Source organism: Rhinoraja longicauda, chromosome 6, assembly GCF_053455715.1.
Source record: "Rhinoraja longicauda isolate Sanriku21f chromosome 6, sRhiLon1.1, whole genome shotgun sequence".
Lineage (NCBI taxonomy): Eukaryota > Metazoa > Chordata > Chondrichthyes > Rajiformes > Arhynchobatidae > Rhinoraja > Rhinoraja longicauda.
The window spans coordinates 45,541,247-45,613,335 of record NC_135958.1 but is presented as its reverse complement, the minus strand read 5'-3'; the positions used below and the strand labels follow the sequence as shown (position 1 = coordinate 45,613,335).

General features: G+C 44.1%; 2 protein-coding genes across 2 annotated transcripts; one reads left to right on the top strand and one right to left on the bottom strand.

Annotated features, from left to right (window-relative positions):
- Positions 1–33,779: 33,779 nt before the first annotated feature.
- Positions 33,780–48,834, bottom strand: pts (6-pyruvoyltetrahydropterin synthase). Its single transcript, XM_078400923.1, has 6 exons — positions 48,677–48,834; positions 46,203–46,282; positions 44,289–44,311; positions 41,226–41,282; positions 40,996–41,066; positions 33,780–39,231 (listed from the first exon to the last, which is right to left on the bottom strand). Exons 1-6 carry the CDS (start codon positions 48,772–48,774, stop codon positions 39,108–39,110), a joined length of 453 nt encoding a protein of 150 aa, XP_078257049.1. The 5' UTR covers positions 48,775–48,834; the 3' UTR covers positions 33,780–39,107.
- Positions 48,835–59,683: 10,849 nt separating this feature from the next.
- On the top strand, positions 59,684–68,188 carry LOC144594888 (recoverin-like). The gene is made up of 3 exons (XM_078401808.1): positions 59,684–60,127; positions 67,019–67,130; positions 67,996–68,188. Exons 1-3 carry the CDS (start codon positions 59,747–59,749, stop codon positions 68,103–68,105), a joined length of 603 nt encoding a protein of 200 aa, XP_078257934.1. The 5' UTR covers positions 59,684–59,746; the 3' UTR covers positions 68,106–68,188.
- The last annotated feature ends 3,901 nt before the right edge of the window (positions 68,189–72,089 follow it).

The following is a 72,089-nucleotide window of genomic DNA, read 5'->3' as shown; positions in this document are numbered from 1 at the left end:
GAAGGGTTGCACAGAAAATGCTGGGAACTAAGGCTTAACATCTGTAGTTGGTAAGTTACTGGAGAGTATTCTGAGGGATAGGATATACAGGCATTTGGATGGGCAAGGGCTGATTAGGGATAGTCAGCATGGTTTTGTACGTGGGAGGTCGTGTCTCACAAATCTGATTGATGTTTTTGAAGACGTGACCAAAAAGGTTGATGAGGGCAGAGCTGTAGATGTTGTGTACATGGACTTCAGTAAGGCGTTCGACAAGGTTCCGCATGGTAGGCTGCACATGACTTCTTCCTCCAGGGCTCTGTCATGTATGATCTCTTTCTCGGGGGTCCAACAGGTACATGACCTCTTCCACCAGCAAGATGGCACATCAGTTTCCCTCACACTCTGCTCCATCTTAGACTTCCAGCCCCAGATCCTCTCTGAGTGAAATGCAGAATTCTAACGTTTGCAGTACCAGTATCTGATGTGGCACATTGCAATATTTATAACACAGGAACAGGCCATTTGGCCTTTTGAATCCATAAAGGCTCCCATGGAATTAAATCTCATTCATCCCATTCTCTTCTTCCTTATTTGTCTGTCCACACACCATATTCTATCAAATTGGAGGAACAGCATCTCATATTTCGCTTGGGCAGCTTACAGCCCAGTGATATGAATATTGATTTCTCTTACTTCAAGTAACCCCAGCATTCCCTCTCTTCTATCCCTCCCCCACCCAAGTCGCACCAGCTTCTCAGTTTCACCCAACAAACAGCTCACAATGGCCTGTTTCCTTTATCATCGTTACTTTTTTGCATATCTTTCATTCAATGTTCTTTATCGCTCCACATCATCATCTATATCTCTCGTTTCCCTTTTCCCTAACCAGTCTGAAGAAGGGTCTCGACCCGAAACATCACCCATTCCTTCCTCCAGAGATGCTGCCTGTCCCGCTGAGTTACTCCAGCGTTTTGTGTCGATCTTCAGTTTCAACCAGCATCTGCAGTTCCTTCCTGCCTATCCATTCCCAATTGCTTCCTTTTGCCATTAACTAACACTAAGGTGAGTACACCTAAGGTAAGAGGACACCACCATTGTGGGCCGGATATCAAATAATGATGAGACAGAGTGCAGGATGGAGATTGAGAATCTCATCTCCTGGTGGTGAGGCAACAACCTTTCTCTCAGTACCAGCAAGATAAAGGAGATAGTGATCGACTTCAGGAAGTGAAGCGGTACACATACAACGGCACCAAAGTAGAGATGGTTAAAAACGTCAAATTCCTAGGACTAACCCAGGACACCAACAACTTCTCCTGGACCACCCACATTGAAGCAACAACCAAGAAAGCACACCAACACCCCTGCATCATTAGAAGGCTTGAGAAGTTCGGCATGTCCCCAACAACTCTCACCAACTTCTACAGATACGCCAGAGAAAGCATATTATCAGGATGCATCACAGCTTGGTTTAGGAACAACTCCTCCCAAGACTGTAGTAAATTGCAGAGAATTGTTGATGCAGCCCAGACCATTACATAAACTAACTTCCCTTCTATTGACTTCATTTATACCTCCGGAGTCTCTCCTGAGATTCACAATGACTAAAAGAGCCTGGTAATATTGAGAGCCCAGTGTTCTCAGAAGGAAGGTCAGCCAGACAGACATGGAGGGAACATTGTGAGGAAAGTGAGCATGTTGAAACTCCAATGGATACCTTCAGTCTCAGGACTCTCCTTCAGTTTGCTGAACCCTTGGGAGTTAAAATAACTCGTTCAGAATGTTAGTGCAGGCACTTTAGTTTAGAGATACAGATACAGCACGGAAACAGGCCATTCAGTGCACCGGATCCGCGCCGACCAGTGATCCCCACACATTAACAATATCCTACACCCACTGGAGACAATTTTTACATTTACCAAGCCAATTAACCTACAAACCTGTAGGTCTTTGGAGTGTGGGTGGAAATCGAAGATCTCGGAGAAAACCCATGCAGGTCACAGGGAGAACGTCCAAACTCCGTACAGACAGCACCCGTAGTTGGGATTGAACCCGGGTCTCCGGTGCTGCATTCACTGTAAGGCAGCAACTCTACCGCTGCGCCACCGTGCCGCACTTACAATGAGAGGCAAGGGGAATGAGGTATCTGAGTGCTGTAATTAAATACTTGTCCTAATGCAATGTTGTGACTGCATGCATTATGTGTGCTCTGAGTGGTATGAGCTACTACGCAGAGCTACGCACTGAACTGGGTACAGGAGGACTCAATATCACTGGTGTAGTTGGTGTGCGTAAGGAGCAGTGATTTCAGCAATCGTCTCTGCACTGGGGGCACTTCTTGCATCGTCCTTTCAATCACATCATTGTACATTTATCATGCTTGATCAAATGCAAAATTGTGTACCTTAAATATTTGGGTAAAATTCCGTTTCTGTACTGTACTGATCTCTGCCTTTCTTACACATTTGCTCTATTTTAAGAGGATTTTGTAATCTTGCTTAGGCAGCAAAGGATAGACACAAAATGCTGGAGTAACTCAACAGGACAGGCAGCATCTCTGGATAGAAGGAATGGGTGATGATTTGGGCCAAGACCTTTCTTCAGACTGAGGCATCCAACTGCAGCAAAGGAAATGGTTCTCATGAAAAATGAGAGGTCAACCTAAGCTATCCTGAGCCTGATTAATCACGCTGTCCCTTCACCAGGGATCTGCGTGTGCAGACAGAATCCATCACCTTGTGTCATTCTGCCCGAGAAGGCCAATCAGGCGGGAAGCTCATTCTCTGCTTTGTTGCTAATTCCTGCAGAATGATAAAGTACTGCCTTCCGTGAAGTTTGTGGCATCTGCATGATTTATATGCACCTTTCTTTCAATCCCGTATGCAAAACATTCTGGCCTTAATCTATCTTTTCCAGTCAAAAATATAATCAATCCTGTTAATTCTTCAGTCAACTTTTCTCTCAGCTGAACTCGTCTCAAGGAATTATAGTCTGATTATACAAGGAAAGATTATATACTGATTTGAAGTCTCAAACCATACTAACTTGGAACGTGTTGTTCGTTTATTGTCATTGGGACTAAATCCTGAAACTCCCTGGCCTTCTCTGGGATTACCTTCATCAAAACCACTCAGAAGTTGAAAATGGTGCTCACAACTTTCTTAACGGTATTTAGCATGGATAATAAATGCTGGCAGTGATGTTGAGACCCCAAACTGAGCAACATAGTACATATTCCAACATGCAATCTACTAAGCAGAAGTGAATATTTATTTTCAAATTGATAATATAATGCCTTGGATAAACCCTAACGTTTTTAATTCATGTTTTAGTTTCAGTTCAGTTTAGTTTATTGTCAGGTACAGTGAAAAGCTTTTATTGCGTGCTAACCAATCAGCTGAAAAACTATACATGATTACGATCAAGCCGTCCACAGCATACAGATACATGATGGCAATAAGGTTCAGTGCAAGAGATAGTCCAGTAAAGTCCGATTAAAGAAGGTTTGGTATCTGAGTGTCACGAACAAGGCCAGCCTTTGTCGTCTATCTCTATTTGGCCATGAGAAGGAGCTGGTGAGCTGGTGTTCCCATGCCACCTTGGTGATGGAGGTTGGGAGGAGTTGTGGAGTAGTTGTGGAGTAACGGACTGCATTATGTAGATGGGACACACTACTACTGACTGCCTGGTGATTGAGGGCATAAATGTTTTGGGAGGTGAATGCTGAGCTTCATGAGAGCTGTAATCAGGTTCAAAATAGCTTAGGCTGACCTCTCATTTTTCTTGAGAACTATTTCCTTTGCTGCAGTAGAATACCTCAGTCTGAAGAAGGGTCTTGAAGTTTTGGGTCAAGACCCTTCCTGAACCAGATTAATCATGCTGTACCTTTACTGGAGATCTGCCTGTGCAGACAGAGTTCATCATCTTGTGTCATTCTGCCCAAGATGCAATGTCCATATGGCTCTTTGGTTTAGTTTAGAGATACAGTGCAAAAACAGGCCATTCGGCCCACCGAGTCTGCGCTGACCAGCGATCCCTGCACATTAACCCTATCCTATACACACTACATTTTACATTTTTATACCAAAGCCAATTAACCTACAAACTTGTACATCTTTGGAGTGTAGATCTTGGAGAAAACCCACACAGGTCATGTGGAGAACGTATAAACTCCATGCAGACAAACATCCTTAGTCGGGATCGAACCTGGGTCTGATGCTGTAAGGCAGCAACTCTACCGCTCGCCTTGTGGGGAATTTGGGAGTAAACCAATGATCAGCCATGATCACAGTGAATGGCGTTGCTGGCTCGAAGGACCGAATGGCCTACTCCTAGCACCTATTGCCTATTGTCTATTGCCTATTGTCTATTGTCTATTGTCTGTTGTCTGTTGCCTGTTGCTTATTGTCTATTGTCTATTGTCTATTGTCTATTGTCTATTGTCTATTCCCTGTTGCCTGTTGCCTGTTGCCTGTTGCCTGTTGCCTGTTGTCTATTGTCTATTGTCTATTGTCTATTGTCTATCGTCTATTGTCTATTGTCTATTGTCTATTGTCTATTGTCTATTGTCTATTGTCTATTGTTTTAACCCTGACAGACAACCTGGACATCAATCCTCCCCAATAGGAGGATGTCTAATATTTGGCATCATTCCAACACCTCTTGCAGCAAACCAGGTGCCATACTTTAGTTGGTTCTATCTCATGTTAGGCCAAGGGGGGCGGGGGGAGGGGGGGGGGGGGCTAATGCTTGGGAAACCCAGGGTCTCTGTATCTTTAACCCAGGCCTATGCCCTGGAGAGGGACTCTAGTGTGGGAAACACAGGAACGAAGCAGCAGTTACGGGTGATATGCCCAATGCAATTGGCATAGGAAATGGGTGCTATGGGTTGCCTTTGTCATGGGAGGGTTATGGCATGCCACTGGTCAGCTGCCACCCGCCTCAAGCTGGGCAGCCCCCGGCCAACAACCTGCCGAGCCGCCAATGTCTGCCTGCTCCAATGGGGGCTTGAGGCTTCTTGCCGTTGGCATGACAAAACATGCCACAGGGTGGCGCAGCGGTAGAGTTGCTGCCTTACAGCGAATGCAGCGCCGAAGACTCAGGTTCGATCCTGACTACGGGCACCGTCTGTACGGAGTTTGTACGTTCTCCCCGTGACCTGCGCAGGTTTTCTCCGAGATCTTCGGTTTCCTCCCACACTCCAAAGACGTACAAGTATGTAGGTTAATTGGCTGGGCAAATGTTTTTTAAAAATTGTCCCTAGTGTGTGTAGGATAGTGTTAATGTGCGGGGATCGATGGGCGGCGCGGACCTGGTGGGCCGAAGGGCCTGTTTCTGCGCTGTATCTCTAAATCTAAAAAAATCTAAAAAATGACAAACAGACGGGGCAGCCCCCGGCCAACAACCTGCTGAGCCACCAATGTCTGCCTGCTCCAATGGGGGCTTGAAGCTTCATGCCTTTGGCATGACAAGCAGATGGGGAATGTTGCACCTGGCAAAGTCGAACCAAAGCTGACATTTCCAGCACTGCGTCCGGCAAACTGCAACGTGAAGACCTTGTGCCCAGCAATCACCAACCACCTTCAGCTGTTGGCTGATTCCAGCAAGACTGCAGTCGTTGACAGAGAGCTCTCGAGATTGGACATCAGCATTGCTGCCCTCCAGGAAACCAGACATACTAAACATCTGGTGGAGAGACAAAGTAAGCAATGTGGACCTGTGGGAAAGAACAAGCTAGGATCCCATTGACTTACAAATTCGAGGGAGAAATGGAGTTGGATTGGACACACCCTCAGAAAACCTGCCACAAACATCACCCGGCAAGCCCTGAAATGGAACCCCCAAGGAAAAAGGAAAAGAGGTGGTCCCAGGAACAGCTGGAGAAGAGGTGTCCAGGCAGAAATGTCTGGGAGTGGGCTCAACTGGGGAAATCTCGAAAGAACCGCCAACAACCAAGTGAGATGGAGGACATTTGTCAATGGCCTATGCTCCCTAGAGGAGCAAAGGGCTTAAGAAGAGAAGAGAAGAGAAGGAAGCCAGACACCGCCAGTGGATCGCTCAGGGAGGAGAACTGTCTGATCTTCTGGAAAGGCGAGGGACTGGGTGAGCCTGTATGGTGTAGGGTTCGCTCCTGGCAGCCCCCTACAGGTGGCAGAGAGCGTAAGCTATCACTGCGCCTAGCCGTGCCAGTACGGCCGGCTAACGTCATCAGCATTTATGGCCCCACTCTTAGTGCTGCCAAAGAAGCTAAGGACCAATTCTACGATGAGCTCGACAAACTGATTGCAGTGATTCCAACAACTGAGCCCCTGTTCCTCCTGGGAGATTTCAAGGCCAGGATAGGGGCAGACCACCTGTCAAGGCCCCATGCATCGGTCACCACGGCACTGGAATAATGAATGAAAATGGACACAGGCAGTTGGAGCCTCTGTATCACCAACACCTTCTTTCAAAGCAAACACCGCCACAGTGTCATGGAAACATCCCAGAACCCACCATTGGCACCAACTGGATCTCATCATCACAAGGCGATGGGTTTTGGGCAGTGTACTAGTGGAGAGGAGCTATCACAGTGCAGACTGTGACACCGACCAGGCCCTAGTGTGCAGCAAAGTGCAACTACAGCTGTGCCAGCTGCACTTAGCTGAAGCTAAGGGTCGCCCTCACACCAACACTGCCAGCACTGCTGACAGCAAGTGTAATGAGGAGTTTGTGAGCACCCTTGTGGAGTCCTTGTGTCATCTCCCAGAGCAGAGTGCCACTGCAAGGAACTATTCCACCCATCTTGTCATCTGCAGGTGCTGTCCTTCTGTCCCAACATGCACTCTGGTACTATTCCAAAAGAGACACCATCTACGAAGCTGCCCTCTCCACTTTTGGCAAGGCGATGAGACTAAACCAAGACTGGTTTAGGGCCAGTCTACAGAAGACGTTGCCAGTCATCAGGGCGGCCATGGTGGCGCAGGGGTAGAGTTGCTGCCTTACACTGGTTGCAGCGCTGGAGACTCGGGCTCGATCCCGACTACGGGTGCTGTCTGTACGGAATATGTACGATCTCCCCATGACTGCATGGGTTTTCTCCGAAATCTTCAGTTTCCTCCCACACTCCAAAGATGTCCAGGTTTGTAGGTTAATTGGCTTGGTAAATGTAAAAATTGTCCAGGGTGTGTGTAGGATAGTGTTAATGTGCGGGGATCACTGGTCGGCGCGGACCCGGTGGGCCGAAGGGCCTGTTTCCACACTGTATCTCTAAACTAAACTAAACTAAACCAAGTGCACTGCTCTACTTACCTACAAGAGCAATCCATGTGAGCAGACCCCATCTGCTCTCAGAGCGTCATTGAGTGCTGCACAGTGTACTGCCAGGAAGTGTGCTAATGACTACTGGTTGAGACTTTGTGCAAACATCCAGCACGCTGCTGCTGTGAGAACACACAGGGCACGTATGAGCGAGCAGTCGCCCCACAGTGCATGGTGGGACAGAAGGACAACACTCGCAGATGACAAGATGGGTGGAACGCTACTCTGATTTATAATTGCAAGAAACATCAGTCGCTGAGACTGCCCTCAATAGCATAAACACCTTGCCAGAGAAGGGAGAACTGGATGACATATGAACAGTGGAGGAGCTTGCAAAAGCCACCAACACGTGGTACAATCCCGTGGTAAGGCTGCAGGAAGTGACGGAATACCATCAGGAATCATGAGGGACTGCATCGATTGTAACAATTATGGAGGGATCTCGCTGCTGAGTACTGTAGGCAAGGTTTACGCAAGGGTAGTTCTCAACATGCTTCAGGTGCTGGCTCAGCATGTGTACCCAGGATCCCAATGTGACTTTAGTGTAGGCAGGTCCACCATCGACATGATGTTCTCAGGGCAACAGCACCAGGAGAAGTGCAGGAAGCAGCAGATACCTGGTGTTTATAAACCTCACCAAAGTCTTCGACCAGCTGAGGTTGGCCAGGAAGGCATAAAGGGCCTGTCCCACTTAGGCGATTTTTTAGGCGACTGCCGGCGACTGTCACGGCCGTAGCAGATCGCCGAAAACATTAACCCTACGACGATGTCCACGACAATGTCCACGACAATGACCACGACAATGCCCGCGACAAGCTGAGACAACCTACCACATAGGCGACGGCAAGCTGATGACAACCGGCGGCTCAGTCTTCGCTACCTAGGACGTCCACTACGACAGTGACCACGGAAAGCACGACAACCAACGACAACCTGCACTTATGTGGAGGTATCACACGCACAACTCACACGTGAACAAACCAACAGCAAGGTCCGTCCAGTGAAACTTCTAGTTTATATTTTGCATTTGTTTGAAGTTTGACGGGTTTGACGGGTTTAGACCACAGGTGTTAGGCTCGGAGGTGCCATTGACGTGTGAAATGGTCTGGCTAGGCCTTGCTGTCCTTATGGTCAGGTGTGCATGCCCCCTACAAACAGCACAGCAGTAAAACGCCATTTATCTTTGTGTTAGTAGTGTCTGTCTTTGTATGAGCTTTGGCCTTTAATAAACGCAGTGAAATGCCTGTGTATGTGTTTGCCTCATTGATCTAAATAAATGAATGAAAAGAGTTCTCATAGCGCAGCGCGTGTGTCAGCGTTTGATTTTAATGGTCAAAATGAATGCGATTAGAATCTTTGAATGAGATGTCATGATAAAGTACTTAGAAATTCAATAAATTCCGACACTTATTTTTTTTTAAATCACCAAAATCAACTTTATTCAAAAACAATATATTCCTATGAAAGATGAACTGCACGCCAAAATCTTTTTTTTTAAACGGACACTTCAAACGAATGCAAAATCTACCTAGATATTTCACTGGCCGGACCTTGCTGTCGGTTTGTTCAGGTGTACGCCCACCTTTGACAGCATCGCGGTCTCAGCCCACATTCCACACCTGGCTGTTGCACCTGCACTTCTGTCAGCTGTCAAAACGGGTTTTGACAGTTCCTGTCGGACCTTGTCTTCTCCTGATCCCGGTTGACGTTGGTAGTCTGCAATGAAATTCATCCGTCCTCAGTACAGGTGACAAACTAGCAAACCTGGGGACAGCATGCGACAGTGCCCGCAATAAGTAACGATACCTGGCGACAAGCCAGCTGTCGCCAAGAAATTTCACTCCGGTTGATTTCTCAGCGATGCGCCGAGATCCACTACAATTCTTTGAAGACTTCTCACAATCATGCCCGCGACACCCCGGTGAACTGTCAGCGACAGCCTAGTCACCGGCAGTCGCCTTAATATCACCTAAGTGGGACAGGCCCTTAAGGAGGGCAGATGTGGGCAGGAACTTGCCTGCTGCAGAGAGGAGCCAGCGCCAAGAAACAAGCTTCTGCAACCCTCATGGCCTCTTTTATCTGTTCCCATTGCAGCAAAGACTGTCACTGGAGAATTGGACTGGTCAGTCACAGCAGACGTTGCTAACATCTGCAAAGACCCCAGAGACCTTACCATGGTTATGTAAAAGATTGACATAAAATGCTGGAGTAACTCAGCGGGACAGGCAGTATCTCCGGATAGAAGGAATGAGTGACGTTGTGACCCTTTGCAGATGATGTTAGGAGAGGTGGAGGGCCAGGCAGTGTAGAGGAAGCAAGGACTCTGCACAAGGACTTGGACAGGTTAGGAGAGTGGGTAGAGAAGTGGCAGATGAAATTCAATGTAGCAAAGTGCAGAGCCATGCATTTTGGTAATAGGAATAAAGACGTCTATTTTTTTCTATATGGAGAGAGAATCCAGAAATCAGAGGTGCAAAGGGATTTGGGAGTGCTGGTGCAGGATTCTCAAAAAGTTAATTTGCAAGCCGAGTCAGTAGTCAGGAAGGTAAATTAAATGCTAGCATTTATATCAAGAGACTAGAATACAAAAACAGAGATGTAATGCTGAGGCTCTGTGAGGCACTGGTCAGGCCACATTTGGAGGACTGTGAGCAAATTTGGGCCCCACATCTGAGGAAGGATGTGCTGGCTCTGGAGAGGGTCCAGAGGAGGTTTACAAGGATGATTCCAGGAATGAGTGGGTTAGCATATGATGTGCGTTTGACAGCACTGGGCCTGTACTCGCTGGAGTTTAGAAGGTTGAGGGGGGACCTCATTGAAACGTACAGAATAATGAAAGGCCTGGATAGTGGATGTGGAGAGGATGTTTGCACTGGTGGGTGGGTCTAGGACCAGAGGACATAGCCTCAGAATTAAAGGGCGCTCTTTTAGAAAGGAGGTGATGAGGAACTTCTTTAGTCAGAGGGTAGTTACTCTGTGGAACTACTGGCACAGAGGGCTGAGGTTGTCAGTGGACATTTTTAAGGCAGAGATAGACAAATTCTTGATTAGAACGGGTGTCAAATTATGGGGAGAAGGCAGAAAAATGGGATTAGGAGGCAGTGATCATCTATGATTGAATGGCGGAGTTGACTCGACGGGTCGAATGCCCTAATTCTATAACTTGAGAACTTGTGAACTTGTGTCTATTTTCACTCAGAAGGTAATTCACTTATAAAATGAGCTGTCAGAGGGTGCTGTGGAAGTGCATATCATTATGACTTCTAAATAACACTTAGACAGATATATAGATAGGAAGGGGTTAGAGAACTGTGAGCCAAGTGCAGGCTTATCTCAATATGTTTATTTGGTCGGCATGCACACGATGTGTGAAAGAGCCTGCTTCAGTGCTTTACAGAACAGCTCTATGACTCAAACTCTATAACACTAGTTTTATTGAATTCACAGATTCAGTTAAGCAGTACATTTTTAATAGAGATGTAAAATATTAGGAAAGATTTTTTATCCCAACTTTTCTATCTGTTAGTTGGCAACGGATAATAAACTATGCATTGCAGATGTTAAATTCTGACATGTTTAGTGCACGATAACAATAAATCTGCCAGGTTTTGACAGTGCCTGGAGTTGTTTCAAATGCTTTCCCTCTCTCCTGAATTCTGTGTGAAACTAGTTGAAACAATGAGAAACATGCATCTTATATGTGAGGAATTAGACATCTGTAATACTTTTCTGTTTTAAATAACCAAGCAAGAGCTAATGCCAGTAAAATGAGATGGTTGTGGTGTGTAGAATGGATTTATTGCATTGAGATTATACATGATTCAGGCTTATAAAGCCAAGATGACAAGATCTAAGTTTCAAATGAATGCCCTAATGGTCTGTGGCATTTGTACTGATGACAAGATATACTTGTCTTACAATCTGCTCCATAATTTAGCATATTTGGAACAGGGATATTGCCAAAGGCAAACACCTTCGATGTTCCTTTGTTAGCCTGACGTCAAACCGCTCCAAATCAAAGAGCAGTGAAGCGCATCATCCTTTATCATGCTATCTTTGTTTTGACAGAACTGAAGCTGGGAGCTGATACGAGTCTCTCTGCTATTCACTGGCCAGGGTTTAAAGTACTAAAGTGCAGAATGATGCAAGAGATTCATAGGGCAAACACTGCCACAGGTGAATTCATTCAGGATAATAATTACTCATTCAAAAGCTCAATTAAATTATATAGTAATTTTTTAGGTGAAGTAGGAAGTTAAACTCAATAAATCTGTGTGTTGCTCGCAATTCTGGAGGGTGATTTGTTCATCATGATGCAGAAGGCATCCTAGTCCGAGAACTATGCTATTTATAATTGTGATTCAGCACAGCTATAGCAAGTTAATCCAATTATAAGACATCATTTTTTTTTTAAAAAATTATTATTATTATATATTTTTTTACAGAACTTTTTAGAAAACAAGCCCTCCCACCCTTCCCCCCACCCCCCCCCCCCCCCTTCCCTTGTACTAACCCCAAATAAGAAAAAAAGAAGAAAAGAAAAAAAGATTAAAGATTGCCTGGGTGTTGGGGGTCCTGCACACGCCCCATGGAATTCCAAACAGAATAAACTGTATATATATATATGTACATCTCTCCCAAAAGAACCATTGAGAATATGAACAATTCTTCTATATATATAGGCCCATCTTTTGTAGATAAGGACGCCAGATATTTTAAAAAGTATCATATTTGTTCCTTAATTTTTTCAAGTGGGATACAGTTAGAAATTTCATTATTCCAAAGGTCCATACTTAAATAGGAATCTGATTTCCAAGCAACTGCGATAGTTTTTTTGGCTACTGCTAATGCAATTTTTATAAATTCTTTCTGATATTTATTCATTTTAAGTTGTGGTCTTATTCCTTCAACATCACCCAATAACAAAAATCTTGGGTTGTATGGAAGTTGTATTCCGATAATCTGTTCTAGAAAACTTCTTAAGTTTGTCCAAAAAGGTTGTATTTTTGAACAGGACCAAGTAGAATGAAAAAAAGTACCAATTTCTTGATTGCACCGAAAACATTGGTCAGATAAACTTGAATTTATTCTCTTTAATTTTTGTGTTGTGATATATAATTGATGCAGAAAGTTAAGACATCATTTAAGAAATAATTTTCATTCATAAAGTTCATTCTTATTTCTTCTCTCAATTGAATTTATTGTAATCAGTGCTTCCCTGAGCTCTGAAGATACACACAAAACGCTGGAGTAACTCAGCAGGTCAGACAGCATTTCTGGAGGAAAGGAAGAGGTGACGTTTCGGGTCGAGACTCTTCTTCAATCTGGAGAAGGGCCTCAACCTGAAACGTCACTTATTCCTTTTCTCCAAAGATGCTGCCTGATCCGCTGAGTTACTCCAGCTTTTTGTGTCTATCTTCGGTTTAAACCAGTATCCTTAGTTCCTTCCTACACAGTTCCCTGAACTCTCATGTTTTGCTTTCACTAAGCTCGAAGTATGATCTAAAACCTTTTAGAAATGCACAGCAGTCACTCATCTAAGCCAGTCCATGGCACCTTTCTAACAGGCACATCGGTACACCACCATCTGCAGGGTCCCCACCAAACACACCCTCCCAAATTGAAGATATATCACTGGTTGTTTATAGTCATCGAGTGATACAGTGTGGAAACAGGTCCTACGGCTCACCTCGCCCACACCAGCCAACATATCCCAGCTGTACGTTTATCATTACCATATGTGTCTGTCATCAGAAGAATGATGGTAGTTTGAGAAAGTGTCTCACTACCCTTTTCTCAAGGACATCTAACAACAAAATACAACGTTATGAATTGTTAAGAGAGCAGGTACACCTTATTGAAAATTCAGCTGGCACTTTTAATCCAGTCAGAGTGGGATCCACTTGCAGCATTTATTTCAGTCACGTATAAAATCGCTTTGGTCACCCTCCCAGCCAGCTGCTTGTGACAATCAACACTTGGGTCAACTTCTCCAAAATACACCGATCCTGAAAATGTTACTGCCATGTAAAATACCATGCAGCTTTTGACTTTTGGACAAGTGGCAGAGGTGGAAGTGACACTTCATTCTGCATATAAGAAGCTTCAGGAAGAACAAAATAGTTGCTCCTTCATCAGATAGAAGAGTCCCAACCCGAAACAACACCTGTCCATTCACTTCCCAGATGCTGCCTGACCCACTGACATCCTTCATCACTTTGTGTTTTGCTCAAGATTTCAGCATTTGAAATCTCCTGTGTCTCAAGACTGTTGCCTCTTCTGTTTCAATGGCACTGGGAAATGAAAAATGGATCATATGAAGGTTCCAAATATATCTCCACTTTGTATCTTGGTTGTTCCTAGGCTGTGGACTGTGCTGCACCTAGACTCATGCCAACTAATCATATCATATCATATATATACAGCCGGAAACAGGCCTTTTCGGCCCACCAAGTCCGTGCCGCCCAGCGATCCCCGTACATTAACACTATCCTACACCCACTAGGGACAATTTTTTTTTATAACATTTTTACCCAGCCAATTAACCTACATACCTCTACGTCTTTGGAGTGTGGGAGGAAACCGAAGATCTCGGAGAAAACCCACGCAGGTCACGGGGAGAACGTACAAACTCCTTACAGTGCAGCACCCGTAGTCAGGATCGAACCTGAGTCTCCGGCGCTGCATTCGCTGTAAAGCAGCAACTCTACCGCTGCGCTACCGTGCCGCCCTTATGTAAACGTTAATTCCCATCAGCCTAATCCCCTGTCCTTCTGCCTTTCTTGCCAATGGACCAAATTCCTGCTCTGTGGAACCTCTGCGATAGCATGCAATGACCAAATCCTGGTAAAGAAAACCATGTACAGGCAACAATATTATGTTTGGGCCTTAGAACATCAGAATTCTCATGGCTAATCCCCCAGCCACAAATCTGAATGCCACCCTGCTATCCGAGCTCGGGTACTTTCACATCAGTTTCGTCGCCGATCCTTACCATAAACTCTGACCCTGACCCCCATCCCGATATGTAGACCCTGATTACACTCATCTATTGTGTTAGACTGTGCATCAGGAGTACACGAAGCCCAAGCTCCAGCAGTGGAGACAATGTCACCCACCCACTTGGCTGCCATTCACCATCTGCCCCATATGCAGAAGAGACTGCAGTCCCCTTTCACCAACTCAGAGTGCACAGACCTGCAGTGCAGGCAGGCCACCTGCCATCCCAGGACACCTGCCATCCCAGGACACCTGCCATCTCAGGCCACTGACCAAGAAAAACTGAGAACAAAAGCTGTTGACTGTTGCTTCAGTTCTTATTGTTCTTTAAGTTCCAGGCAGATGGATGTTTTAAACCTACTGTAAAGCACTAAACAGGCACCCTTGTCATTTATAACCAGAGGAAGAGACTTGAGAATCTCAAGGCACATGAAACAATTGCAATCCAAATAAGGTTGTGGATAACTTGTAAACAGTCCATGCACCTGAATGCTTTTTTAAAAACTCTTCTAAGTTAAGTTGATTCCTCAATCAAAGATGCTGGAGTCAATTATTAAACATGTAATAGCTGTGCATTTGGATAGCAGTAACAGGATCGGTCCAAGTCAGTATGAACTTGTGAAGAGGAAATCTTGCTTGACTCATCTTCTGGAAGTTTTTGAGGATGTGACAAGTAAAATAGATGAAGGAGAGCCAGTGGATGTAGTGTATCTGGACTTTTAGAAAGCCTTTGATAAGGCCCCACACAGGAGATTAGTTGGCAAAATTAGAGCACATGGTATTGGGGGTAGGGTATTGACATGGATAGAAAATTGGCTGGCAGACATGAAACAAAGAGTAGGAATTAACGGGTCCCTTTCAGAATGGCAGGTAGTGACTAGTGGAGTGCCGCAAGGCTCGGTGCAGGGATCAAGGAATTAAAAGTACCATTAGCAAATTTGCAGATGTCACAAAGCTGGGTGCCAGTGTGAACTGTGAAGAGGATGCTATGAGGATGCAGGGTGACTTGGACAGGTTGAGTGAGTGGGCAGTTGCATGGCAGATGCAGTTTAATGTGGATAAATGTGAGGTTATCCACTTTGGTGGTAAGAACAGGAAGGCAGATTATTATCTGAATAGATGAGTGTAATCAATGTCTCAGATTAGGAAAAGGGGAAGTGCAAGGAGACCTGGGTGTCCTTGTACATCAGTCACTGAAGGTAAGCATAAAGGTACAGCAGGCAGTGAAGAAAGCCAATGGCATGTTGGCCTTCATAATGAGAGGATTTCAGTATAGGAGTAAACAGGTCCTTCTGCAGTTGTATAGGGCCCTGGTAAGATCACACCTGGAGTATTGTGTGCAGTTTTGGTCTCCTAATTTGTGGAAGGACATTATTGCTATTGAGGGAGTGCAGCGTCAGTTCACACGGTTAATTCCCGGGATGGCTGGACTGTCATATGATGAAAGAATGGGCTTGTATGCACTGGAATTTAGGATGAGATGGGATCTTATAGAAATATAAAATTATAAACAATAGACAATAGGTGCAGGAGGAGGCCATTCGAGCCAGCACCACCATTCAATGTGATCATGGCTGATCATTCTCAATCAGTGCCTCATCCTGCCTTCTCCCCATACCCCCTGACTCCGCTATCCTTAAGAGCTTTATCTAGCTCTCTCTTGAAAGCATTCGGAGAATTGGCCTCCACTGCCTTCTGAGGCAGAGAATTCCACAGATTCACAACTCTCTGACTGAAAAGTTATTTCCTCATCTCTGTTCTAAATGGCCTACCCCTTATTCTTAAACTGTGGCCCCTGGTTCTGGACTCCCCCAACATTGGGAACATGTTTCCTGCCTCTAAGGTGTCCAACCCCTTAAAAATCTTATATGTTTCGATAAGATCCCCTCTCATCCTTCTAAATTCCAGTGTATACAAACCTAGTCGCTCCAGTCTTTCAACATATGACAGTCCCGCCATTCTGGGAATTAACCTAGTGAACCTACGCTCTAATTCTACTCCTATAACTTGTGAACTTGTATTTCTAAACACATCTCTTTTGTAGTGACAGTGTAGTCACGATGGTGCAGCGGCCTTACACCGAATGCAGCACTGGAGACCTGGGTTCGATTCCGACTACGGGTGCTGTCTGAACGGCTATTGAGGGCGTGCAGCGTAGGTTTATTAGGTTAATTCCCGGAATGGCGGGACTGTCGTATGTTGAAAGGCTGGAGCAATTAGGCTTGTATACACTGGAATTTAGAAGGATGAGGGGGGATCTTATTGAAACATATAAGATAATTAGGGGATTGGATACATTAGAGGCAGGAAACATGTTCCCAATGTTGGGGGAGTCCAGAACAAGGGGCCACAGTTTAAGAATAAGGGGTAGGCCATTTAGAACGGAGATGAGGAAGAACTTTTTCAGTCAGAGAGTGGTGAAGGTGTGGAATTCTCTGCCTCAGAAGGCAGTGGAGGCCAGTTCGTTGGATGATTTCAAGAGAGAGCTGGATAGAGCTCTTAAGGATAGCGGAGTGAAGGGGTATGGGGAGAAGGCAGGAACCGGGTACTGATTGAGAGTGATCAGCCATGATCGCATTGAATGGCGGTGCTGGCTCGAAGGGCTGAATGGCCTACTCCTGCACCTATTGTCTATTGTCTATTGTCTATTGTCCCCGTGATCTGCGTGGGTTTTCTCCAAAATCTTCCGTTTCCTCCCACACTCCAAAGATGTACAGGTCTGTAGGTTAATTGGCTTGGTAAATGTAAAAATTGTCTCTAGTGTGTGTAGGATAGTGTTAATGTGTGGGGATTGCTGGTCGGCATGGACCCGGTGGGCTGAAGGGCCTGTTTCCGCACTGTATCTCTAAATTAAACTAAATTAAATGCCTCACATTGCCACCTATCAGAAAGCTACTGTGAACTTAGACCCTTCTGTATGGATGAAAGCAACCTTTGCTTCACAATCGTGTTACAGACCAATTAGTGTGGAACCATTGGTACATCTGTGATACATCAGGGGCAGATGTCTTAAGATTTCCCTGACAACACAGCGTATGTGAGTTGACAGAGATAGGTCACCTCCAAAGCTGGAGAGTCAATCATGAAGGGACAGATGCTGACTCGATAAAACAAAAAACAATCCAAATGGAGCTGTGTTTGAAAGGCCAGGTTTCTAGTAAAACATGCAACACAGTGGACACAGTGTCATCAACATTAGTATAATCATTGATATTATCACCAAATTATTTCATGTTGAACCACCCCTTCATCCATTGATTGGTTTATAAAATGCCCCTTCCTTGAGGTACATTTTATACATGATGCCTGTGATCTAAAAGTCATGCTTCAAACCAAAGGGCATCTTAGATCAAACCTGAAAGTTGCAGTGGTAATGTTTCAAAATAAATCTGTGGGACTGCTGGTCTGAAGAAGGGTCTCGACCCGAAACGTCGCCCATTCTTTCTCTCCAGAGATGCTGCCTGTCCCGCTGAGTTACTCCAGCATTTTGTGTCTACCTTCGGTGCAAACCAACATCTGCACTTCTGTTGGATGGGTCCTGCTATTACATTTTAGAGTGGAAACCTATGGTGTTGTATCTGTTATGGTAGCTCTGGGTTAAGTTACTGGAGAATTTTAATTTGAGTAATTAATTAAAAGAACTATTAGAAAATGCTGGAGTAACTCAGTGGGTCAGGCAATATCTCAGGAGAGAAGGAATGGGTGACGTTTCGAGCTGAGATCCTTCTTCAGACTGATACCGTTGATTTGTACCAGCATCTGCTGTTATTTTCCTGCAAAAAAGAACTATTAGATGAGTTAGATGGAGCTCTAGGGGTTAGCAGAATCAAGGGATATGGGGAGAAGGCAGGCACAGATTACTGATTGTGGATGATCAGCCATGATCACAATGAATGGTTTGAAGGGCCAAATGGCCTCCTCCTGCACTTATTTTCTATGATTCTATGTTTCTATGTTTCTATGTTTCTATGTTTCTATGTTTCTGTGTTTTTGTGTTTCTATGATGTTTCCATGATGTTTCTATGATTCTATGATGTTTCTATGTTTCTATGATATTTCCATGATGTTTCCTTTCTATGATGTTTCCATGATGTGTCTATAATGTGTCTATAATGTGTCTATGATGTTTCTGTGATCATATCATATCATATATATACAGCCGGAAACAGGCCTTTTCGGCCCTCCAAGTCCGTGCCGCCCAGCGATCCCCGTACATTAACACTATCCTACACCCACTAGGGACAATTTTTACATTTACCCAGCCAATTAACCTACATACCTGTACGTCTTTGGAGTGTGGGAGGAAACCGAAGATCTCGGAGAAAACCCACGCAGGTCACGGGGAGAACGTACAAACTCCTTACAGTGCAGCACCCGTAGTCAGGATCGAACCTGAGTCTCCGGCGCTGCATTCGCTGTAAAGCAGCAACTCTACCGCTGCGCTACCGTGCCGCCCTGTGCCTATGATGTTTCTATAATGTGTCTATAGTGTGTCTATGATGTTTCCATGATGTGTCTATAATGTGTCTATAATGTGTCTATGATGTTTCTGTGATGTGTCTATGACGTTTCTATAATGTGTCTATGATGTGTCTATGATGTTTCTATAATGTGTTTATGATGTTTCTGTGATGTGTCTATGATGTTTCTATAATGTGTCTATAATGTTTCTATAATGTTTCTATGAGGTTTCTATGATGTTTCTATGGTGATTCTATGATGTTTCCATGTGTCTATGTTTCTGTGATTCTATGTAACTAGCTTCAATAATGGTAACCGTAATTGAATGGGTCTGTTACAAATTCCCATTGAATTCTCTAATATCTGACAGGAAAGGAATCCCATCACCCCAGTCTGGCCAATCTGTGACCCCAACAACAACAATGAGACATTGAATCACATCCTGAGTTCTGGGTGGGTGATAAATGTTGCACCATTTCTTGAGCGGCAGCAACATCCCTTCGGAAGTTGCTCCTACAGTGCCGGAGGGTGGGGAAGTGCAGGGCTTGGATCCCACAGTCATGAAGAATGGTGATATATGTTCATATTGAGATCAGGGGTAATCATATTGCAAGGTGACAGAGTGACTAAGTGAATGCATTTCAGTGTCGGAACAGGAGCGGAGATTTCAAAAGGGAGCCTTTGAAATGGCTGATGGAGCAGCCAATAAAAAGAGGAAACGATGGATTGGGGTGAGCTGCTGGGAGAGGCCACGTTAGAGGAGGGGCCATGTTAGGGGAGGGGCCATTTTGGGGGAGGGGCCATGTTAGAGGACGGACCATGTTGGAGGAGGGGCCATGTTGTGGGAGGAACCATGTTAGAGGAGGGTCCATATTAGTGGAGGGGTCATGTTAGAGGGGGCCATTAGAGGAGGGGCATGTTGGGGAGGGGGCATGTTAGAGGAGGGGCCATGTTGGGGGAGGGACAGGTATGCCTGTTTGAAGAAGGGTCTAGACCCGAAACATCATTCATTCCTTCTCTCCAGAGATGTTGCCTGTCTTGCTGAGTTACTCCAGCATTTTGTGTCTATCTTCAGTGTAAACCAGCATCTGCAGTTCCTTTCTACACATGTCTGTTTTGATACTGTTGTGGAGGGGTGACCCAGGAGGGATGACCCTGAGTAGCACCCAGGTCTGTGGCACTGAACCTGCCTCTGAGACACAGCGGGGAAGGCTAATGTCAGGCCGAGGCATCGTGGTAGGTGACTCATGAGCTAGGGTGACAGCCAGGAGATTCGTTGGCAGCAGTCGAGACTCCAGGCGAGTGTGTTGCCTCCTTGGTGCCAGAAGCCAGGATGTCTCCGAGCAGTTGCATGACATTCTCAAGGGGAACAACTTAACAACTTCTCCTTTGACTCCTCCCACTTCCTCCAAACCAGAGGCGTAGCTATGGGCACTCGCATGGGCCCTAGCTATGCCTGCCTCTTTGTCGGGTACGCCGAACAATCCCTGTTCCAGACGTACACCGGCCCCATCCCCAAACTCTACCTCCGCTACATTGACGACTGCATTGGTGCTACCTCTTGCACCCATGCAGAACTCATACATTTCACCACCAATTTCCATCCTGCTCTTAAATATACCTGGACTATCTCCGACATCTCCCTACTGTTTCTGGATCTCACCATCTCCATCACAGGAGACAGATTAGTGACTGACATCTACTACAAACCCACTGACTCCCACAGCTATCTGGACTACACTTCTTCCCACCCTGTCTCCTGCAAAAAGTCTATCCCCTACTCCCAATTCTTCCGTCTACACCGAATCTGCGCCCGGGATGAGGTGTTTCACACTAGGGCATCAGAGATGTCCTCATTCTTCAGGAAACGGGGCTTCCTCTCTTCCATTATAGATGAGGCTCTCACTAGGGCCTCCTCTATATCCCGCAGCTCCGCTCTTGCTCCCCCTCCCCCCATTCGCAACAAGGACAGAATCCCCCTCATTCTCACCTTCCACCCCACCAGCCAGCGGATCCAACAACTCATCCTCCAACATTTCCGTCACCTCCAACAGGAACCCACTACTGGCCACATCTTCCCATTTCCTTCCCTTTCTGCGTTCCGCAGAGACCGTTCCCTCCGTAACTCCCTGGTCCACTCGTCCCTTCCTACTCAAACCATCCCCTCCCCAGGCACTTTCCCCTGCAACCGCACGAGATGCAACACCTGTCCCTTTACCTTCCCCCTCGACTCCATCCAAGGACCCAAACAGTCTTTCCAGGTGAGGCAGAGGTTCACCTGCACCTCCTCCAACCACATCTACTGTATCCGCTGCTCTAGATGTCAACTTCTCTACATCGGCGAGACCAAACGCAGGCTCGGCGATCGTTTCGCTCAACACCTTCGCTCAGTCCGCATTAACCAACTGGATCTTCCGGTGGCTGAGCACTTCAACTCCCCCTCCCACTCCCAGTCTGACCTTTCTGTCATGGGCCTCCTCCAGTGCCATAGTGAGGCCCACCGCAAATTGGAGGAACAGCACCTCATATTTCGCCTGGGCAGCTTACAGCCCAGCGGTATGAACATTGACTTCTCCAACTTTGACTTCTCCCTCTCTTCCACTCTCCCTTCTCAGTTCTCCCACTGTATTCCTGTCTCCACCTATATCGTTTCTTTGTCCCGCCCCCCTGACATCAGTCTAAAACTGAGGTGAGAAGGAACTTTTTCACCCAGAGAGTTCTGAATTTGTGGAATTCTCTGCCAAAGAGGGCAGTGGAAGCCAAATCACTGGATGTATTTAAGAGAGAGTTAGATAGAGCTCTAGGGGCTAGTGGAATCAAGGGATATGGGGAGAAGGCAGGCACAGGTTATTGATTGTGGATGATCAGCCATGATCACAGTGAATGGTGGTGCTGGCTCGAAGGGCCGAATGGTCTCCTCCTGCACCTATTTTCTATGTTTCTATGTTTCTATGAAGAAGGGTCTCGACCCGAAACGTCAGTAAAGACCAGGAACAGTGAGATACAGACAGGGTTAATAATCAATAAGTGCCTCGGTTTCCTGATTTCACAACGCACCCATGCTTGAAATTTGTTTCAGACACACAAGTCTCCAATAGATGGTAAAACCATCCATCTGTTTGACCATCCAGCAGCTCTGCAGGCTTTCAACTGATGATGCTTGAGTCATTCACACCTTTAGTTCCATGAATTTTGAGACCTGAGGTGTAAGTTGAGCATCTGGATTCTGACCAGTTCCTGGGCTATGACTTGGGCTTGTTGTTTTATTTCTACTTTCATGAGCTGATTTTTGACTTTTGGCCAATAGTTTGGCACAGTCTGCATCATTTCACACCTCTTTGGTATTTGCTGACTACATTTCCATGAAGCAAAGTCCTTCTGCGGCATGATGAAAATGGCCCGTGGAAACAACCTACTGCTCTCGTCGAAGATCCAACAGGGCAAAATATAAACATCAAGATTCCAGCGCATCATCAGAGCTTCCTTTATCTTATTTAACTCAAGCTGGAGAACTGTGCAGATGGTGATAATGCCGGTTGGTTGCACAAAGTTGCACCAGATTCACAAGATTATTACTGGGTTTGGAGGGAAATCTAAAACTAGAGGGCACAGATTTAATGTGAGAGAGCAAAGATTGAAAAGGGACCTGAGGGACAACATTTAAGTTGGTGCGTAAATGGACTGCCACAGGAAGCTATAGATGTAGGTGCAATTACAATGTTTAAAAGATATTTACACACGTATGTGGATTGAAAAGGTTTAGGAGTATGTGAGCCAAACACAGGCAGGTCATAAAGTCATAGAATCAGGTTATTTGGCCCAACTTGCCCTTGCTGACCGTGATGCCCCACATACACTAGTTCCACCCACCTGCGTTTCCTATCCATGTATCTGTTCATATGTCTTTTAAATGTTGTTATAGTACCGGACTCCTCTGGAGCTTGTTCCAGCTACTCACCACCATCTGTGTGATGAAGTTGCCCCTCAGGATCCTGTTAAACTTTCCCCCTCTCACCTTAAATCTATGTCCTCTGGTTCTTGATTCCCATACTCTGGGGGAAAAGATACTGTGCATTCACCCTATCTATTCTCCTCATTTTCTTGAATATACAACTGAACACAGTACTCAAAATGTCTTGTACAATTGTAGCGTAGCATCCTGACTTCTTTACTCAATACCCTGACTGATGAACTCCAATATACTAAAAGCCTTCTCGACTACTCTATTTGACACTAATTTCAAGGAACTATGTGCATGCACTCCACAACAGTCTCTAGGGCCCTGGGAAGTAGTTCCTGCCCTGATTTGACTTCCCAAAACGCAACACCTCACATTTATCCTCAGCCCACTTGTCCAACTGATCAAAATCCTGTTGTAATTTTGATAACCATCTTCTCTATCTATGATACCACCCACTTAAGTGTCTTCTGTAAATTTACCAATCATGCCTTCTGCATTTGGATCCAACTGCCTAAACCAGTACCCTCTTTCTGACATGCAAGCAAAGTTCAGTGATCAATCATAGAGCAATATCTATTTCTAGTTCAGCTGACACGATGGCCTAGGATGTCCCTGCAGTAGTTAATTTCCCTGCAGTACTGGGCCTCTCTACAGTGCTGGACCTTCCTACATTAGTAAATCTTAACACAGAAGTGGACCACTTGACAATAGTTCATCTTACTAGGGTTTGGACAATCATAAGGCAGGTACTGGGCTTACCTGTGGCAGTGGGTATAAATATAGAATTGGTCATTCGTGCATTCCTGGCAAGATACTTCACAGCAATTTGAGATGTTCTCACGGTGCTGAACCTTGCTACATTACTGCATTCTATATTTATACATTACATATTTATACTTTTCTACATTGTATATTTACACTTCGTGCTGCAGTCCAGGCTTACATAGTGATGCAGCAGTAGAGTTGCTGCCTTACAGCGCCAGAGACCCGGGTTCGATCCTGACTGTGGGTGCTGTCTGTATGGAGTTTGTACATTCTCCCCATGATCACGTGGGTTTTCTCCGGGTGCTCCGGTTTCCTCCCACACTCCAAAGAAGTACAGGTTTGTAGATTAATTGGCTTCTGTAAATTGTAAATTGTCCCCAGTGTGTAGGATAGTGTAAGGGGTGATCGCTGATCGGTTGCTGAAGGGCCTATTTCCACACTATGTTTCTAAATTCGCTAGTTCCTGCAGTTCTTGGACTAATCACAGGTTTCACATCTCCGTGTAAGGCTAATAATCACCTCTAGAACCTAGAGGGCTTATCCTTTTTGAACATATTAACTTCCACTGCCCCCGTTTATTGATACCACAAGGTTAAATTAGCGACCTAAGAATGCTAAATATGTTCTCAGTTATTATCACATGAGCTGTAGATCCTCAGTGGTGCACCTCCTCCAAACAGATCAGCTGCACTTTACAAGCCTTCATCACCCTCACTCATCAAGCTTCACCACTATTTGCATCTCTCAGTCTCTCCGTCTGCATCAAGTACAAACATTCTGACCTCAACATATGCACGATGCCAGTACACTGTCCGAGATTTATGCCACAACTCTGGCCTTTCTCAACCAGTGTAAATTCCACCAATAACTGGGCCATCGGGGTCCAATTTCTCAGAATCAGTTTGTGGAGAAAATAAATCCAATGCCTTTTGAATGTACAACAGTTTAGATGCTCCAAATTAAAAACAGAAAATCCTGGATATACTCAGGAAATCAGGCAATATCTGCGGAAAGAGAAATAGATTTAATGTTTCAAGTTTAGTTTAGTTTAGTTTAGTTTAGAGATACGGCGTAGAAACAGGCCCTTCGGCCCTCCGAGTCCACATCGACTAGCGATCCCAGCACATTAACACTACCCTACACACACTAGGGACAATTTCACATTTATACCAAGCTAAGTAACCTACAAACCTGTACGTCTTTGGAGAGTGGGAGGAAACTGAAGATTTCGGAGAAAACCCACGCGGTCATAGGGAGAACGTACAAACTATGTACAGACAGCGCCCGTAGTCAGGATCGAACCTGGGTCTCTGGCGCTGTGAGGTAGTAACTCTACCGTCATGCACCGTGCTGCCCAAGTCCGGGGTCTTTCCGCAGGACAAGAGAAACAAATTAGTTTAAAGTTGTATAGCGAGTGTGACTAGGTTGGGTAGAACAAAGAGAATATCTCTGACAGAGATATAGAGAGATATAGAATATCTCTGATAGAGAGAAGCCCAATGTTGCAGTGGCTAGCAAAGCTCCAGATTAGGCTTGTCTTTTCACCTTTCCATCTGGTTGGTAGATTAATAAGTGAGAATGGAGAGAAAGCAAATAAGGAAACCCACAACAACTGTGAAATGAAGGAGAGAGCTTTAGCAAATGCCAAGCAGATAAGACATGTCAGAGGAGAAATAATGAATCAATATAGAAAATTTACCACAGAAATGGCTGGTTCCAACTCTACCGCTGTGCCACTGTGCCACCCAAGGGTTATTAAGACTATTGGGTCTTAATAAATACAGTATTGAGACTGGAAGATTACAAAATGCCTAAATCTGTAAATCTAACATTTTTCTCTTCCCATTTCAATCTCTTTTAAATTTTGCCAAATGGTACTATTACAGAAACAACCAGATTGGTTTCTCAATGGGGCATGTCAGTGTCAACTTTATTAAAACCTTATCCCACGCTCCTGAGTCACGATAACCTTCTTCAAGTAATTGAAGATCTGTTCTTCATTGCAGATTCATCATGCGTTTCCATAGTTACCTCACAGCTAAGCAATCACATATGTACACACTGCAGTTTCCCAATATCAATCCATGTGCGTCACCTGACAAAAACCATCCTCTGTTTCCAGGTGATCTTCCAAAGGATCAAGTTCAGAGATCTTGATTTATCTCATTTCTTCCGTCCCAATGTCTCTGCTCTGGCAGATTTATCAAATACAATTTTCTTAACACAGATATACATATGGGCAAGAACATAGCATTTCAAGAGAAAATTGTCAATGACTACATTTAACTACACTTTCCTGGTGTTTTTAATAATGTATTTAAGCATGCACCCAGCCAATCAACTGGCTAATGATCTCAAACCCTATCTTCCGGCTGCTATTTTGAAATATTCTCAATCACAATATGAACACTTGCTTTTAACATGAATCTAGGAGGAACCTTTCTTTTGACTGCTTGATGTTCATAGTCCTTGTGCTGTGAACTGATCTCTTCTTAAGATGCTTTGAAGTTAGCATGCAAAGGCATATTTCCAGCTTCAGCCTCTGTATACATTGCATAATGAGCATTTTAATTTGTATGAAACTTGCCATGATATCAAATTTTGGTGGAGTGTTTACACATTTTCCTATTTGCGGACTGTTCTCTACAGCATTATGCACCCAGGTGTCAGCTCAGAAGTAGCAGCCCTGATACTCTGGTCTCTGTGAGACCTGCCCTGAGCCCAGAGTATATAATCAGGTCTAGGACGGTCACGGTGGCACAGCGGTAGTTGCTGCCTTACAGTGAATGCAGCGCCGGAGAACCGGGTTCCATCCCAACTATGGGTGCTGTCTGTATGGAGTTTGTACGTTCTCCCCGTGACCTGCATGGGTTTTCTCCGAGATCTTCGGTTTCCTCCCACACTCCAAAGACGTACAGGTTTGTAGGTTAATTGGTTTGGTGATTTAAAAAAAAAAATTGGCCCTAGTGGGTATAGGATAGTTTGAATGTGTGGGGATTGCTGGTCGGCACGGACCCGGTGGGCCGTAGGGCCTGTTTCCGCACTGTAAACTAAACTAAACTGAATGTAGTGTGGTATGAAGGGGAGGAGCATGACCAGAGATACTGCCTACTCATGAAGGCAATAAACCATCTTCCCATCTGCTATCTTGCATGGAGGTTCATCTTCTCCAGGGTGTTCATTCTAAACCTGCAATGCCATTTATTCATTCCACAACGAGTTCTTCTGGGGGAAATCTCAGTGACGCTGCAGCACTGCCAGCAACTTTGAGATTCCCACCCATACACATGACAGGGTAGAGTGTAGTGCACTCTGTTGATTGATTCTTAAGCAGTGTTTTTCACTTGGCATTTACTTATAGAATAGTTGACATTAGCTGGGACATAGAATGCAAGAGCTCGGCAGTTGAAGCACAAATATTTAAGACTGTTCTAACAAATACTATGCTTTGACTATCATGCACTTAAAAATATCAGAACCCCATACTAAACTAGCATGACACTAACTATCCCGTTGTTATGTCTTTATACCAAAATGTTGATGACATTAAGATCTGGCGCAGTTATTTTCTTCCTCAGATTCAGCTGCAACCTCCTGATAATCTCAAACCATCTCTCTTTCACAAACACAAGCCTTCTGGTAACTGACAGTCGTGAAGTATTTTTCTGGTATATCAATGGATTCCATCTCATGAGGTGATGAAATATATACCCCGAGAAGAATTTGTGTGTTCATATTGTTCTTTGAAGAGAATGTAAAGCTTTTATAAGCATTATTCTGATGGTTAACACGGTGAGATAATCACAAAAAATATTACTTCAGGGTCCTGTCTTGCAGTGGTCAGTGTAAAGTGAATGAAAGATATCAGTCCCTTCCATATCTCTAGACCCCCTCTCCCCTGACTCTCAGTCAGAAGAAGGGTCTCAACCCGAAACATCACCCATTCCTTCTCTCCAGAGATGTTGCCTGTCCCACTGAGTTACTCCAGCATTTGGTGTCTATCTTCAGTAATTACCAGCAAGGTTTAGTCAAACGGTGGTTTTAGGAAGTGAGGAAGGTTTAGGTTCAATAAACCTATGGCCTTTGGATAGGTAATCATTGCTGTCAATACCAGATTGTACCACTGTGGTGGCGCAGCAGTAGAGTTGCTGCCTTGCAGCACCTAATACCCGGGATCGATCCTAACTCTGGGTGTTGTCTGTAAGGAGTTTGTACATCTCCACATGGGTTTCTCTGGGTGCTCCGGTTTCCTCCAACATTCCAAAGACATATAGGCTTGTTGGTTAATTGGCATTGATAGAAATTATAATTTTTCCCGAGTGTGTAGACTGGTGTTAGTGTACGGGGCTTACTTGTTGGCGTGGACTTGGTGGGCCGAAGGGCCTTTCTGCGCTGTATCTCTAAACTACACTAAACAGAGAATGATTTTTTAGATAGTGTCCTTCATGTACTTAGAATTTCCCAAAACCTTTACAATACAATACAATACAATACAATATATCTTTATTGTCATTGTACCCAGGGGTACAACGAGATTGGGAATGCGCCTCCCATACGATGCAATAATTTAAGTAATTAACAGCAACCCAACGAAACGAGACAATTGTAACAGTTTTTTAGACAGGGTAAAGTGCAACCAATAAGATACAGAGGTAATCTGAAAAGCCTGGCGATCTGATTCAGTAGTGGTAGAAGGGAAAAGATTGAACTTTTTTTGCCTTCCATCACAGTGAGGAATGTGGGGAGTCGCTGTGGTGGATGTTCATGTTAAACATTTATTTGTGTGTCTTGTTGCTCTTTATTGGTATGACTGTATGGCAAATCAAATTCCTCGTATGTTGCAAAACATACTGGGCTAATAAAGTACTACTATTATTATTATGATTAGGATTACTTGGTTGAAAAAGGTTGTGTGAACACCACCATTATCTGCTGCCATTCCAAGACTGTACGGAGTTTGTACGTTCTCCCCGTGACCTGTGTGGGTTTTCTCCGAGATCTTCGGTTTCCTCCCACACTCCAAAGACGTACAGGTATGTAGGTTAATTGGCTGGGCAAATGTTTTTAAAAAATTGTCCCTAGTGTGTGTAGGATAGTGTTAATGTGCGGGGATCGCTGGGCGGCGCGGACCCGGTGGGCCGAAGGGCCTGTTTTACAATCTCCTTCACAGCAGGTGTTAGTGTCATGTTTAATTTGAAGATTACAGCTCAGAAATACGTACAGTTAGCACAGCATATTTGCTTATTGTTATCACGTCCAATTGGCGAATGTGATCAGTCACCTACTTGCACAGATCGCACTTCACACACACTGCTGTCAGCACTTAGACTGGCACCAGTTCCATCAGATGCAGTTGTGAAAACATTGCCCATGGGTAATGCAGACCACACATGAGGCACCAAGCCTTCACAGGGCATGTGAAAGGTGCTTTGGTAAGGTTTAAAGTGGACCTGATTCTCCAAATTTGAGATTGTGAGGAACAACTTAACAATAGTCTCCTTTGACATCCTTTTTAACACTTGAAGTGGGTTTTCTTTGTGTTTGGCAACTCCGAAACCATACCCGTCCATCTCCGATGCATCGCACAAACTCTTTCCCTCCATTAACTCAGCCAAGTCCTCTCTTAACAATAACTCCTATCCCTGTGCCCTAACTGATTTCCAGAATTATGCCTCTTGTTCCATAGTGGTGTAGTGAGTAGCTACAAATTGTGCAAGGCCGATCCAGGTCCATACAATGCCTTGGGCCAAGCGAACCATGGGATCTTTCAGTGGGAGCATCCAACACAGTTGTGCATTAGTTAACCATTCATCACCAGATTAATATGGAACAATTTCTTGGACTGCACCTCTTTCAAAGAAGTGCTTCTACAATATCAATGGTTCAATAGTCCTTTATTGTCACGAGGTACTAGAATGTTGCCTGGGTTTCAGCACTTAGGCTACAGAGAGAGGTTGAACAGGTTGGGTCTTTATTCTTTGGAGCGTAGAAGGTTGAGGGGGGACTTGATAGAGGTTTTTAAAATTATGAGAGGGACGGACAGAGTTGACGTGGGTAGGCTTTTCCCTTTGAGAGTGGGGAAGATTCCAACAAGGGGACATAGCTTCAGAATTGAGGGACAAAGGTTTAGGGGTAACATGAGGGGGAACTTCTTTACTCAGAGGGTTGTGGCTGTATGGAATGGGCTTCCGGTGGAAGTGGTGGAGGCTGGCTCGATTTTATTATTTAAGAGAAAATTGGATAGGTATATGGATAGGAGGGGATTGGAGGGTTATGGTCTGAGTGCAGGTAGATGAGACTAGGTCAGGGAGAATGGTCGGCGTGGACTGGTAGGGCCGGACAGGCCTGTTTCCATGCTGTAGTTGTTATATGTTATATGTTATATGTACAGTGAAATGTGATTTACCATACAGTCATGCCAAAAAAGCAACAAATACAAAACTATATAAAAATGTAAACATAACCAGCCAGCACAGTGGCATGTTGGAATCATCAGGGCACACAGCATCAGCAGAGACCCACACCCATTAGTTCAATGTCTGGGTCACACACACACTCCTTCACCGTGATGTGACCAGAGTTGTACCGACCCCTGTCACTCTCTCCGCACTCTGTCTGCCTGAATGGTCAGAAAGCCGTCCACCCTCGCACCAGACTCCAGGATGTCCTCATGGTGCGATGTTCCCGCAAACACCGAGATCACCGCACTCACGGCAATCGCTCCGAGACCTCACCACGTCCATCTTGTTTTTCAGCGACCTCACATTCCTCACTGTGAAGGAAGGTGAATAACTCTTACCTTCTTCCTCCTTTTCTCCTGTGATCGGGGCGGTCGAAACTAACGCAGTTGGGGCAATCGAAGCTACTGCAGTCGGCGATTGAAGCCCCCGCAACGGGGCGATCGAGGCTCCCGTGATCGGGGCGGTCGAAGCTCCTGCGGTTGGAGCTCCCAAAGTCAATCCCTAACAAAGGGTCCGCCAGCTCCACGGAGATACGATATGGAAAAGGTTGCATCTCTGTCGAAGGAAGAGATAGAAAAAGCTTCCCCCGCCCCCATCTCCCACATAATACAAAACTAAAGTTATACTAAAACATACAAATAAAATGGACTAAAAACAACAAAAGAAGTGACAAGACAGGCTGCTGGCCAGGCTGCCACTTACGGCGCCACCTGGTGGTCAATATTACTCTGAAATCTATGCCAATACTGCATTCAATAGATTCATTGGTTATCAACCCCTAACAGTTCGAGGTTAACAGGAACCCACCTGAATATAACCTCAACAAGCTCAGAAACATGAATAATAATTATCTCCAAAGTTATGCTTTCTGCTTCAATGCCCTGTTCTGATAATCCATTAGACAATGTGAGCAGAAGACACAATGGAAAAAGTGTTCTAAAAGGAAGAAATGTAAGAATAAGCTAATAATAATGTCTTCTGATGATTGTCTTTGTTGTGTTCCGCCACTGTGGAACAAAGAAGTGTGCTGAACCTGTTCTAAACATATGCAGCTATCTTGGAAGGTTTAAAAGCACAATGCTTTACGGGACAAATACGGGACAAAGGGTGACGTCACAGCCATCGCGCCCCATGTGACCTCACCCAGCCAGCGGCCTCGTGCTCCCGCTCCACCAATGGTTGCTATGCAACCCGCCTCCCGGCTCAGGCGGGAGCACGTGGCCGCTGGTTGGGTGAGGTCACGTGGGGCGCAGGGCGGTGACGTCACCCTTTGTCCCTTATTTGGGAGTGAGGAAGTTGGCAACCCTCCCCATATGGGACAAACTATTTTAGCCCAAAATACGGGATGTCCCGGCTAATACTGGGACAGTTGGCAACCCTAATGTAAAGGCTGATGATCTGCAAAAATGTTGAAGTTATCACAATCTAGCCCCTTGCAGCCAAAGCATTAATAGAAGTTAAAATCTGTGCAATTACTTAGAGCTTGGGACATTATTTAGTCACTCATTTGATTTGCAGAATCCAAGAGGCCAATTTTTTCCAATTGCAAATGAAAAGACATTTCTCTTTGTGAAGGAGTCTGGCCAATAAATGAGCTGCGGATTGATCAGCGTTCACTGATCAGCAACTGGCCCCTTGTTGATCCCATGGGCTGATTTCACTGAGCCCAACCATATAAAAGTATTTGATATGAGTTGAGATGTCTGTTATTTCATCACCTTCAGGTCACACACTGAATCAAGATCTCTGATTTGTTAAAGCTACCTACTGATCTCGCATTTGACAGCAGAATAAACAAGACATCCCGAAGGCAGCTGCTTATCATGATAATGCGATACTGGAGACTGCTGTTTCTTATCTAGGTCACCCTGCTTTAGTTTATGCTTGAAACACAAACAAACCTGTAGGCAGCACTTCTATCACACACCGACCGACCGACCTCTGTGTGGCAGAGCCTATGGGATAATTGCCCAATTGATGAAAAGCTGTGTTTTTAAAGTAGTAGAAGATAATCAAAGACTGCAGGCTGTGTGGGACAGGGCCACAAGGCTGCTCTGTGGTGATAAAATGCCAGAGGTAATGACCGTTGGAAAACCTTGGTGTTTTTAATCTTGGCAGCTGGCATCCAAGTGAAAATTTGCTTGGAACAATTTCCTAGACTGTAGTCCTGACAAAGAGTGCTTTCTTGACACGACTCTGAGACAATAATGTGTTTAATTCATTAGTGGGTCTTGGCGAGTTCAAGCAAACCTGAGCAAGCTTCAGAAGCCTGAATAATCATCTCCAAAACTCATTTACATCGTCACTTCAATGCACTCTCCTGATGAGGCAGTGAATAATACAGAAACGGCACAATCCCAATTTGTTAATGGTTTATTGAGGAAGTACTTCACGCGAGGTTAGGGAACAAGAGGGTCCATCCTCCTGCCCAATTATCATTCTTTCTGACTATTAATGTTGCTGCCACCATTAAACAGATGAACAAACACCACTGTGCCACCAATGGATGGATCCATGACCTTGCTAGATGCTCAGGAGAAGGAGGAAAGGAAGAGCGATACGGATAAAGTGAACACTTGCAGTCTTTTTCTCAGGAACGAGGATTCTAAAACACGAGGATTAAGGAAGAGGGGAGACATTTAAAAGGAACCTCAGTGACAACTTTTTCATTCTGAGGATAGATTATATCTGGAATATGCTGCCAGAAGAAATTACAGAATGGATACAAATGCAACTTTTAAAAGACATTCGGGCTGGCATGATAGACTAGAAGGGTTTAGAAGGCTATTTACCAAATGCAGGCAAACTTGGTCAGCATGAGGATGTTTCTGTGCTGTATAGTCGACAGTGCATTCAGAAAGTATTCAGACCCCTTCACTTTTTCCACATTTTGCTACGTTACAGCCTTATTTTAAAATGGATTAAAAAAAATTTTTTATCAACAATCTACACACAATACCCCATAATAAAAAAGCAAAAACAGGTGTTCAGAAATTTTTGCAAAGTAATTAAGAAGAAATAACTGAAATATCACATTTACATAAGTATTCAGACCCTTTGTTATGACACTCAAAATTGAGCTTATGTTCATCCTGTTTCCATTGATTATCCTTGAGAGAACAAAGATATCAACCGACAACTTGATTAAAGTCCACCAGTGGTAAATTAAATTGATTGGACATGATTTGGAAAGGCACACACCTGTCTATATAAGGTCCCACAGTTGACAGTGCATGTCAGAGCAAAAACCAAGCCATGAAGAACTTGTCCGTAAACCTCTTAGACAGGATTGTGTTGAGACACAGATCTGGGGAAGGATATAAAACAATTTCTGCAGCATTGCAGGTCCCAAAGAGCACAGTGGCCTCCGTCATTCTTAAATGGAAGAACTTTGGGACCACCAGAACTCTTCATAGAGCTGGCCGCCTGGCCAAACTGAGCAATCGGGGGAGAAGGGCCTTGGTCAGGGAGGTGACCAATAACCCGATGGTCACTCTGACAGAGCTCCAGAGTTCCTCTGTGAAGATGGGAGAACCTTCCAGAAGGACAACTATATCTGCAGCACTCCACCAATCAGGCCTTTATGGTAGAGTGGCCATACAGAAGCCACTCCTCAGTAAAAGGCACATGACAGCCTGCTTAGAGTTTGCCAAAAGGCACCTAAAGGACTCTTTATGTACATATGTCCAGGCAAATCTCCCCCAGTTAAATGTCGCATGAAAAATATCTTTCAATCATGCAACTGCGCTTCAGTACTGCACTGATTCATTAAAATAGATCATGTTCAACTCCAACCCCTGAAGAGAGAGTGAGATAAAATAACAATTACAGTAATAACAGTGTAACTTCCAGTTTGACGGTTTATTGATTTGATTTTCAATACCAGATCTTTGAACCTTCGTTAGAAAAGTAAACAGATCTATCGTCAGTTCCATTAATTATCCAAAACATAACAACAAACTACCATTGTGTAAAAAAAACAGATGGCTTTAATACAACGTATCATTTCTCTCACAAACTTGACATGAAGCACAAAGTAGGCTTTGACCTAAATCTTTTAAATCAATCAAATTCCAGACATACAGAACATGAAAATGGAGGTCAAACAGCTGCTGGAAAATGAGATTTATTAGTGTTTGTCCTGCTGCTCCATTGATCTTTCATATACAGAAAATGCTTCAAGACTCAACATTCCTGTCAGAGCCAGCTTAAGGGACCTGGTTTTGACAGGATCATGAACTATTAAAAGCTGGTACGATGAATGAATGCACATTTATGTTTATGTTTTTATGTAACTGTGGGTTTAGAAAATTATGCTGTGCTTTCTGAACTGTTTGAATCTGAAAGCAGAACCATGCACCTCCGAGATTCCTGTAGCTTTGCTTTTATACAAAACTGGAATGTATTAATGCTGTAAGGCTCGGGGCTAGAGTGATCACAATTATTTTTTTTCAAACTTATTTGGTCAACATTCTGGATAGGAGGATTGGTGCAGCTGGCTCCTCAAGTGTCTACAATCAAATGGCATAAGGTGGTTCGAGGTGCTATTTTGGATTGGAATGGGCCTGATCTTGTTCAATCCAACCCATCACCTTCACTCAGCTCTGCACCAATGCTAGCTTTATCTGCAGCAGCACTTGTTTTTTCATTTTTACTTTAGAGATACAGCGCGGAAACAGGCCCTTCGGCCCACCGGGTCCGCGCCGACCAGCGATCCCCGCTTGCTAACACTATCCTACACACATGAGGGACAATTTACATTCATACCAAGCCAATTAACCTACAAACCTGTATGTCTTTGGAGTGTGGGAGGAAACCGAAGATCTCGGAGAAAACCCACGGGGAGAACGCACAAACTCCGTACAGGCAGTACCCGTGGTTGGGAGCGAACCTCCTGGGAGGCGTCAGATGTTGCCAGAGGAGGGAGATGAGGTACAATAACAACATTTTAAAAGACTCTTGGACATGCACGTGGATAGGAAAGGTTTAGAATGATATGGACCATATGTGGGCAAATGGGACTAGCGTAATGGCCAGCATGGACAAGTTGGGCTGAAGGGCCTGTTTCCGTGCTGTATGACTCCATGACTTTAAAAAGTGTTAACCTGAGCAATATTGGTGACCTGATTTAGGGTGATGGGGATTTACAGCATGTTTTCTGCTCGGCTCAACATGACCCAGCACTTGAAAAGAGATATTTCAAAAATAAAATGCGTTGAAGAAGGTTCCCGATCTGAAAGCTAATCCCGTCGTCCTGAGATGCTGCCTGGCCCACTCAGTTACTCCAGCACTTTGTGTCTGTCTACCTGTTGTCCTGAGATGCTGCCTGGCCCACTCAGTTACTCCAGCACTTTGTGTCTACCTGTCGTCCTGAGATGCTGCCTGGCCCACTCAGTTACTCCAGCACTTTGTGTCTACCTGTCGTCCTGAGATGCTGCCTGGCCCACTCAGTCACTTTGTGTCTTCTTTAGAATAATATCAACATCCATTCACTTCAGAGGTTTGTCTGAAGTCTTGCTCCCTCTGCTGGTTGAAGTGTGATGGTGACAGCCTCCATATTTGTTTATATGAAAATAGAATGGAATGCAATACTTCCAGAGAAAAATTATTTTCAATATTTTCTTGAATGTTCTTTCCATTTCAAAACATAGTGCTGGAAACATCCTGTTCTGTTACATTTATAGTTTCATTGAAAGATTTCTGGCTTTTCAAATAATTAAATGGCAACGTCTAAAAGCTCTGGGAGAGGCATGGTGTTTGAATTTCAGTGGAAAATCTGCCTGGCTGATATCAGGTTTCCTTGTGTAAGAATGTTAGTGTTCAGAAAGATTTAAATATTTGATTCCAGAATTAAATTAATACATAGATGCCTAAACAAACATATCCTAGACGGTCTGAAGAAGGGTCTCGACCCGAAACGTCACCCATTCCTTTTCTCCAGAGATGCTGCCTGGCCCACTGAGTTATTCCAGTATTTTTTGTCTATCTTTAGTCTAGACGGTCACTGTTTTTATATGAATCTCCATCAGGTACTTGTTCTGTATGTATTGCATCTACAGGAGCTATGATTTGTAACAGTGCAACAATGACTGGATCAGAAGCTTTGTTGTAAACTTTGTAAATACAAGAAGTCTCCAACAGTCCAGGACCATTGGATGTTATTTCCCATTAATACCCTGATATATTTAATTCACTTAAAAATAATTATGCAATCTTACAAAAAAATCAACCCAAGTTTAAAATGGGGCATGGGAAACATCCTCAATCAGCCTGAAAGGGGCACGCAAATTGAAGCTCCAGTGGTTAAAGGGAATCAACATCACCTGCTCTGCAGATGCTGAGCCATTGGGGTTTATAAAGAATAAAATACCAGATTAACTGTAAGCCACTACATCTTTCTTACAGGGTTTGACCTGAACCTTTAGCTCAATCTTCCCACAGATGCTGCCTGACAATACTATATCCAGTGTGTAAGAAAGAACTGTAGATGCTGGTTTAAATCGAAGGTAGACACAAAATGCATAGTGTTTGAAAGAGACCTGGGCTGGGGAGTTTAGTTTAGAATACAGGGTGGAAACAGGCCCTTTGGCCCACGCAGACCAATGATACCCCTTGTACACTAGTTCTATCCTACACACTACAGACAACTTATAGAAGCCAATGTGGGTGGAAGCTGGAGCACCCGGAGAACACCCACGCGGTCACAGTGAGAACGAACAAACTACGTTCAGGTGGCATTCGTAGTCAGTATGGAACCTGGGTCTCTCACGCTATCAGTGAGCATCTGTGCTAGGACGAATTATTTTCAGAGGTGTATGTTGTGGCAAACAGGGCTCTGTACAAAATGTGTATGAAAGAACTGCAGATGTAGGTTTAAATCGAAGATAGACACAAAATGCTGGAGTAATTCAGCAGGACAGGGAGCATTTCTGGAGAGAAGGAATGGGTGACATTTCAGGTTGAGACCCTTCTTCAGACTCTGTACAATATCAATCTACAGTTGAGGCTGCCACCTAGCAGACATTAATATGCTATTGCAGGCTTCCATATAGTGCAGGGGTTTACTCCCTTCATGCTCCCCAGGAGGGGTTTCCTTTAGCCCAGGATGGTCTCAGTAGCCACACAATACCCACAGCTCCTGGAGGTATTGTGTTAAGCCAGGCTTCCTTGGTCATTACGAATCCCTAGGACCACTCCCATCATTGAAATACTTTCCCACTGGTTAAGGAAGTTTTGCTTGCTTTGTGGTATGTTCCTTTGAGAAGCTATCTGTAAACGTGGCACCAACCGTGACGCCATGACAACAGGCAACATACCACTAGAGAACATTGCACTGAGTCCCAACATGGTGTTATACTGGGGAAACTAATGGTGGTGTTGGTTCAGACCTTGTGAACGTCATGGTCTTTATCAAAGTTTTACGACCAGTGGGAGTTTCCTACTGGGCATCGAAAGTGGAGAAACCAATGCAGCTTTCTAACCCCATGCCCACAAGGAAGTAGAATGGTTTACCAAGCACCTATTATCTTCCCAGTGCCACACCTCAAAATATTTTTTGCTGCAAGGTTGACAGAATACCTCCTTTTAAAAGAGAGACAGATATTAGGGGAGATAAAACAGCTGTTGTTGGAAATTGGGATTTTAAGATTACGACTGGAAAACAGAATAAATAATGGACAACGTTGGTTGGCTGCTCTCTGTTTGGAGTGGAACCTTCCTTGCTACAACCGAAGACATGATCACCAGGAGCAGTCTGACCATGTGATCATGATATTAAGATCCCCAACAGAGCCTAGTTAGACTAACAAGACCAGTAGTTGCTTTGTTAAAATATGATTCCGATTCAATCATATGTTCAAGAGAATTGTTTTATTACACAATTATCAATAGAGCAAACATCCCCATCTCCTTCTACTGTTCCTGGCAACAGCACATACGACGAGTCTTCAATAGTCAGACATGACTCAGCCAAGGTGCAGCTTGAAGAAAAGTTTGTTTCAGCAGATTGTGGAAACACAAGAATGATCTCATGTTCCTTCTGCTGTTGTGCAAGCTTGGTAACATCAAATGTGGGCACCTTTTCTCAGCATTGTCAGTGGTGCCACTTACAGTCTGAAACTGTGTACATTGCAAAATGAAAATGGACAGAAAGCAGTAATAAGAAATCTATTATTAATGTTTGTAAAGAATTTGTGCTGCAATAGCATATTAGAATTTATACCATTTTCACTGACGGCAGAATTTCAATTTCATAAATTCTCCCATTTTTTTCTCTTTCACAATGCCAGATTTATACTCCAACGGCTATTGAGGTTTACTTTTGCCTATGAATTACATCCACCTTCTCTCATTTGGCATCGGCATGTGATTTATGCTGTTTACAAGTTTTTAAACTGTTTAAAAGTTTGTATCACATCATATTTCTTTTCATTTTTTGCTCCTGCAGCATCACGTACAAGTGATTATCACTATCGCCTCCAGCATCGATCTCAACATGCAGAGATAACTTTGTGACGATTGGATTTAGTTTACAGTTCTTACAATTAAGCCACAAGTATCCACAGATTCAAGATATTATTTTCACTGATGGTGGAATTCGAATGTCATGGCTTCTCCCATTTCTTTCTCTTTGATAATGTTGGAGTTTTAGTGCCTCAAGTAACAATCTACTGTTGTGTTATTGTTCACTTGAACATCTTTGAACATTGACTACACACAGAGTAAAACACAAAGTGCTGGAGTAACGCAAAGGGTCAGGCAGCATCTGTGGAGGGAATAGATAGGTGGCATTTCGGTCGGGGTCCTTCTTCTGACTCTAGCACTTTATGTTTTGCTCAAGATTACAACATTTTGCAGGTCCTTGTGTCTTCACACACAGACTAAAGTTACTTTAAATTAAGTTGCATATAGGGCATATAAATGGAAACATTAGGAACATTTGTCACCCACCGAGTGAACAAATGGAAGCAACTCTGAAGAACCACACTGGATGATGAAATGTTAGTGTCTTTACAGCAACGTGGACCATTGGAATCTTTCAGAGATCTCTTTCTAATCTTAGTAAATCACATACAGAGTGAATATAATTTAATGGAGTAGACATAGCAAAGGTCTTTCATGGGGCAAGTTATGTTCTGGATCATAACACAACAACACTACAACAACTCAACAGGATGTTTTCATTCCCCATGGTAAACAACAATATTCTTATCAGTTTCATACACCTTTACTTCATAGAGTAGTTTCGGTGGGAGGCGAGTCTGTAGGTTTTCCCAGATGTAGATTGCTACATTTTCAGTGGTACTAAACAGAAACATAAAATGGTCAGTTATACGGACTGTTCTGAACTTACTCCAGCTGCACTTAAACAGTCCAAGCACATCACTGCCACAGCTTTAGCACAAAGTGGGAGTGGTGCAGCATCTGAACTCTGTACACAAAGCACACACATTAGAGCATTGCACCGCCCAGCAAATCAAGTCAAAATAAGAGCCGCTTTGCCAATATCCTCCTGGAAAGTTAAAAAGTTGTCAGATTAAAGTCCAATTTAAAAAAAGGTACAAATAGAAAATATTTGCTTGAAAAGGATAAAATAAGCATACTCATTCACTTTGATACTGGGGTAGCATCTCTTGCAAGATAAACATGGAATCTGCGCATAGCTCAAGTCCCAGAAGGAAGCAATACACACAGGTCAAAGCCAACTCTAGAGCCTAAAAATGAAAGTTCACATTATAATGTTACTGCACACCATCTGTCAGAATTACAGCAGCCTGAAAACCATGACCACCGTGTTCACGAACAGCAGCATTGATCCGGCTCTTGAACACGACATCATTCACCACTACCTCAGCAACTATGATCTTCTACTGACTGGGTCTTTAGTTGCCTAACAGACATCAGTTTTGCACTATTATGGTTATTAATTGATTGTATTGTTGATTATTATATAGTTATTTGCATGTTATTGCATGCCGATCGGCGGGCCGAATTTGCCCACTGCGGCCAGGGCTCTGGAAAGCCAGTCTGGCCAGAGCCGGCCGATCTGTTCCCAAACCTGACTTCCGTGGCAGACTTTGCAGGCCAGTATCTTGGACCCCAAGACCATGACCTCTGTTAGTCCAGTAAGTAGGAAAAGGGACAGGTGTTGCATCTCCTGCGGTTGCAGGGGAAAGTACCTGGGGAGGGGGTGGTTTGGGTGGGAAGGGACCAACACCTGTCCCTTTACCTCCCCCCTCGACTCCATCCAAGGACCCAAAGTCTTTCCAGGTGAGGCAGAGGTTCACCTGCACCTCCTCCAACCTCATCTATTGTATCCGCTGTTCCAGATGTCAACTTCTCTACATCGGTGAGACCAAACGCAGGCTCGGCGATCGTTTCGCTCAACACCTTCGCTCAGTCCGCCTTAACCAACCTGATCTCCCGGTGGCTGAGCACGTCAACTCCCCCTCCCACTCTCAATCTGCCCTTTCTGTCCTGGGCCTCCTCCATTGTCAGAGTGAGGCCCAGCGCAAATTGGAGGAACAGCACCTCATATTTTGCTTGGGTAGTTTACACCCCAGCGGTATGAACATTGACTTCTCTGAAGAAGGGTCTCGACCCGAAACGTCACCCATTCCTTCTCTCCCGAGATGCTGCCCGACCTGCTGAGTTACTCCAGCATTTTGTGAATAAATCGATTTGTACCAGCATCTGGTTATTTTCTTATTGACTTCTCTAATTTCAGAGACCCCTTGCTTTCCCTCTCTATCCCCTCCCCCTTCCCAGTTGTCCCGCTATTCTTACTGTCTCCAACTACATTCTATCTTTGTCCCGCCTCCTCCCCTGACATCAGTCTGAAGAAGGGTCTCAACCCGAAACGTCACCTATTCTTCTTCAGAGATGCTGCCTGACCGGCTGAGTTACTCCAGCTTTTTGTGTCTATTTTAGGAATAAAATGGAAATGGACTGGAAGGTAGGAATTGAGTGACAAAGGAAGAGAAAGGAGCAGGGCAACTGAGGGGGTGAGATGGGTGGAATGTATGTGCATGGGGGGGGGAGAGACATTACCTGCCCAAGACCACCTACCTAACATGATTAGCAAAGTATGGAACATCTTTATCCAGGTTCTTGTGGTCAAGTTGCTTCATAATGACTTCCTAGTAAAGAAAAAATCGGACAAGGATTTGGTGTCAATATAGAAGAAATATCATTTAATTTCATAGAGGGTTATATACAGCAACCATACCAGGCTAAATCAGAACATTAGACATCATTTACTAATAACCTCCATCATCCTTCCTCAATGTGACCATTACCTGCATGTGTTCCTTCAGTTCCGTGATATTCATCACCATCCCAGTGATTGGATTGACCTGAAACAAACCGTGAATGGAAGGGAAGTTAGATTTACCATTCTTCACACATGAACCATAGAAAGACTAGATAGAGACACTGACCCAAAAGCATCAACCTGAAATGTTAATATAGTTGGAAAATCACTAAAACTGGAAATCTGAAATAAAAAGGGTGGCCACGGTGGCGCAGCGGTAGAGTTGCTGCCTTTCAGCGCTTGCAGCACCAGAGACTCGGGTTCAATCCCGACTACAGATGCCGTTTGTACGGAGTTTGTACGTTCTCCCCCTGACCGCGTGGGTTTTCTCCGAGATCTTCAGTTTCTTCCCACACTCCAAAGGCGTACAGGTTTGTAGTTTAATTGGCTGGGTGTAAGTGTAAATTGTCCCTAGTGTGTGTAGGATAGTGTTAATGTGGGGGTTCACTGACCTGTGCGGACTCGGTGGGCCGAAGGGCCTGTTTCCACACTGTATCTCTAAACTAAAAAAAATCTAAAAAATGCTGGACTCAAGGGTCAGGCGGCATCTGTAGGAAAAGGAACAGACAATATTCCATGTTGAAGACCCTTTGACAGATCTGCATAATGTAATTACTAATTCGGCTAATTTCCAAGATGCTAATTTCCACTAAACTATGCCTATCACTAACTCTTTCCTTCCTGGATCTCTGTCTCTATCTCAGGTGATGGGAGAGCACAAATTTGCAATGCAAGCCTACAGGGTGGTTCAATATCTTAGCTGTTCTTCATCCCAGTATAACAAGTCCATTGTCCCACTTCCTCCATTTCCATCACATTTGGTGAGACTTTCCTCAAAGATGTCCAAGAAGTCTTCCTTCGTCCTGGACCAAGTCCTTCGACTGCAACTCATCCATAGCCTGCATTCTGCTCTCAACCCGACAGAGCAACAATAATGTTACCCTGACCCCACCTACCACCTCACCAGCCTCTGCATTCAACTACTGAACCATTCTATCAACAACTCGAGAGCGGTCTTGATCTTCCATCTACCTCTTCAGAGACCCTTGGACCCTGCACTAAACCATGCACTAAACGTTACTCCCTTTTTCCTGTATCTGTACACAGTGGACAGGTCGATTGTAATCATGTATTGTCTTTTCGCTGACTGGTTAGCACGCAACAAAAGTTTTTCACTGTACACGACCATAAACCAACCTAAATTATCCTTCATAATATTTGCAACGTAGTGGTCTTCGACCTGGAACAATAACACTGATTCCCCCTCCACAGATGTTGGCTGAACTGTTGACTATTTACACCATCTGCAGAATTGTCAATACTCATTTACACTATTTGCTTTCAACTCGTTATGTTCCATTAGACAAACATTTGTCCACACATTACTGATTGACAATAGAAGAACTTTTCACAAGAAGAAAATTCTAGCTAATATCACTTAGTTCCAAAAATTGGGAAATAATTGTTTAAAAATTGTCAAGCAAACAATAGCTTAAGTTGCTCATTTTGTTTGGATCTTTACTGGGAGATTTTACTCACATGATGTTTCGAGTCAAACACAAGTATTTAACATAAGGTCACAAGCAATAAGACTACATGAATGACTACCCACCATTCAGCAGATTCTGTGCAGTATGGATTAGGTAAAAACTTCATGTTGTCACTAACTGTAGGGCTTTCTGTTTCCCGAAACATCACCTATTCCTCTTCAGAGATGCTGCCTGACCGGCTGAGTTACTCCAGCTTTTTGTGTCTATTTTAGGAATAAAATGGAAATGGACTGGAAGGTAGGAATTGCTCACTCGGGTTGTCAACTGTTCCGTATTAGCCGGGACATCCTGTATTTTGGGCTAAATTAGTTTGTCCAGTTGCCAACTTTCTCACTCCCAAATAAGGGACAAAGGGTGACGTCACTGCCCCGCACCCCACGTGACCTCACCCAGCCAGCGGCCCCATGCTCCCGCTCCAACAAAGGCGGCCGCCCGGGCGGGGTGAGGTCACTTGGGGTGCGGGGCGATGACGTCATCTTGTCCTGTATTTGGGAGTGAGGAAGTTGGCAACCCTACTACTAACTCACCTGCAATCTACTGCCATGGCATCTCCCCATCCCTACCTCATGTCCCAGTCCAGGGGAGGAGAGATCATTGTTACTAGGTTACACCCGTGGCTCTGCATCCACACCTTCGAGTTCACTAACCTAGCAGGTCCACTCCACAACCTGCACTCCATATCCTGCATGCATATACTGGCAAACAGACTTGCATCCCAAGCGATTTCCAGGGGTCTCATTTAACTCCAGTGACCCATGGACAACCTGGGAATATTGGTAACTCGAGGTTAGCCATTTCTACAGAGGTTGAGACTTTTCATGCAGGTGGGTCTGACATGTCTTCTTATAAATAGACACATAAAGCTGGAGTAACTCAGAGGGTCAGACAGCATTCCTGGAGAGAAGGAATGGGTGACGTTTCGGGTTGAGATCCTTCTTCAGACAACTGCTGTTCCTTCCTGCATGTCTGCCTGAACCTTGGCTTTGCTGAACCAAAGTTAACCAAGACCTTGATTATGTCTCTTCTATTTACCACAAAGATCCATCATTCCCTCTCCACCCCTGCCCCCACCTTTCAGCTCACAGCCTCAGCACTCAGTGGATCACCTTCTGCAAGTTCCAACTCCTAACAAAGGGTTAGGAGTCACTGCACATCTTGTATGTGTATGTGACAAATAAACTTGATTTGACCTGTATTCAACCTGAAGCATTAACTGTGATTCCAAGCCACAATTTAAAATAATCCAGTTGGAACATTTACAGCTAATAAACTGCTGCTTTGTTATATTAATTGAAATCCAACAGTTCAAAGGCTTTCAGATAGAGGCAGAGTCAATTCATGGAGTATTTTTGTGCTAAATAATCAGGCAGTCTTTATTCTCATTGCTTTTCTCTGAAGTCAAGCCAGTCACGAGTGCAAGTTCCTGAACCTCTGACAGTCAAGCAGCTTGAAATAGGTCTTGCATTATATTGAGAGTAGCCAGCATCTTCACTACGTACCTCACCACATACTGTAACTTCCACTGTAAAACACAAACGCATCAGGTTAGAACCAGACCACAAATTCTATTGCCAAAAAGAAAGTTAAAAAAACACTCGTTCTGCAGAAAGAAGGTGACTATTTTGTAGAATACGTTTTTGGGGTATTTTTTGTTAAATAGGCTCTTAACATAACAAGCACAACTATTTTATTTGAGAGAGAGGACTGTAATTGAGATGCGTCAGAAGATTGAGGTAGAGTTAAATTCTGCACAGTCCACAAATGAAATGCCACAGCTGTGCTGATGCAATTTGGTAAGACAGTAATCCTGGAGTTCAGTAGAAGTGGCACAGTGGCGCAGCGGTAGAATTGCTGCCTTTCGATCCTGACTATGGGCGCTGTAGGAAAATAACTGCAGATGCTGGTACAAATCGAAGGTATCACAAAATGCTGGAGTAACTCAGCAGGTCAGGCAGCATCTCAGGAGAGAAGGAATGGGTGACGTTTCGGGTCAAGACTCTTCTTCAGTCTGAAAGAGGGTCTCGACCCAAAACGTCACCCATTCCTTCTCTCCTGAGATGCTGCCTGACCTGCTGAGTTACTCCAGCATTTTGTGATACCTGACTATGGGTGCTGTCTGTACGGAGTTTGTACACTCTCCCCATGACCTGCGTGGGTTTTCTCCGAGATCTTCCGTTTCCTCCCACAATCCAAAGACGTACAAAGATGATGCAAGTTAATTGGCTTGGTAATTGTAAAAATTGTCCCTAGTGTGTGTAGGAGAGTGTTAGTGTGTGGGGATCGCGGGTCGGCATTGACCCAGTGGGCCGAAGGGCCTGTTTCTGCGCTGTATCTCTAAACTAAACTAAGATGCAGCAAGACGAAAAGTTACAGACAACTTTGAGTATTGTGTCAGCACTCCAGAGCCTATCGATGCACCAGACTTTGCCCAACTCATTGAATGCTCCCCTCCCTGCCTGTTGTAATTGTGCCCATGTAAGTTGTGCCCATGTATGATCGCATTTAATTGGATAGTATGCAAACAAAAGCTATTTATTGTAAACCAATACAACACCTTCAGATAAATACTTCCTGCTCCTCAAACACTGTTAAACAACACAAGGAAGTAATCTGTCAATTGTGCCGATCCAGTGATGAGATTAAAGGAAGAACAATACGATAGAACCTTATATTTCCCAGGAGGGAAATTGATCTGCCAACAGTCATAAAAACACGATACATTAAATTATACTGAATTAAAGTAAAATTAAACCCAAAGGATTGGGGATGTGCAGACTGTTGGGAGGGGGGAGGGGGGGGGGGAGGGAGGGGGAGGGGAAAGAGTTGTACAGTTTGATAGTGTTGATATTAAAACTTGTTGTGGTATGTATTCTGCTTAGTAGTTTAAAAAGTATGAAAATAACTTTCTGTGCTAACTCAGAGCAAAAGTACCCAAGTTTTAAGTCTACAGACTTTCAATATGGGGGAGATCAAGGGCAACAAAGCTAGGCCTACTTAACTGAAGCCATTTTGTGTCAGTTTTTAACAGATGCAGACAGGAACATTGCAATGTGTGTCTTTTGTGATGAAGCAGTTCTGTGAAGGAACAGCTGCACGAGTGAATTGTGAACACAAGAACCGAGGTCTGAAGTGAAGCACGATGACGGGGAAATAGTCACCAATTTAATTCCTTCTAAAAATGATTCTTGACAAATTGTTAGCCCACTCCATAGCCAAGTCTACCCACCACTCTGTGCGCTGGAATCTACTGAAACACATATTCCCTCTCTTTCGGGCCATGGATTGAAGCTGCCCAGCTCTTCCAAGAACATTAACCAACCAACTATACCAGAGTTCACCAGATAAGGTGCACCTGCATGCAGTCAATTGCGAGCCATATGCTTGTGCTCACAAGCCATTGATCGGCGACTAACCTTTGTAGTTATGACCATGGCCATTTGGGTTGTTGCATTTCCCAAAAACTTTCTTGTTATCCTCGGCACTCAATAAATTACTGGAAAACAAGTTACAAATCAAATTTTCAAAACAAACACGAAATGTTTCTTTTTTTCACATTGGTTTTCAGTTTGCAGAATTCTCAGACAAGTTAATTCAAATGTAGCCAGATTTCTCCAGTATTTGCAGTTTCCATCTCTGATATGGACTAGAAAGCTGGTATCTGACTGGCAAGCACCCAGACTAATATGGATATGAATCAGAGGTGAATAGGGAGCTGGCGTCAAATATAAATCATTTAATAAAAATGAATCAACGATTCAGAATCACATTTACCTTGTATTAAAATAACTTCATTGACTTTGTACCATTTTGGAACATTCTGAGGTGATGAAAGAAGTTTGCAAATGTCACCTCTCTAACAAACTGACAAATCGGAGCACAAATTTGTAGTTGACTCTGTAGCTATATGATAGGGACTATCATATGTTGAAAGATTGGAGCGACTAGGCTTGTATACACTGGAATTTAGAAGGATGAGAGGAGATCTTATCGAAACGTATAAGATTATTAAGGGGTCGGACACGTTAGAGGCAGGAAACATGTTCCCAATGTTGGGGGAGCCCAGAACAAGGGGCCACAGTTTAAGAATAAGGGGTAGGCCATTTAGAACTGAGATGAGGAAAAACTTTTTCAGTCAGAGAGTTGTGAATCTGTGGAATTCTCTGCCTCAGAAGGCAGTGGAGGCCAATTCTCTGAATGCATTCAAGAGAGAGCTGGATAGAGCTCTTAAGGATAGCGGAGTCAGGGGATATGGGGAGAAGGCAGGAACGGGGTACTGATTGAGAATGATCAGCCATGATCACATTGAATGGCGGTGCTGGCTCGAAGGGCCGAATGGCCTCCTCCTGCACCTATTGTCTATTGTAGCCAGGTCCATCCAACACTCTGCTCCAGACGCAGCAGGATCTCTGTTGCCTAGGTAATGTTGAATCACACAAAGATTGTGAATAGTGCCACGTTAGTATTGAATAGCACAAAGATCGTGACCTAAAGCACAAGGGAACTTAAGCAACCTGAAATGAGGAATAATAATTTGGATGTGGAGCAGGGCCGTTTTTACAGCTTTATGGGCCCCCGGGCAAAGCAGTGTACTGGGGCCCCTACCGTTACTCTCCCCCAACCCCCTTTCCCTACCAGCCCCCCCCTGTCGTGCCGGCGAAAAGAGGGGAGAGGATTGGGAGAATAAGGATGGAGTTAAAGGGGAATTATCTACAGGCCCCAAACAGTAGCCTGGAGGTCGGGTGCAAGTTACATCAGGAGTTAAAATGAGCATGTAACAAAGGTAACGCTATGGTGGTTATGGGAGATTTGGCCCAACCAGCCTGTACGCACCGCCATTCAATGTGATCATGGCTGATCATTCTCAATCAGTACCCCGTTCCTGCCTTCTCCCCATACACCCTGACTCCGCTATCCTTAAGAGCTCTATCTAGCTCTCTCTTGAATGTATTCAGAATGTTGCTGCCTGTCCTGCTGGTATTGCCCCGTGTTATTCCCGTGTTACCCGGCCTCCTGCAGCTGCCGGCCGGGTCGGTGCGGGACTCATGGAGCCTCGGGAAGGCAGCACACCCTGCAACATTCACGCTGAGGCTTGTCCCCACCACAGTAGGAAACGGCGTAGACTGGCCCGAGCCTGTGTTGTGGGTGCCGGACCGCAATGTGTTAATGCCCGCATGGAATCCTCCACATTAACCCCAGATGGACAAACACCCCGCACACGCTCACACACACACCCCACACACTCACACCCCCCACACACTCACACCCCCCACACACACCCCCCCCCCCACACACACTCACTCACACACCCCACACACACACACACCCCCCACACACACACCCCCCACAATGACACACACTCACACCCCCCACACACACCCACTCACAACCCCCCACCCCACACACACACTCACACACCACACACAATCACACACACACTCACACCCCTCCACACACCCCACTCACACACACCCACACATACACTCACCCCCCACACACACTCTCTCACACACCCCACACCCACCCCCCACCCCACACACACACTCACCCCCCCTCCCCCCACACACCCCACTCACACACACACACACACACTCACACACACACACACTCTCTCACACACCCCACACGCACACACACACAATGCCGGAGTCGCCCCGCGGGCCAGCCAGGTCTGTGGGTGGGGAGAGGGCTTGGCTTGGCATGGCATGACATGGGTGGCGGGAATCTGCTTCAGACTGATCCTTGCTGTGCCAGGCGGGAGAGGGACGTGTATTGTGTACACATGTGTTGCAGTGACAGTGTTGCAGGGCGGTGTTGTGGCGGTGGGACGTGTGTCCTCCTGTGTACACATGTGTTGCAGGGTCAGTGTTGCAGGGCGGTGGGCTGGTACCTGTGGAGGCGGTGGGCTGCACAGAAGGACTCCACTCTGGTCAGCCGCAGCACCCTGCGACCACCCGTCCCGTCCTTCACCTCCTCCTCCTCCTCCATTAGTCCGGCCGTGATCCTCAGTTGATTGGACGCGTCTCGCAGTCACGCTCAGTACAACGAGGCGACGCTGCAAAGCCTCATGTCGTGACAACGTTAACCTGTTAGGTGCCTAACAAAGCACAGCACAGCACAGCACTGCACAGCACGCTCTGATACTAGGGGCTGCATTATGTGCCAGAGAATTAGTGACACGTACCTTTGGCATAAAGTTAGTGGAGCCCACGTCATTACCAGGGGAAAGGTGGAGGGTGCATCAAACACAAGCTCCACACATGGACAACCTGACATAACAACTCACCAAAGGTATTTATTCACAAAATGCTGGAGTAACTCAGCAGGTCAGGCAGCATCTCAGGAGAGAAGGAATGGATTTGACCACTGACCACGCGTCCTCTAACGGTGCAGGTTTCATATTGCAATGGGTCCTTTATTGTCACATGTACCGAGTTACACTGACATTTGATTTACCATACACTCATGCCAAAGAAGCAACAAATACAAAACTACATACAAATGTAAACGTAACCAGCCAGCACAGCGGCGTGTGGGAACCCCCAGGGCCACACAGCATCAGCAGAGACCCACACACCATCAGTGCAATGTCCGGGCCACACAACATCAACAGAGACCCACACACCATCAGTGCAATGTCCGGGCCACACAGCATCAGCAGAGACCCCCACACCATCAGTGCAATGTCCGAGCCACACACTCTGCAGTCCCTGTCTGCCCGAACAGTCAGGGCCACAGGGAGAACATGCAAACTCCATGCAAATAGCACCCAAGGCAAGGATTGAACCCAGGTCTCTGATGTTCTGAGGCAGTGGCTCCAGTAGCTGTGTGCTGCTAAACATGAGACAGCTTGCTTTGGTTCTTCATCCGGATCAGACACATTCAATATTGATTTTTCCCGTGATGTTTGAACGTTTGATCATTATTGGATTTTCATCTCTTGAGTGCAAAGGGTCTAACTTGAAAAGCATCAGGAAATGGTGTAGCCATTCCAAAGTGGGAGTAAATTGTTTGTCTAACTTGGTACAAGTCGTGGACAATATCCATGCTCCATTGCCGCCTTAATTGTTTTCTATGTCCTGCCAGTTTATGCTGTTCTCTCTGAAGTTTTTTTTGTGTTGAATTCTTTTCTCCCAACCGTATGTTTATGTCAACACTCATTAGCTCCATGTCTCAGACCGACTCTCACCCTTCCTTCTCCTTTGACACAACAGCAATAGAGTTCCCATGGTCAGTGTGGAGGGTGGGCTGAAGGGCCTGTTTCCATGCTGTATCTCTAAACTAAACTCACTGTTCACTCCACCCCAGCCTCCATCCAACACCTTAGCCAATATTGAATGTGTCTGATCCGGATTAATAACCCTCCCAAAGCAGGCTGTCTCATGTTGAACAGCATAGTGTAGCTACTGGAGCCACTGCCTCGGGACATCAGAGACCCCAGCCTCCATCCAACACCTTGGCTTTTTCAGTTCTGTCAGCTGCATAGAGGTTGCAGCCAGGGGTTGTGGTGGAGGCAGATATGATAAGAGCATTTAAGAGGCTTTTAGATAGGCACATGGATATGCAGGGAATGGAGGGATGTGGGTCATGTGCAGGCAGAGGATATTAATATGGCATCATGATCAGCATGGACATTATGGGGTACTGGGCCCACAATGGCGATGGGCCAGTGAACATCACATTTCCTGGACTCAGGTAAGCAGCATCCTATGTTCCTTACTCTACCATTTTGATCCATCCAGGTTCTCACATCCTTCTTTTCCAAACCCCACTCCCCAGCCCTCATCCCCATTTCATTCAGCTATCCCACCCTGTTCTACCTGCCTTACCCCTCCCTTATCTGGTTCCAAGCATCACCTTCAATCAGCAACTTCTTGTTCTGTTTATCACCTTCCTGCACCTGTGGTGAAAAGACTCAGATGTTTAGGAAGGGAATTCAAGGTTCAGTACAGAACCTTGACAGCATAGTTGTCATAGCAGAAGGGATTAACACAGAGGCGACAATAAGAGGCTTATAAATATCTCAGGTTAGGACTGCTGGAAGTTATATAGTAGGAAGGATCCAGCCATACCTTCTTCCTGATCAAGAATCGCCACCATCTGGGCCATACACTCATCTCATTGCTACCACTGGGCAGGAGATACAGAAGCCTGCAGTCCCACACCACTAGGTTCAGAACCACCAGGTTCTTATACTGACCTGTACAATCTTATGGGCCAACTCTTACACGAACATGGACATTTTTCTACCTGTGTTTCGCACTAATGTCTTGTTTTTGTACAATTTTTTCTTATCATTGTTTTGTATAATTTATCTTTAGTTTTTGTTGAGTGTGTTGTCTGTGCCACTACTGCAAACAAGACTTTTACTGTAGTTGTACATCACTGTACTTGTGCAAATTACAGTAAATTTAAATTAACTTGCTTGAAATGAATGCCAACACATTTTAACAAGTGCAAGGATGAGGAGTAGCTGTGAGTTTGAACACAGACAGGGGAAAAAAAAGAAAATTTATAGAGAATAAAAGGTAGTAGATGAGCACACAAGAAGGAACAGTCTTGTGTACAAGAAGAAAGGTAATAGTTTCAACATCTAAGGGAGGAAGAAATAACTTTCATAATGATCCCTAAATATGTAGTTCAAAGTTTAACACAGGTCAAGCAACTTTACACTCTGTATGTGTATACTCTTGTAAATATTATTATTTATTGTAAGTACTCCTGTCTTGAGATGGCTCAGTTGAAGACGGACTCCTTTTTTGAACAAACCATTGTTTGAGGCCCTTCTGACTCTGTATGCAGGGTGAATTTCTTGACACAACCAATTTAAGCTGGAGACGTTATTTTCAGATAACAATAAATTACTATGTAAATGGTTACACTAATTCTGGGCTGATTTCAATTCCAGGTCTCCTGGGCTTCAGTTCATACCAACAGACCTCTATCGTCAAGTCAAGTCAAGTCAAGTCAATTTTATTTGTATAGCACATTTAAAAACAACCCACGTTGACCAAAGTGCTGTACATCAGTTCAGGTACTAAGAAACGAACATACAATGGCACACAAACATAACAACACATACATAAACAGTTCACAGCGCCCCCTCAGAGGGCCTCAAACACTAGGGAGTGGAAATAGGTTTTGAGCCTGGACTTAAAGGAGTCGATGGAGGGGGCAGTTCTGATGAGGAGAGGGATGCTGTTCCACAGTCTTGGAGCTGCAACCGCAAAAGCGCGGTCACCCCTGAGCTTAAGCCTAGACCGCGGGATAGTCAGTAGCCCCAAGTCGGCCGACCTGAGGGACCTGGAGATAGAGTGGTGGGCACTGTAATACATTCTGACTGATTCACTGTCAAAGTAAAGACTATTTGGATTTTATTTTTCTGACTCCATTACTGCCTACAATCATGAAAATCACCTGCGTAATGGATTATCCAAACATTCTTTCAGTTACAGAATATCTACATAAGTTTGAATTGTGAAGGAAGGAACTACAGATGCTGGTTTTCACCGAAGATAGATGCAAAATGCTGGAGTAACTCAGCAGGACAGGCAGCATCTCTGGAGAGAAGGAACAGGTGATGTTTCGGGTTAAGACCTTTCTTCAAATTGGAATTAGTGGTCTCCTGTCCTACTGGATTGATTTACATGAATGCAATATTCTCAGTTTATTCAATGACTGTGGAACAGCATCCCTCACCCCAAACTCTCCAATTTATAGCTTACTAAGCAATGTAAAATATGAAGCATTCCAACATTTGCCTTGGAGATACAATGTCAGGCCTATTGTAAGATCCATGAATTTTACTATTATGGTGGTTTGTTTCTACTGAGCTGAAATCATTCTATAGGTCATTTGCAGAGCGTGCCAGACATGGGAAACAAGTTGAATTCATTTTTTTTGTTGCTCTCTTATCCAAAATAATCATTGATGTACTTGGTAACATATTCAAAGATAAGTGCCACTGCATGTTAACAGCCTGTTTATATTTTCTGAATCAAACCACTCGAATGACAAGACAGTAACTCTCGCATCTATTCCTGGAGGAGATGTGATTGTTTATGGTTTCTGAAATAAATTGAACAATCTTTCCAGTAATTTCACCGCCTCTGCATTCATTATCTTCAGTTGAATTAGACTCTTTAAGGCTTATTTAATCCTGGGTTGAGCTTTAGGCACTTCAGAATAACACTCTATCAAAGGAAATGGAAAAGAACTTTAAACTCAGTGTTGAAATCTGCAACTTTAGGTAACGTGCTGTTTTTCTGGCCGCATCAGATGTTCATCTGAGATATTGTCTCATTGTTGTTTTAATTCTTTTGCTGGGAGTGGAGAACGCACCTAGCCTGGCCTGTTGGGCATATCTTCATGCACTGCATGTTATAATTCCTACATCCTGCTGCCTATAGTCTCACTCTCTAGCTGCTTTCATTCACCAGATTAGGATGGTCCGGGGTTATGGGGAGAAGGCAGGAGAATGGGATTAAGAGGGAAAGATAGATCAGCCATGATTGAATGACGGAGCATACTTGATGGGCCGAATATGCTAATTCTGCTCCTATCACTTATGAACTTATGAAGATTACTGGAAGCTTAGCTCCAAGATTGCCCCAGCTTTACCATTCAGCGATATTCCCCTTCTCCCACCCAGTTTAACAAGCTTCATTTCCCTTGTTCCCCTTTTTGACAGAGGTCTCCACCCTGAACTATCACTTTGGTTTCTCTTTCCACATATGAGGCCTGATCTGCTGTGTTTCCAGCATCTTGCGTCTTTACTTTCCAAGAGAAGAAGAATGGCTTCCAGTTCCTCAGGCCTGTTCTATCTACCTAAGCACAGTTTGTCTGCAACCTTTAGGTTCAGGTTTATTATTGTCACGTGTACTGAGGTACAGTGAAACATTTTGTTTTGCATGCTATCCAATCAAGTCAGATGGCTGTACATAAATATAATCAAACCAAACTTATGTACAATAGTTAGAGTGAAGGGAAAGACACAGAGTACAGCATATAACTATCAGCATTATTACACAACAGTTTCAGAGATGGTCTAATGTCTGAAATTAGACTTGGGTAGAAGGGAATTAATTGTACCTTAGCTGATGGAAAAGCTGTTAAGAAGCCTGATAACTGAGGGGAGGAAGCTGTTTCTGAGCCTGGTGGTGCACGCTTTCAAGCTTCTGTATTTTCTCCCTGATGGGAGTGGTGAGAAGAAGGAATGACCAGCGTGATAAAGGTCCTTGATTATGTTGACTGCTTTCCCAAGGCAATGTGGTGAAGATGTAATCATTGATGTAATCATTGTGCGATGGACTGGGCTACATCCACAATTCTCTAAACTTCCTTGTGGTCGGGCTCTGTTCCTAAACTAAGCTGCAATGCAACCTAACCATCTGCTTTTTATGGTGCGTTTATAGAAGTTTGTAAGTGACATTGCAGGCATGCTGAATTTCCTCATCCTCTGAAGAAGTAAAGGGGTTGATGTACTTTCTTGGCCTCAGCTTCAACATGGTCGGCCCACCACGGATCGTTAGGAATATTTATTCCAAGAAACTTGAAGCTCTCACCCATTTCCATTTGGATATCAAAGTCGACAACGAGCTCCTTTGTCTTGCTGACATTGAGGAAGAGATTGTTGTCCTGACACAATGGTACTAAATTCTCCATCTCTTTCCTGTACTCCGTCTTGTCACTGTTTGTGATCCGGCTTATCACAGTGATCTGCAAACGTGTAGATGGAGTTAGAGCCAAATTTGGCCACACAGTCTGAATATGTCCTTGTGGGGCACCGCTGCTGTGAATGATTGTTGGGGAGGTGCTGGCACCTATCTCACTATAGGTGCTGGCACCTATCTCACTATAGGTGCTGGCACCTATCTCACTATAGGTGCTGGCACCTATCTCACTATAGGTGCTGGCACCTATCTCACTATAGGTGCTGGCACCTATCCTCACTATAGGTGCTGGCACCTATCCTCACTGTAGGTGCTGGCACCTATCTCACTGTAGGTGCTGGCACCTATAGGTGCTGGCACCCATCTCACTATAGGTGCTGGCACCTATCTCACTATAGGTGCTGGCACCTATCTCACTATAGGTGCTGGCACCTATCTCACTGTAGGTGCTGGCACCTATCTCACTGTAGGTGCTGGCACCTATCTCACTGTAGGTGCTGGCACCTATCTCACTATAGGTGCTGGCACCTATCCTCACTATAGGTGCTGGCACCTATCTCACTGTAGGTGCTGGCACCTATCTCACTGTAGGTGCTGGCACCTATCCTCACTGATTGTGGGTTGTGGGTCACCATGGAAGTCCCAAAACTTGAAGGTGCTTTATTTATTAAATACATTGAATAAAGTCACCAGCGAGCGCCTTCCATGTCACAAGACCACTTTGAACACTGCTACGCCCTCTGCTGTGTCTCCTAGGTTCTGCGGCAAGTTGCAATCCCCATCACTATCTCCACTACGCCCCAGCATTGATGCACTTAGGTTCTGCGGCGAGTTGCAATCCCCATCACTATCTCCACTACGCCCCGGCCCTGATACACTTACCATCAACACATCGTTCCCTCTCCTTTGTGTTCCCTTACATGCAAAACTCCAAAGATGCTAGTTAACATCTGGAGTTGACAGGAGATGTGTGGGACATGTATTTTACACAGATGGTGAGTGCCTGGAACATGCTTCTGGAGGTGGTGCTGAGGCAGATGCGATAGTGGCATTTAAGACACATTTGGACAGGCATATGGGTATGCTGGGAATAGAGTGATATGGATAACGTGCAGTCGGATACCAGTTGGTATTGGCATTATGTGTAAGAAGGAACTGCAGGTGCTGGTTTAAACTGAAGATAGGAATGGGGTACTGATTGAGAATGATCAGCCATGATCACATTGAATGGTGGTGCTGGCTCAAAGGGCCGAATGGCCTACTCCTGCACCTATTGTCTATTGTCTATGAGAAGGCATGAGAATGGGGTTAGAAGGGAGAGATAGATCAGCCATGATTGAAAGGCAGCGTATACTTGATGGGCCGAATGGCCGAATTCTACTATCACTTATGACCTTGTGATCCTTGCGATATTTAACTTTTCAGACTCACTAACCTCATATGATTTTTGTTTCTGACACTCATTTCCTTTACTCCTTCCTTTGCACTGGATCCTTGGTCCTCTGGTAATTCTGCAAGGATTTCTCTGTCCTTCTGCGAAGTATTCGTTTTATTCCTCTGTCATTGTCTTATACCCCATGACAAATCTTTTCAGTACTGTCTGCTAGGAACCCACAATTGTGCTCAATGTTCTTCTTTTTATATAACTGTCTGTTTTTATGTTTCTCATACTAAATACCGAAAATCTCCGAATCCTCAGGGTTACTCATTTCCTTCCAAATCTCTGACCCTGTCCTTAGATATAACACTGTGTAAGAAGGAAGCAAAGTTAGACACAAAAAGCTGGAGTAACTCAGAGAGACAGGCAGCACCGCTGGAGAGACGGAATGGGTGACGTTTCACTGAAATGTCACCCATTCCTTCTCTCCAGAAATGCTGCCTGTCCCTCTGAGTTACTTCAGATTTTTGTGTCTATCTTAAATATAACACTCATTCATTCCTTCTCCAATCCATGGTAGGACCACCTTTCTTGCTGCGTCTTTGTGCCTTAAATCAATTTTTTTTAATTGCAAATTTTATAGTTTCTCTTTAAATGTTAGCCATTGCCTCTTCATTGCCATTCTTTTAAGAAAGGTTCCCACCCTACTACAGCCAGACTGCCTCTCATGCATTCATAATTTATTTTTTTAGTTAAAAGCCTTGTTTCAGATTAAAATAAATCACTCATGAACTTAACATGAAATTCTATCATATTATGGTCACTCTTTCCTGAGGGCTGCTTCCATTTAAGTTCGGCATTACCCCTTTAATTATGACCCTTTAGCGTTTTCTTGCACTCTGACCCTATTTGGTGCTTGCCTTTGCTTCTTCTACCTGTTGATTTTGCTTACTACATTTCTAATTTCTATTTCCCACTTCCTTTCCCTCCATCTTGGTTTCCCTTTCAGGTTCCTACTTCACTGCCAAGTTAGTATAAATCCTTGCAGGGTGATTATTAATGATGTTGTTCCGATAGGTTTAAGTGTAACCTGTTGACTTCACAAGTCTCACATTCCCCAGAAATGGCCCCAAAGGCTGAAAAGCCCTCTGTCCCCCACAAGCACTCCAACCATGCTTTCACTTGCTCTGTTGTCTTGTGTCTGTACTTGTTAACAAGACGCTGCTAGAGTCTTGGGATCAACATCTTTGGGTCGGCAAACATTCTAACTGATGCAGGTGTTGAGTCAACACAATTGCCATCATTGCACTGAAGTTGTCCTCTCTCACCAAAGTCTCCACTCTGAGGATGGCTGTCCTTGAGCAGCTGAGAAAATGAAGCCAGTAATTTAATGACAAGGCCCTCTCCGACTGAACGAACACTGATGCTGACTATCTTCGTTCATCTTTCTCTGCTAACTTTCCTGTTACATGAACCTGCCTAGAATATAAGAGATGGGACGTTACGTTGTACCGTGAACAAAACACTGGTGAGACTGCACCTGCGTGCAGTTCTGGTCACCGTACTGCAGGAGAGATATGATTATGGTGGAGAGAGTGCAGGGGAAATCCATCAGTATGTTGCATGGATTGCTGAGTTTAATTATGGGGAGAGATAGCGTTGGCTGGGTCTGGTATCCCTGGAACAAACAAGGCTGAGGTGTGACCTGATAGGATTAGATAAGATTATTAGAGGCTTAGATCGTCAAAATCTTTTTGCCTTGGAAATAGAATCAAAGAAAAGAGGCCTGTTTAATGGATGGAAAGGACACAATGAGACCTGGGGGGTTAAGATTTTTAGATGGAGGGACGATGTGGTGCTGGTGGAGATGGTGGAAGCACTATGTTTAAGATGAATTTAGATAGATTCTCAAAGGGGCATGGCATAGATGGACATGGTCCCAAGGACCAGCAAATGGGATTGGTAGAGGTGGGCAAAGTGATATGCATGGGCATAGTGGGCTGAAGGACCCATTTCTGTGCTGTACTCTCCATAACTCTATCCATGACTCTGTGACAACACAATTTGATTCAGAATTCTCAACAAAAATCATTTCTGAAGATTGCAAGACAGTGTGAATGACTTTCAATACCGATTTATTCCTGATCCCCCAGCCTGCCCAGTTGCAGCCCAAGCACTCATATTTATCTGCACTTTTTCTGTAGCTGTAACACTGTAGTCTGCATTCTGTTTCTTCCTTTGATGTACTCATAAATGGTATAAACTTCCTGGATAACTCACAAAACAAAGTTTTTCATTGTGTCTTAGTACAGATGGCAATAATAAACCAACACCCAGTACCACTTCCTGCAAACTTTATTGCTAATAGGAACAAGAGCAGCAATGGCCAATACAGACTGGGACTGCCACCAAGGGCTTAGATGGAGTGGAATTTGTCAAACACATTCAGGAAAGTTTCTCAGGCAATATGTAGAGGGCTCTACAAGGCAGAGGGCTCTACAAGGCAGAGGTCTCTCATGAAATTGGGAAGGGCAAGTGACTGAAGTGTTGGTGGGCAAGTCTTTTGCGATTACCGACCACAGTTCTAATAACTTTAAAGTCGTTGTGGATGAAGACAGGGCAGGCCCACAAATTAAAGTTCTGAATTGGGCAAGGCCAACTTTGATGGTATGAGACTAGAACGTGCCAGTTGATTGGAGGAGAATGCATACGGGCAAAGGGACAATTGGCAAATGGGATGGTTTAAAAGAGTGATGGTGTGAATTCAAGGCATGCGTGTTCCTGTTAGAGTGAAGGGCAAGGCAGCTGGGAGTAAGGAACCCTGGGTGATGAGAGAAATCCAGGCTCTGGCCAGGAAAAAGCAGGAGGCATAGGCTAGCTATACGCAGCTGAGATCAAGTGCATCCCTGGAGGAGTTTAGGGGGGGCTTAGGAGCACATTAGAGAAGGAAACCAAGAGGGTAAAAGGGAAGCAGACGAAACTCTGGCAAATAATATAAGTAGACAAATGGAATGTTAACTAGAGAGAGAATCGGATCCTTCAGAAACCAAAGCGCTAGTTTCTGTGTGGAAATTAGCCAGGTCTTCAATAAGTATTGCTTCTCTGTTTTTACCATGGTAATAAACATGAAGGTTAAGGAACCTAGGACAGTTAATGGAGATGTCTTGAGGACATCCATATGACGGTTAAGGAGGTACTGGACGTTCAAAGTTACTTAAATCTCCCAGGCCTGATCAGATATGGGCGGCCGGTGGCGCAGCAGTAGAGTTGTTGCCTTACAGCGAATGCAGTGCCAGAGACCTGGGTTCGATCCTGACTACGGGTGCTGTCTGTACGGAGTTTATATGTTCTCCACGTGATCTGCGTGGGTTTTCTCCGAGATCTTCGGTTTCCTCCCACACTCCAAAGAGGTACAGGTTTGTTGGTTAATTGGCTGGATAAAATGTAAAAATTGTCCCTAGTGTGTGTAGGATAGTGTTAATGTGCGGGGATCGCTGGGCAGCGTGGACTCAGTGGGCCGAAGGGCCTGTTTCCGCGTTGTATCTCTAAATCTAAAAAAACATCTACACCTAATGGCGTAAATTTAAATTTCAAAATTCCAAAGTATTATTAACTGTGCCTGTTGACCGACACTGCAGATAACATTAAGTGGACCCCAGGCAAGATGTGTTTTGTTCATGGTTTTAGGAATTCACACGTTAGTTACAGTTATTTCTAATAGCTCATTGGTTTGCTGTTTATAGGTATTGGGTTATCTGTGTGAATGTCAACCTTAAGCAGATGAAGGCTAATCCGTCTAAACTAACAAGCTTTAATCTGTTCAGATAAAGATGCATCTGGTGCCTGTCTGTGCAGTGTTGAGTCAGGAGGAGTCCCGTGTTCTCCTTTCTTCTTGACTCTGGGCCTGGAAATGGGAAACACCAAAAGTGGTGCCCTCTCCAAAGATATCTTGGAAGATCTCAAACTCAACACCAAATACACAGAAGATGAGCTATCAATATGGTATCAAACCTTTTTAAAGGAATGTCCAAATGGAAAGATCACCATGCCACATTTTGAAAAGATCTACTCTGGATTTTTCCCAGATACGGATCCCAAAGAATATGCTCAACATGTTTTCCGGAGCTTTGATACCAATTCTGATGGGACCTTGGATTTTAAGGAATACATCATTGCGCTTCACCTCACCTCTTCTGGAAAAACCTCGCAGAAACTGGAATGGGCTTTTTCTCTTTATGACGTCGATGGCAATGGCACTATCAACAAACAAGAAATATTGGAAATTATCAAGGTACAGCGATTTTTAAATGGCATAATTCTAATTTTACAACGGTGATTGATTCTGATTGCATGATTCTGATTTTACAAACTTCCAGAAAATGTAATTACACATTTTCCATTCTGAATCCATTTTTTCCAATTATTATTTTTTTGGCTTTCATTATTCCTCTGTTGAGAGTCTTAAGAGGCAGCCTTTCCAATTATTTTATCAATTATCTGAAGAAGAGTCTTGGCCTGAAACATCACCTATTCCTTTTCTCCAGAAATGCTGTCTGACCTGCTGAGTTACTCCAGCTTCAATTATACCAATGAATACAAGCTACAGCACAGAGGCTGATGTGATTTTCTTTATATTTGCCCTGTAGAGGAAAATATTCAACCTCCTCTTTGACAGTTCAGGGCATTTTCACAAATGCAATTTGCTTTCTACCATTTTGTGGCAATAACATTAATTTTTAAAGAATTTGAAAAATGTTTACTATTTATACCTCAGGGTAACAAATGCCCCAGGCATCCAAAAGCATTTTGCTTTTGAAATGCAGTCACTATTATGTGAGCTTCCAGGAAGATATCAAACTGAGCAAATTAATGAATGGGAGGATTATTTGTGTAGGAAGGAACTGCAGAGGCTGGTTTAAACTGAAAATAGACACAAAAAGCTGAAGTAACTCAGCGGGTCGGGCAGCATCTCTGGAGCGAAGGAATAGATGATGGTTCGGGTCGAGATCCTTCTTCAGACAATTCTTCAGGATTATTTAGTATAAAAAAATAACTGCAGATGCTGGTACAGATCGATTTATTCACAAAATGCTGGAGTAACTCAGCAGGTCAGGCAGCATCTCGGGAGAGAAGGAATGGGTGACGTTTCGGGTCGAGACCCTTCTCGACCCGAAACGTCACCCATTCCTTCTCTTCAGGATTATTTATTTCTTTGTGGTGTTAATGAGGCAGGAATGTTATCTCAGTTACTAGAAGAATTCCTTGATCTTATTTAGATTGTGCACAATACCTCACAAACTGTTTCTGTTGCTCAATTCTATATGAAATATAAAATACATCAGAACCACTCACCTTTGTTAATATACCTAATAAATATGTTTTGAATGGGAATCAATCTACTAATATTGGAATAGCAGAAAAATATTAAGGAACTGATTAAATATAGAACAGAATTCTAAATTATATATTAGAAATATACAGTAGTGCTTATTGACCTGCCCAATGCTCAATTCATTTCAAAAATTATATTCAGGGTGCATTTTATGCTGTAACAGGAGTTGTGAAACAAATGAGAGGATAGTAAAATCTCTGTCCTCTAGGATATGCTACATACCGACATGGAGGATGGAAGCTGGATTACTACAAGAGGCTTTGCTCATATTACCACAGCAACTATGTTTTTAAATTAATTCATCACTATAACTCTTCTCAAATCATTCCATAGCATTCCTCCCCCTCACATCTGGCTTTCCAAATTATATCTCCAAACTCCCTTTCCTCTCCAAATTTCTTGACAGTGTTACAGCCTTCAAAATCCTTCCCAACACGTCTCTGAATGTTACTGACCTGGTTTCCACCTTTGATGCAGCAGGAAAATACAATTTATCAAAGTCAAAATGACATCAGATTAGACTATCCATCCTTCCCAACCAGCTTCAGCCCTGAACATGGACAATGGTACCAGCCTCCTCCAGTACCTGATCACGGGCTCTGCTTGGTACCAATCTTGCTTCATCAGTTGTGGTCAGAGCTTCCCTTCCAGAGGCATCCCTTCTCCCATTCATATTGTATGGTGGCACAGTTCCACAGCTCTAGCTACCTGGGCCTTATCCTGATCTCCAGTAATGTCTGTGTGGAGTTTGCACGTTCTCCACCTGCTTCCATGGGTTTCCACTGAGTGCACTGCTTTCCTTCCACGTTCAAGGTTGATAGTTTAACTGGCCATTGTAAAGATCCCCAAGTGTGGTTTGATGGTAGGAAGATCATGGGGCAATTTGCAGAGGGATGGGATTGATGGGCGTACAATAGGAGCCAGAATACTTTTGATGGGACGAATGGCTTCCTTCTATGTTGCAAGGAAATATGAGAATGGGAATTTGAGTCTGATAACTAAAAATATTGTTTCTAGCCATAATTTAATTCCTCTCACATGCGTCTGTCTGAAATGGCACCAGACACTTTGCAAAATTGGTGTCACATCTGATCCTGTGATAAACATCCAACAACATATCCCCACATCACCAACACCTATACCACCTCCGTCACATTACAGCTGCTCATCCTCTCAGCTCACTGAGCTACTTACCCATGCCTTTATTTTATTATTAGGCTTGGCTATTCCTTCCCACTCCCCTACATCTATATACTAAAACTCTTGTTTGTTTGTTTGTTCCTGAACAACAGCCAAAACGGTACATGATAGTGCAACAATTTTAGGCCCACCTTACTCACCGACGTCCCTTTGGTGCTAATGGAAGAAGTTTCATTGAAATCGGTGTTATATTTTTTAAGCTATTCACATTTTAAAGTTTAAATCTATCTCCTAGGGAGGGAGGGAGGGAGGGAGAGAGGGAGGGAGGGAGGGAGGGAGGGAGGGAAGGAGGGAGGGGAGGGAGGGGAGGGGAGGGGAGGGGAGGGGAGGGGGAGAGGGGGAGGAGAGGGTGCTGCACCAATGCAGGAGAGGTTTGGGCCCAACGGGTCCACTTGGTCTAGTTCTTTAAAAATCTCAGATCATCCAAAACTGTGTCCTGAATCCCCCCGGATCAGTTCATCCATCAGACCTACATTTACTGATCTAAGTTTTCACCCACTCAAACAGTGCTTTGATTTTAAAATTCCTACCTTGCTTTTATATCTTGTTTGTGCATACCATCTACCCCAACTTTGCAATCTCCCCCAGCCTCCTAGTGTTATGATTCTGCTCCAATGCTAACTTAACAATCATTTTCATAGTTACAACATTGACATCTGGTGCCTTCAGTTGCCAAAGCCCTGAACTTGTTTTTTTGTGTGTACGTATGTGTGCGCGCGTGTATATATATATATATATATATATATATTATATATATATATATATATATATATATATATATATATATATATATATATATATACATATTCTGTTGTGCGGCAGCAAGTAAGAATTCCATGGTTCAACCTGGGACATGTGACAATAAAAAAACTCTTGACCTGACTCTTGACTCTCCTGAACTTGAGGAATTCCCTTCCTAAAACTCTTTTTCCATCTTTAAATCCCTCCTCAAAAGTTATCTCTTTGCTCAAGGTAATTATGCTTCTGGTTCTGGGTCCATGAAGCTGCTTTGGTGGTGTGATAGAAGCAGTGGGTGTTACCATTGATGTTCAGTGGTTGCAAAGTGTGTTGAGCTGTTCTGCACTTATTAAAAGTGCCATTTCAATCGTATAAGGGGGTAGTGTTAGAGGGATTTATTTTTGGCTTGGAGTGAAAACAGGTGCTAAATGTTTGCACTGTTATCAAGACACATCTGGTGGAAATTCTGGATTTAGCACACAGTTTCTAACGTATTGAAAATTACCAAGTTGAATTTATCTGGAGGTTTTAAATCAGGAACCTTAAGGTTCACCACTCTGTTGCTGAAAGGACTGAATTTTCTTGAAACAGTCTAGGTGGGTTCCTTGCACCCACTTCCACTGAAGAAGTGAAGGATCTGGGCAGGCATAGTACTGCAGGAAGAGTTGAAGAAAGACACAAACCCAACAGGTCAGACAGCATCTCTGGAGAAAAGAAATAGGTGACGTAACGGGTCGAGAGCCAGTTGCACAGTTTCTACAACGTGCCACTAGATGTCTTGGTGGTCATGGTTCAAGTGGAGTCTTGCTGAGATCCTATTCCTATTCACTTTGTTACTATTAATCAAAGATGCTAATTAAAGATCGAGCCGCTAAAAAATACCAAGTAATCCTATTTGTTTTTTATTCACTGAGATTGCTGGTGGCCGCTCCTCATCCATGCTTCAGTTCCTTTCCCAAGTCTATCCTGTACCAAACATGACTATAGCTGAAGACTCCACCTTTGGCACGTCAAAGTTATCAGTGAAAATTGTCGCTGAGGTTCAATTTTCTATTGCCTTGGGCAGAGAAAATAAAAAAAACAATGAATATTAGTCGTGATCAGCTTCTAATGACTTCTGGTGGAAAATCTTCAGGATGTCAAGCATTGAGCCCTTTAGTTTAGTTTACTTTACAGATATAGCGTGGAGACAGGCCTGTCTGCCCACTGAATCCATGCTGACCATCGATCACCTGTACACTAATTGCATGTTATCCCAATTTTGCATATTACACACTCGGGGCAATTTTACAGACTCCAATTAACCTACAAACCTGCAAGTCTTTGGAAACTGGAGAACCCAGAGAAAGCCCACACGATCACATACAAACTCCGTACAGACAGCATTCGTGGTCAGGATCAAACCTGGGTCACTGGCGCTTTAAGGCAGCAACTCTCCCGCTGCGCCACCGTGCTGACCTTCTACGATGAACGCTTTGGTTGAAAGGCTGGTGGCATGCGTAGGCCAGTAGTGACTCTTGAAATGGATTGTAACCCCACAGTTATCTTTAGGAGGGCAGGAAAGCAAAGATGATAATTTGTTAAGAAGTTGTTATTCTTCACTAATCATTTACCAAAGAGTAGATAATCTGATTTAGTTTAGTTTAGTTTAGAGATCGTAGTTTAGTCTACAGGCTGTAGTTTAAAGAAACAGGCCCTTCAGCCACTGAGCCATCACGGGCCGTTGATAACCATTCACACGAGTTCTATGATATCCCACTTTCGCATCTTCTTGGGGGAATTTACAGATGGCCACATAACCCACAAACCCGTACATCTTTGGCATGTGGGAGGAAACCGGAAGACCCAGAGGAAACCCACGCAGTCACAGAGAGAATGTGCAAGGTCCACACAGGCATCACCTGCAGTTGGGATCAAGCCCGGGTCCCGGGCACTGTGAGGCAGCAGCTCCACCAGCTCTACCATTTAGTTTCAAAGGTTTCAAAGGTCTTTTATTGTCACGTGTACTAATTAAGGTACAGTGATATTCATACAGCCATACTAAAAAAAGCAACAAGAAACACAACTACATAAAAGTTAACATAAACATCCACCACAGTGGATTCCCCACATTCCTCACTGTGATGGAAGGCAATAAAGTCTAATCCTTTTCGCTCATTTTTCATATTTCTCCCGCGGTCACGGCAGACGAACGATCCATCCATCGAAGCTCCCGCATCGGGGCGATCGGAGCTTCAGCTGGTTGGAGCTCCTGAAGTCGGTCTCTAACCAGAGACTGTGAGCTCCACGATGTTAATGTCCTATGGGCTCCCACGGTTGGAGCTCAGAGGTCGATCCCTGGCAAAGGGATCGCCCACTCCACGATGTTAATGTCCTGTGGACTCCCAAAGTCGGTCTCCAGCAAAGGCCGCCAACTCCTCGATGTTAGGCTGCAGTGCGGACGGAGATATGATACGGAAAAAAATTGTATCTCTGTTGAGGTAAGAGATTTTTTTTTAAAGTTTCCCTCAACCCCCTTTCCCCCCACCCCCCACATAAAACAAGCTAAAGAACACGAAAAACATACATTTAACACAAACTAAAGAAACAACAAAGAAGGAAGGGACACACAGACTATTAGCGTTGTCAGTTAAAGAAGTAAATGTTGTTTCCCACAGTGTCACAGACAGATTCAGCATTGAAAGAGACTCTTCAGACCACGGAATCCTCGTCAACCACCAACACTCATTCATCCTATATTCATCCCATATTTTATTCTTCCCACATTCTCATCAATTTTCCCCATTCATCTACATATTAGGGAAAATTTACAGAGACCAATTAACCGACCACACGTCTTGGGATTTGGGAGAAAACCAGAGCTCTGAGTAAATCCGTGTGGTCACTGGGAGAATGTGCAAACTCCCCACAGATACCACCTGAGGTCAGGATTGAACCCGGGTCTCTGGTGTTGTAAGCCAGCAGTTCAAACAGTTGTACAACTAGGGTTTCCAACTGTCCCGCATTACATAGAAACATAGAAACATAGAAAATAGGTGCAGGAGGAGGCCATTCGGCCCTTCGAGCCATTCATTGTGATCATGGCTGATCGTCCACAATCAATAACCCGTGCCTGCCTTCTCCCCATATCCCTCGATTCCACTAGCCCCGAGAGCTCTATCTAACTCTCTCTTAAATCCATCCAGTGATTTAGCTTCCACTGCCCTCTGTGGCAGAGAATTCCACAAATTCACAACTCTCTGGGTGAAAAAGTTTATGCTCACCTCAGTTTTAAATGGCTTCCCCTTTATTCTAAGACTGTGTCCCCTGGTTCTGGACTCGCCCAACATTGGGAACATTTTTCCTGCATCTAACTTGTCCAGTCCATTTATAATTTTATATGTTTCTATAAGATCCACCCTCATCCTTCTTATTAGCCAGGACATCCCATATTTTTGGCTAACATAGTTTGTCCCGTACGGGACCACCCTTGTCCCGTATTAGGCCCTCGGGCCGCTGTCGGCCGGACAGTGTAGGTTAACGGAGTGTGTTCGGGGAGCAGGGCTGAGTGTGTTCGCCTAATGGAGGCTGCGTAACAACCCACCTCCCGGCCCGGGCGGCCGCCATTGGTGGAGCGGGAGCACATGGCCGCTGGCTGTGTGAGGTCACGTGGGGTGCGGGGCAGTGACGTCACCTTGTCCCGTATTTGAGAGTGAGATACAATAGTTGGCAACTCTATGTATAACGTGCCACAACTGTTTCTGTGCATTTGTGAAATGAGATGTGCAGATGGCTGCAGTCTGTGGGGAAACTGTTATAGTGGTCTGTCAATTTTGTGGCTGATTTAATGAATTCTATTCTTTATTCCCACAGGCTATATTTAAAATGATAAATGAAGACGAACTAAAAACACTACCAGAGGATGAGAACACACCAGAGAAGAGAGCCGACAAAATCTGGGACCATTTTGGCAAGAAGGAAAATGGTAAATACATACCGATGGTACAGGGTGCACTTTAAACTGTTATCATGAGACACGGTTTTAAATTTATGATATGTCTACTGTCTGCACCTGTAAGGATAGATAATGACAACTTTTCATTACAATGCCATCTAGTTAAAAGCAATGAAAAGTTGTCATGATCTATCAGGATAGATCATAAAGTCTCAGAGGTGTCCCCGTACTCTCCCTCAGTTTATCCTTTAGCAGTCCACAAGACACAATGCAGTGTTAGTAAATGACATTTGAGATTTGCATTTGCACAGGGATGCTGTGAAAGTCTTGGAACTAAGGGTAGATATTATCTGATACCATCCATGATCAATAACCCCTAAATGACTGGTGCTGTGACTGTTATTAATAATCATACATCACCAGAACTGGTCGAATGAACTCTGGAAGCTTTAAGTTACCATCGGCCAATTTGAAACAGGTTGTTCACAGGAGGATCATTAAAATAGAGCTGCTTACTGACCAGTGATAAAAGATGTAACAGGATGCCTAAACTCCCAGAATGAGAAAAGAATATCATGGCAAGATGCAGTTGGTCCATCAGAAAGTTAATGCTTGTTTTAGTTTGGGTACTAAACTTTGGGAAAACTTATTTTCTCCCAAGAATTTGAAAGAGATGCCATTTTCTGACTGAGTTTATTTCCAACACTGCTGTTGTTTCCAGTAGAATGTGGTGCATGTTTCCATAAGTATATCCAGCTTTCAAAAAGCTTCATATTTACATGTAAGGCAGAGTATTTCTTGAGCTACATTGAATGGCAACCAAAATTAAAAATAGAGCTTGTCAAAATTGTGTTTATGTGAAAACTTCATGTAATCAACTGTCCCTTTTTTTCAGATAAATTATCAGAGCTCGAGTTTATTCAAGGCACCCTGGATAACAATGAAATTCTCCGAATGATTCAGTTGGACCCTAAAAAAATCAAAGAAAAGTTAAAAAGGAAATAGCTTCAATCTTTCACAGGGAATAATATTTTTCCAAAGACTGTTCCAAGATTGTTTACCAATCAAAGGTTTCTCAATAATACAATGCAAGAGCTGTACAATTAAATAATAAAAAACATTCGGTATACATTTCGACTTTAATATGCGTATATATTTTACGCGCCAGAGACCTTAGTTTGATCCTGACTGTGGGTGCTGTTTGTATGCAGTTTGTACGTTCTCCCCTTGACCTGCATGGGTTTTCCCTAAGATCTTCGGTTTCTTCCCACGCTCCAAAGATGTAAAGGTTTGTAGGTTGTGTGGGAAGGAACTTCAGATGCTGGTTTAAACAAAAGATAGAGTAACAAAAAGCTGGAGTAACTCTGCAGGCCAGGCAGCATCTATGGAGAGAAGGAATGGGTGACGTTTTGGGTCGAGACCCTTCCTCAGACTGGTTAGGGATAAGGGAAACGAGAGAAATACACGATGATGTGCAGAGATAAAGAACAATGAATAAAAGATATCCAAAAGAGTAACGATGATAAAGGAAACAGGCCATTGTTAGCTGCTTGTAGGGTGAAAACGAGGTTAATTGACTTGGTATGATTGTAAATTGTCCCTCGGGTGTGTAGGGTGGTGTTTGGGTGTGGGGATCACTGGTCAGCGTGGACTCAATGGGCCGAAAGGCCTGTTTCTGCGCTGTATCTCTAAACTAAACCAATCTAAAGGTTGTACGGTGAATGTGATTGAGATTCTCTTAATCTGTTAAAGCTTTTAATCCTCAAGGTCATTTACTGAGAGCTGCAAAATAACTTTAATGGATACTCATGTCCTAAGTAAAGTACATTTAATTATGTAAAAGCTAAAAGAAAATTACATGGATTTTCTTTTTAATTCTTTCCATTGCAGAGTTTGGAGAGAATGCAATGTAACTAGATCGATCGATATGCCTCTGGAATTATATGAGGTGATTGTTTTAATGGCCATGATTTTTTTCACAACAAGAATAGTCTGTGACAGAAGGTGAAGCTGACTAATCAGCAACACCTGCTGTGATAAGAAAAGGTTGTGCGATGATCTGGATTTGCATCTGGGTTCGCCGGCTTTTGTCAAACCCAGATAAAGATTCCTTTATTTAATTAATTCAGGTCTAGTTTGTTTTCTAAAGGGCTGTTTAATGTTCAGGTGAAGCATCTGATGTAACGTTTAAAGAAAGAGGTGGATTTCCTGGAAAGCTTTTGGCACCAATCTAGAGCTCACTGGAAGCTCTGGGACACTGATCTTTTCATTAAAATTGCACCAGGACCTGAGTTATGCCATCGACTTGATTCCTGCTTGTGTCCTGCCTCTCCTCTTTAATGGGAAGCCTCCAGACTTCTGTAAATGTAATGCAAGTGTTATGACATTTTACACCTCATCCACACATTCAAGCAGGATAGCATCGTAAGTATTCTACACATTGTACATCATTATACATGGGCACAGCAGTAGAGTTGCTGCCTTACAGCGAATGCAGCGCCGGAGATCTGGGTTCGATCTCGACTACGGGTGCTGTCTGTACAGAGTTTGTACAGTCTCCCCGTGACCTGCATGGGTTTTCTCCGAGATCTTCGGTGTCCTCCCACACTCCAAAGACGTACAGGTTTGTAGGTTAATTGACTTGGTAAATGTAAAAATTGCCCCTAGTGTGTGTAGGATAGTGTTAATGTGCGGGGATCGCTGGTCGGTGTGGACCCAGTCAGACGAAGGGTCTGTTTCCGTGCTGTATCACTAAACTAAACTAAACATAATATTAAAATATAATCCAAGATTTGCATCCTGTCTAGATTGCAGCTGATGTGGGCTAATGTGCATGAATGCAGTCATTGCAGGGAATGTCTGCAAATGGCATTGCCAGACCTCTATTACAAATGACATTACTTGGAAACAGGCAATAGATGCAGGAGGAGGCCATTCAGCCCTTTGAGTCAGCACCACCATTCATTGTGATCATGGCTGATCATCCACAATCAGTATCCCGTTCCTGCCTTCTCCCCATATCCCTTGATTCTGCTAGCCCTAAGAGCTCTATCTAACTCTCTTTTGAATGCATCCAGTGAATCGGCCTCCAATGCCTTCTGAGGCAGAGAATTCCACAAATTCACAACTCACTGGGTGAAAAAGTTTTTCCACATCTCAGTTCTAAATGGCCTACCCCTTATTCTTAAACTGCGGCCCCTGGTTCTGGACTCCCCCAACATCAGGAGCATGTTTCTTGCATCTAGGTTGTCCAATCCCTTAATGATTTTATGTGTTTCTATAAGATCCCCTCTCATCCTTCTAAATTCCAGTGAATACAAGCCCAGTCGTTCCATTGCCAATCCTATATTACAACTTACTTTGCTGGTCCTATATTACAAATGGCATTGCTTCACTCTAGACATACTGAGTCTGCCATACAAATGGCATTGCTGGTCCTCTATTACAAATGGTGCCTGCTCTAGAGATACTGAGTCTGCCATACAAATGGCATTGCTGGTCCTCTATTACAAATGGTGCCCGCTTGCTAGTAATCATTGCCAAAGTGCTGCCATGCAGAATATAAAATGTTGAAGAGATTAACCTGGAAAATCATCATAGATTTCGTTATTGGTACAGAAACTGCTGAACATGTTCAATAAGTAAGGCAGTGTCTATGGAAGGAGATACAGAGATAATGTTTCAGGCCTGAGACACTGTCAGAACTGCCAGAGACATTTGCCAAGAAACAGATTGTGGCTCTGGAAGATAATTTGGTCAAACCCCTAACACAGATAGGACAGGAAAGATAAACATTTGTGAATGAAAAGGAAAGAGAAATGGAGGAGAAATTTAGGGCTCGAATTCTTGGAAGCAGCGGTGAATTCAACAGTAAATGAAAATCAAAATAAACTGCAGATGCTGGAAATATGAAATAAAAGCAATAAATGCAGAATAATCAGTCAGTCATGGCAGCTTCTGTGGAAAGAGAAACAGAGTTAATGTTTCAGATTGAAGACACTGCCTGCAGCATTTTCTGTTTTTATTTTAGACTTCCAGCATCTGCAGGTTTTTGATTTTGTATTCAATTATTTGTTGCCCTTTGAAACTCCTTCTAAGTTCCTGGACTTCCATGTATTTGGGTTCAGAATTGCTTACAGTATCTTGCAATGTCTGTAAGAACCTTTCCCATTTGTATGGCTGAATTGTATTGTATAGGGGGACAGGCATCACTATTTCTCAGTCACTGTGCTTTTGTACAGTTTTTTCTGTTGCATTTGGCAACAAAATTCATCTTTGGTTCAAGGGTACACAAAAAAATATTGTATGGATTAAATTGTATTATTATTTTAAGCTACAAGTGACAAACGGGAACTTAGCAACTAATTAAAAGAAGGATTTGGAGGCTTTGTAGAAGGTGCAGACGAGGTTGACCAGAGTGCCGTCTGGATTAGGTGGCGTCAGCTTCAAGGAGAGGATGGACAAACAGGGATTGTTTACTCACATCAAAGGTTGGGGGCAGATCTGCTACAGGAATGGGCAATAGAGATGGGTTAGAGAGTCAGGGTTAGAAGGTTAGAGAGTCATGGGTTAGAAGGTTAGAGAGTCTGGGTTAGAAGGTTAGAGAGTCAGGGTTAGAAGGTTAGAGAGTCAGGGTTAGAAGGTTAGAGAGTCAGGGTTAGAAGGTTGGGGGCAGACATGCTATAGGAATGGGCGGCATAGAAGGTTAGAGAGTCAGCACTTTTATTCCCAGATTGGAAATGTCAAAGACCTGACATCAGTTAATACTTTCTCTTAACCTGTCTCCCCTCTCTCTCCCTCTCTCTCTCTGTAGGCTCCTGCTGGCCCATTTCATCTGCTGCCATACCTGGTGAGAGAGAGAGAGAGAGAGAGAGAGGGGGGGGGGGGTGGAGGGGGGGGGGTGGAGGGGGGGGGGGGGATGGAGGGGGGGGGATGGGGGGGATGGAGGGGGGGGAGAGAGAGAGAGAGAGAGAGAGAGAGAGGGGAGAG

Excerpts from the sequence above, each read along its gene's own strand:
- pts (XM_078400923.1), bottom strand. The coding sequence starts at position 48,774 with ATGGAGGAGGAGGAGGAGGTGAAGGACGGGACGGGTGGTCGCAGGGTG. Across the intron at positions 44,312-46,202 it reads CCATGGTCATAACTACAAAG|TGGAAGTTACAGTATGTGGT; the intron begins GTTAGTCGCCGA and ends TGTGTTTTACAG. Across the intron at positions 41,067-41,225 it reads AACTGAAGGAACACATGCAG|GAAGTCATTATGAAGCAACT; the intron begins GTAATGGTCACA and ends TTTCTTTACTAG.
- LOC144594888 (XM_078401808.1), top strand. The coding sequence starts at position 59,747 with ATGGGAAACACCAAAAGTGGTGCCCTCTCCAAAGATATCTTGGAAGAT. Across the intron at positions 60,128-67,018 it reads AAATATTGGAAATTATCAAG|GCTATATTTAAAATGATAAA; the intron begins GTACAGCGATTT and ends TTATTCCCACAG. Across the intron at positions 67,131-67,995 it reads TTTTGGCAAGAAGGAAAATG|ATAAATTATCAGAGCTCGAG; the intron begins GTAAATACATAC and ends CCTTTTTTTCAG.